Source organism: Somniosus microcephalus, chromosome 14, assembly GCF_052327205.1.
Source record: "Somniosus microcephalus isolate GS21.2 chromosome 14, FLI_Smic_1.0, whole genome shotgun sequence".
Taxonomy (NCBI): domain Eukaryota; kingdom Metazoa; phylum Chordata; class Chondrichthyes; order Squaliformes; family Somniosidae; genus Somniosus; species Somniosus microcephalus.
In genome coordinates, this window is record NC_141000.1 from 82,515,679 (window position 1) to 82,587,767 (window position 72,089).

At 45.4% G+C, this 72,089-nt stretch overlaps 1 long non-coding RNA gene across 1 annotated transcript; it reads right to left on the reverse strand.

The window, feature by feature from the left end:
* Positions 1 to 203: 203 nt before the first annotated feature.
* LOC147107621 (uncharacterized) lies at positions 204 to 31,878 on the reverse strand. Its single transcript, XR_015080922.1, has 3 exons — positions 31,741 to 31,878; positions 29,000 to 29,101; positions 204 to 509 (listed from the first exon to the last, which is right to left on the reverse strand). It is a non-coding gene; the product is annotated as an uncharacterized LOC147107621 (long non-coding RNA).
* Positions 31,879 to 72,089: the final 40,211 nt, after the last annotated feature.

Sequence of the window (72,089 nt, forward strand, 5' to 3'; positions counted from 1 at the left end):
GAAAGAGGAGGAAGTGAGGAGGCAACCTAGATAGCCCTTTTCTGGCCGGGCCGTCCATGACTGACTCATCGGCTGCGATACCAGTAAAGGCAACCCCAATTGCACATTCATCAACAGTCCTACACAATCCTTCCCTGTCACTGATCATCACAGCGTCCGCTTGGCTACAATGCAAAAAAAAAAGCCAGCACAAAATAAACATTCCAAACCAAATTTATAACTTAAATCATACTATATTCCATTCAAACGTAAACTAATCACCCTTGTGCACTCTCTTAGTGCCTGTCTTCTGTGTGCCTTTGACTGTCCTAGTGCTCCTGCGTAGTGCTACCCCAGTGGCTGCAACATGGTTGGTGGAAGGCTGCTGACATTCAGTGGAGGAGACAACAGATGGCCTGGGAGGACGACCTCAAGCAGCTCTAGGCGGAAGCAACGGCTGCGGGTTCATTGTGCATCGCGATCCCTGCGCCTGTTTTCGGGGGCTATTGAATTTAGACGTTAGGCAGCATCTGTGGAGAGAGAAACACAATTAACGTTTCAGGTCGATGACCTTTCATCAGAAAGATTATAGCATTGGAGGAAATTGAAATTTCACACTAATGCAGTAATGATGTTCTTCAGGGAGAAATACGTATTCGTATTTTATTGAGTTTGGTTTCAGACATGAAAAAGACCAATTGAATGAGATAAGTCAGTGGAGACAAGATCCTGAGGCCACCAATGAAACAGGCAAATATTCCCCAAGAATTTCATTGAAAATAATGCCCCAATACTAAGATACTTAGACAAACAAAACAATGGACCTCAGAACTCCAGCAGATGCAATGGATACACATAAATCAGTTTGTTTTTAAATGCACTTGTCACATTGTTCCAGCTATCTACACTGAAGAGAAACCTACAGTTATAACGTTGTTTGCTATATTATTGCCAAAATAGCACTGCATCTATGCAGACTAGTAAAATATGCAATATCCATACTTAAAAGAAAAGGCCCATTCTGACCCAGATTCTCCCCAAACAGCCAAGCAACCTAAATGAAGAGAAAACAGATTTCAGGAAGGAAGTTCATGCTCGACAATCCTGATAGGGTTCTTCAAGGAAGTGACAGATACGGTGGATGGGACAATTGCAGTGGATGTGAGACACTTTTTGTTGAGTCTGTGTGTCCCAGTTATGCGTATGATCAATCACTGGACACAGACAACAAGAATAACTTTTAACAGGTCTTTACTATTCGGAGGTCAGGGCTGAACTGCCCAGCAAATCCCTACACAACACTTATATACCGGTGTGGTCACCACCGGTATTACAGTATACAGCAACCAAGAGAAAGTAGTACATCTCTTAAGGTAGTTCTCTTAAGGTGGAACAGGTTACATACACCACAATCCTCCCTTTTTAGCTTAACAGTTATATCCCCATTTAACATAACATAATAACATATATATATATACAACTTCATGCAAAACAGTTCAAAGATTCAGTCTCTGAGCAGGCCTCCTGACTCGAGTTGGATAACGCCTTTCAGGGGTCTCTGATTCTCGTTGCTGGGGTGACTCATCTAGTTGGTCTCTTATGGATTGGACATCATCATCAGGTACATTCACTTCTGAGGTAGATGCTTCAGGTTCACTAACTTCTTCCACGGTTGTCTCTGCCGTAACCATGGGTTCGACCCTTGTTCTCGATTCTACCAGTTGGTCGGCATGACGCCGTATTACATTTTCACCAATATCTACCGTGTACATCAGGGGTCCTTGTCTGGCCCTAATTGTTCCAGATTGCCATTTCTCGTTTTTATAGTCCCTGGCTAACACTGGTTGTCCTATTTCGAAACTCCGAGTGGTCTTGTTATTTATATGCTGGAACTGTTTGTTTTCAACTTCCCTCCGCACATTTGGTTTTAACAAGTCCAACCTGGACCGCAACCTCCTGTTATAGAACATCATGGCAGGACTTTGGTTTGTCACTGCATGAGTGGTGTTTCGATATGCCAGTAGGAATTTGTCCACCTTGTGTTGTAGTGGAATCTGATCTTCGCTCATGGCCTTTACTGCTTTTTTGAACGTTTGTACAAATCTCTCGGCCAACCCGTTTGTAGCCGGATGATATAGGGCAGAGGTATAATGTTTCACCCCATTCTTCTTCGTGAATTTCTGGAATTCTTCTGACACAAACTGCGGTCCGTTGTCTGAACATATTTGTTCTGGCAATCCATTTCTTGCAAATATCGTTCTTAGCACCGTGATCGTCTTTTCCGAGGTAGTGGTAGTCATCTTAATCACTTCTGGCCATTTAGAATGTGCGTCCACCGCAATTAAAAACATGGAGTCCATGAATGGACCAGCAAAGTCAATATGTACACGTTGCCATGGGGTTGAAGGCCATTCCCATGGATGCAGCGGTGCAATCGGAGGTGCATTTTGCACTTTTTGGCACCCTGAACAGCTTTTCGTCAGATCCTCTATCTGTTGGTCGATACCTGGCCACCACACATAAGCCCTAGCAAGGCTTTTCATCTTGACTCCCCCCAGATGACCTTCATGCAGTTCCTTTAGAACTCTCTCTCTTAACTTAGGAGGAGTAATCACCCTTGTTCCATACATCAATGTCCCTTGACAGACGGACAGCTGTTCTCGTCTTGCTGAGAATGCCGGTAACAGTGGATCACCATGTGCTGGCCATCCCTTCACTGTCACTTCGTAGACCCGGGACAGTGTCGGGTTGTTCCTGGTTTCTCTTTCAATACTTGCATTGGTGACTGGTAAACATTCGATGATGGTCGAGTGAAATAACTCAACAGGGTCAACCGTCGGTGCCTCCTCCTCTGTAGGTAGTGGCAGGCGCGACAGCCCATCAGCATTACCATGCTGCTTTGTACCTTTGAATTCAATCTGATATTGATGTGCCCCTAGGAAAAGGGACCATCTCTGGAGTCTCTGTGCTGTCATCACCGAAACACCCTTCTTAAGGTTAAAAATGGATACCAACGGCTGGTGGTCTGTCAGAAGCGTAAACTTTTGGCCCTGCAGGTAATGATTAAACTTCTTTACTCCCCACACAAGGCTGAGAGCCTCCCTATCTATCTGAGCATAGTTGCGCTCAGCGGAGGTCAATGATCTGGATGCGAACGCAACCAGCCTCTCCAGGCCATTTGGCAACTTGTGTGAGAGTACTGCCCCAATACCATATGGAGAAGCATCACAAGCCAAACGAATAGGCAGCGTTGGGTTGAAGTGAGCCAACACTTCCTCTGAGGTGATCAATGCCTTGCTTTTGCAAAAGGCCCTCTTACAGTCCTCGCTCCACTTCCATGGTACTTCCTTCTGCAAAAGAGCGTTCAGCGGGTGCAGCACCGTGGATAAATTTGGCAGAAACTTATGGTAATAGTTAATCAACCCTAGGAACGACCTCAACTGGGATACATTATCCGGAGCGGGAGCCTTCACAACAGCTTCGATCTTGTCAGGAGACTTATGAAGCCCCTCCTGGTCAATGACATGACCACAGTACGAGATCCTCTTCTGAAAGAACTCACATTTCTGGCGATTAACTCGAAGTCCATATTCTTTCAATCTGGTGAGCACCAGTTCCAAATTTGCAAGGTGTTCCTCGTCATCATCTCCTGTAATCAGAATATCGTCCAGGTAACATTGTGTGCCTGGAATTCCCTGTAATACCTGCTCCATGGCCCTCTGCCAAATTGCTGGAGCCGATGCCACTCCAAAAACCAGTCTATTATACCGGTACAAGCCTCTATGCGTGTTGATCGTGAGATACTGGCGTGACTCTTCCTCAACTTCCATCTGTAAGTACGCCTGCGCCAGGTCTATCTTGGTGAAGTGTTTCCCGCCAGACAACGAAGCGAAGATATCCTCAATCCGCGGAAGCGGATACTGCACCGTGTGAAGCACCCGATTAACAGTGATCTTGAAATCTCCACAGATACGAACCTTCCCCGGTTCCCCCGGCTTGTTGCTCGATGAACGCTTCATGACGGGAACAATGGGCGTGGCCCACTCACTCCAGTCTACCTTAGACAGTACTCCTGAACGTTCTAGCCCTTCCAGCTCAGCTTCCACAGCAGGTCGTATCGCATAAGGTACCGGTCTGGCTTTGAAAAATTTTGGGTTTGCATGTTCTTCAACCTTGATGTTTGCCGTAATTCCTCTCAGTGTTCCCAGTCCCTGTTGAAACACCTCTTTAGCATCGTCCAATATTCTGGACAATTGTTTAGGTTTGACATCTTTTTTACCGGAATCTACCGTTAGTGCTTTTAAGGAATGCCAGTCCATATTTATTTTCCTAATCCACTCCCGTCCCAGTAGTGGTGGACCTCCCTCAGGTAGCACATATAAGTCCATTCCTCAGCTTTCTTTGCCCTTGTGGACCACCTTTACCTCTATCTTCCCGATGGGGTATACTCTTTGCCCCGTGTATGTTTTCAATACAATCTCCGTATCCCGTAGGGGAATATGTGGGAATAACCTTTTGTAATCTTGCTTATTCATGACCGTCAATGCCGATCCAGTGTCCAATTCCATCTTCACTTGGACTCTTGCTATCTGAAGTGTGACCCAAATTGTTTGGAGGTCTGCTTCCTTACCAACATTGTGTACTCTTAGACTACCCAGTTCATTACTGCTGGAGTCTGAATCTGACTTCTGTTCATTCGAACTGTTCTCTGTCACCTTGTGTACCTTTCTGTACTTTTCCTGCGGTGACTTTTTGTTGCTGGTCTTCTTTCCTGACTGGCATACTTTAGCTATGTGACCAAGCCTGCCACATTTTCTGCATTCCTGATTTTTGAACCAGCACTGGTTCTGATCGTGCGTTGTCTTTCCACAACGATAACATTTTACTGTACCCAAGACCATTTGATTGGTGCTGAGTTCCGGTGACCGTAGCTGCATTTCCGCCGTGCCTCTCGCTGCGGCTTCGTGCACTGCTGCAATAGTGACAGCTTTATCAAGCGTAAGATCATTCTCCTCAAGCAGTCGCTTTTGTGTTCCTTCTTTTAACAATCCACACACAAATTTATCTCTCAGCGCATCTGCTAGTCCTGTTCCAAACTGACAGTACTTTGATAGCTTACGCAGTTCAATTAAAAATTCAGCGTTGTTTTCGTCTTTCAGCTGCGTTCTTCTGTAAAATTTAAATCATTCTGCTATCATCAGCGGCGTGGGGTTTAAATGATTTTTCAGGACAGTAACAATATTCACGAAAGTCTGATCCGCCGATTTATTTGGTGATAGAAGGTGCTTCAATAGCCCATATGTCTTCGCACCCATTGAGCTTAATAAGGTTAGTGCTTTCTCATCACCTGGTACCTTATTTGCTTTACAATAAACTTCCATGCGTTCTACATACGTGGTCCAATCTTCGATATCGCTATCAAAGGTATTAATGTTCCCATGTTTAGGCATCCTTGCAAGTTTTTAAAATTTTTCTTTTTCTCAAAATGGCGGCTTCCCGCGCTTGTCTTCTTCCCCCGCCTACTAAAATGGTGGCTTCCCGCGCTTGGCGGTCTTTCCTGCGCTCGTCTTCTTCCCCCGCCGACTACAATGGCAGATTCCCGCGTTTGCCTTCTTCCCCCGCTGGCTGCAATGGCGATTGCCTTGTTGCTGCCGTTCTCACCTCCCCAGAGGTTCTCAATTCCCCGACGCTGCTTTGCCTCGCAGCCCCGCTTGCAGCCCGGTCCTTTACACCGGCTGCGTTTGAGTTCTCCGCGGCTCTCGTGCCTTAAGCTGCCCCAGTCGCTGCGCCTCTCGGCCTCGATTGCAGCCCGGCCCTTTTTACCGGCCGTGGTCGAGGTCTCCGCCCTTATTCCTCCGTTTTCCCTCCCCTACTCCACAGCCGACTTTCTGCTCGTGTCGCTGATCGGCTTACCCACCACCGTGGTAGAAGGGATGATCACTGCCTGTCGCTGATGGAGGGCTTCGTGGTCAGAATTTTTTTTCTTTTTAACCCGGGTTCTCGATGCCTCCCATGCGATGGTGCTCAGCAGGATGATGAGGGCGGATGCCTCTTCTTGACGCCCGTTCTGAGGACGAAGCTGCCTTGGATGTAAAACTGCCGCAGGGTAAGATCGGACTCGTCGCCACTGTTGAGTCTGTGTGTCCCAGTTATGCGTATGATCAATCACTGGACACAGACAACAAGAATAACTTTTAACAGGTCTTTACTATTCGGAGGTCAGGGCTGAACTGCCCAGCAAATCCCTACACAACACTTATATACCGGTGTGGTCACCACCGGTATTACAGTATACAGCAACCAAGAGAAAGTAGTACATCTCTTAAGGTAGTTCTCTTAAGGTGGAACAGGTTACATACACCACACTTTTGACAAGGTATTACACAGAAGACTACTGGAGGAGATTAGGGAGTATGGAATTAGGGGTAGCAAATCTGATTCAAAACTGGTCAGGTGGGAGGAAACAGTGGTTATAAGCAGGTTGGAAGTGGATAGAAGTGTGCCAAAAGGATTCTGTTCTGGGACTATTTCTGTTCACTGTGTACATCAATGATTTGGATAAGAACATAACATAGGAAATAGGAGCAGGAGTAGGCCATTTGGCCCTTCAAGCCTGCTCTGCCATTCAGTAAGATCATGGCTGATCTTTGACCTCAACTCCACTTTCCGCCCAATCCCCATATCCCTTGATTCCCTTAGAGTTCAAAAATCTATCGCTCTCAGCCTTGATTATACTCAACGTCTGAGCATCCACAGCCCTCGGGTATAGAATTCCAAAGATTCACATCCCTCTGAGTGAAGAAATTTCTCCTCATCTCAGTCCTAAATGGCCAACTCCTTATCCTGAGACTATGACCCCTGGTTCTAGACTCTTCAGCCAGGGGAACAACCTCCAAAACAGCAGCTAAAGCATATAAGGCTAAAGGGAGTAGTGTCTCCATTTCTCGATGATGCTAAAATAGAAGGCATAGTTAAATAAGACCAAAGGAATCTACAAGGGAATATTGATAAGGTGGTGGTATGGGCATAAAAGTGACGATGGAATTCAATGTCACTAAATGTGTGCAGTGCATTTTGGTGAAAAAAGAAAAGCAATAATTATACTTTGAATGGAGGAAAGCTGGGTGATTTGGAAGAGCAGAGAGAGTTTGGGGTTCAGATTTACAAGACAATCAACACAGCACCTCAAGTGAATATGGCCATGATAGCTAATAAAAGAATATCGGGTCTCACAGCAAGAGATATAGAATACAAAAGTTTAGATGTAATGGCGAATGTATATAAAATCACAGTGTCCAGTTCTTGGCTCCACACTATAGGGAGTGTGTTGAGGCAATAGAGAAATTGCCATGTAGATTCAGGAGGATGCTGCCTTGTATGAAGAAATACAAATATGAAGAAAGATTTTACAAATTGGAGCTGCTTTCATTAGAACAGAGGAGATTACAGAGTAAAAACAGAAAATGCTGGAAGCACTCAGCAGATCAGGCAGCATCTGTGGGGCGAGAAACAAAGGTAATGGCCCTGATATTTACTGGGGTGGGATTTCCAAGCGGAAGGGAGAAGTTCTGGTCGGGAAACCCGGAAGACCAGGTTTACCCCAACGCCATGGAGTTTTAACTTGCCCGAAAGGCAGCCTGTATGATAGGCTTGACTCCCTGTCGGACAGGAAACATTGCAGAAGAGACTGCTGCCCAGGAGCAGGTAAGTTTCGTGCTGCTCAGAGTAGAGATCACAAGGGGGGGTGATCGTGCGGGGCTCGGAGAGAGATCGGATGGTGAGATGGGGGTTCGGAGAGAACTCACAGGGGGATCGGAGAGAGATCGGAGGGAGAGATGGGGGGTTGGAGAGAACTCACAGGGGGATCGGAGGGAGAGATGGGAGATTTCAGGGAGCGATTGGAGGAAGGGATGGGGCGGGTTTGGGGAGAGATCGAAGGGAGAGAGGGGGGTCTGGGGGAGAGTCTAGGGGACACTACTGCTTCTCCTGGCTCACAAACCCTGTAAAGGCACTTACCTGATGGGTCCAGCCCTTCTTGCCACATTTTACCTGCCCGCTTTTCTGAAGCCCGGGAAACCCGGCTGACTGTGGTTAAAAATAGAAGCACTGTTAAATTGAAGGCTTCAACGACCAACCCACCTCCTCCTGAGAGCGGATTCGTCGCCCACCCCATGCCCCGCCTCCGTTAAAACCAGAAGTGGGTGGGTTCAAAGCAGGTTGGGAACCTGCCATCCAACCCAAATCTGTTTTCTGGGGTTAAACATCTCAGGTCAATGACCTTTCATCAGAATTGCGAGATTACAGAGTAATTTGATAGAGATATTTAAAATTCTGAAAGAATAGGACAAGGTAGATAGAAACCTACAAGGAGCAATTTTCAACAGGTGCTCACCCATTTAATTTTTTTAAATTCGCTTATGGGATCTGGGCGTCGCTGGCAAGGCCAGCATTTATTGCCCATCCCTAGTTGCCCTTGAGAAGGTGGTGGTGACAACTGAGTGACTTGCTAGGTCATTTCAGCGGACAGTTAAGAGTCAACCACATTGTTGTGGGTCTGGAGTCACATATAGGCCAGACTGGGTAAGGATGGCAGATTTCCTTTGACATAAATCATGCCATTCATGTAGAAAGGACTTATGAAATATACTGGGTGGCCTGCTGGTGGCGCTGTCCAGGGAGAGTATAAATACTCAGGCACGGGCCCAGCTTGCTCAGGGACATTTTGTAAACAGGAACTAGTGAAGGATAACTAGACTTCCATGTTGTGAAACAGTCGATTAAAGCCTTGTTTAATACTCTGACCAAGTGCCTAGTAGTTTTCTTACGTCATCCTTCCCTAAAGGACATTAGTGAACCAGATGGGTTTTTACAACAATCCGATAGTTTCATGGTTACCATTACTGATACTAGCTTTTTAATTCCAGACTTATTTAATTAACTGAATTTAAATTCCCCAGCTGTCATGGTGGGATTTGAAATAACGTTTCTGGATCATTAGTCCAGGCCTCTGGATTACTAGCCCAGTGACATTACTAATACACTATTGTTCCCTTGATGCTAAATATATCGGCATTAGGACCTTGAAAATTGGGTTGTGGCCTCACTTGGCCCCAGAAGTACACCTGATGTCATTTTTGAGCAGACCACTTGTTAGGCGTCAAGCGAGCCTGAAATCAGTGGGTTCATATATGTAAATTCTATTTCAGGACCAAAATGCCATTTTGAACAACTTTAGCGTGCTATTTAGCAGTTTTACAACAGACCTACAAATAGTGAGCTGGATCAGTCAGGAGAGCACCATTTCCAGCATTATTTGAAGGGATCATCAGCTACTCTCCGGTAAATCACTAGTTTGTCCATTTTGGCTGCTCGTGTGCTGCTTTTGCTTTTTCAGCTGTGTTGGCTGTTGGAGCTGACAGTAAACCTTTCCAAAAGTTATCTGGCTGAGTGTACGCTGGAACTTTGACCAGGGGTATCTGGTAAAACCTCTGGTTGGCATTATGGGTTTGATTTTTGAGATGCCATTGTGACTGGAAGAAGATGAGGAAGATCAGGCAAGTGTCCAGAGACCTGCAGCTGCAATGAAAAGAGGCAGAAGCTGAGATAAGATACAATCAGTGCCCTATTTCCACCAGAGCCCTAATAATGTAAACCATTGGCATCTTGAAGCAATGCTTCTGCACCCTGGATAGGTCTGGAAGCATCTTACAGTATACCTTCCAGAGAGTCTCCAAGATCACCATCATGTGCTGCCTGCTCTACAACTTTGCCATGCAAAGGAGCCAACCTATCAAGCCAGCTGCAGAGGAAGACATGGAGGCAGAGGTGCATGAAGAACTGAAAGAAACAGAGGATGTTGAGGAAGAGCAAGGCTCACTGATCCTGTCAGCTGCAAGAGATCTTCAACACCAGGTCATCGAGCAGTGCTTTTTAAATCATGGCTATTCCCCTGAACCAACAGTCCTTCCCAACACAATCCTTAGGACTGCACTCAATCCAAACACCGCCATGGGTTTATTTGTCAAATCATATTACCTTGTCAATAAATACCCACCAAACAAACTCTGCACACCAAGAATTCAGTAAAAAAAGCATATTCAGAAACTAAGGATCATCTCAGTACCATTCCCTCGTGCCTGACGTTAGGGCTCTCCTACTTATTCTGGTGATCCTATGAGGTGCTACCCTGGTGGCTTCAGCATGGAAGGTGGAAAGCTGCTTTGTCTCCAATGAGGGCACTTGAGATAGCTTTGGTCAGTGACCTTGAGAAGCTCAGACCTGACAGGGCCCAGCTGTAGACATTGAACTCCATCTGACACAGTTTTGCCCGCTCATATAGTCCCTTTCTAACTTCTTGCTCCCATCTGCACAATTTACTGTACCTCCTAACATAGTGTCATCTGCAAACTTGAATATAGAACTCTAGATTTTGGGTGTAAATTGAAAATCTACCCCACTGTTTCAAGTGATTAGGGGATTTAGATTCAGGAGATATAAGATTAAATGTAAGAGAATTAGAACAGAGAGCAGGAGAAACATTTTTCACAGAGGGTCGTGAGGCTGTGGAATGCATTACCAGAGTTAGTGATTGAAGTAGAGGCCATGTCAACATTTAAGAATGTTAGATAGGTGGTTGAAGGAAAAGGTAAAGAGATATGGGAACAGGGTGGGTGTTACGTCCGTGTATAATAAGATACAGACTGCAGCAGAAACGGTACAACAGGTGTGTTTACTCAACGTGGCTCACAGTTGAACTGACTGTACAGATTACTACTCAGCTCAGTGCTATATACAGGTGTGGTCACTGCCGGTACTACAGTATACATGAGCTGTAAAAAGTAGTTCCCCCCCTGAAAGGTAAATACATTATAATTCCTCCCCTTTTAGATTAACAGTACCATAACACTCATTTAACAATTAAATATCAAACTAATTACAATGAACACTTTTAACATGCAACATTAGCTGAAAATAGTCTATTTATATATTCAGTCTTTGGGGAGGCCTCCTGATCCTTTCTGGATAGCGCCTTTCCCGAGTGTCTTGTTCTTGGTGCGGAGGCGATTCTGGCCCCCTGTCGTCGGTTGGTTCATCAGCTTCCGATGCTATTGTTTCTGGGGTAGATGCGACCTGTATGTCGGGTTCATCACCAGGTACGTATGGGCGAGGCATGGGGTTGACTTGTTCCTGTGACTCTAGGATCTGGTCAGCATGGCGTCTCACGATGCTCTCCCCAACGTCCACTGTGTACATTAGTGGGCCCTGCCGTGTGCATATCGTTCCTGGCTACCATTTTTCTGTTCGGTAGTCGCGGGCCAAGACTGGTTGCCCTACATTGAAGCTCCTTGTTGGCTTCTCATGGATGTGCTGGAATTGCTTACTCTCAACATCTCTTCGTACGTTTGGTCTGAGCAAATCCAGGCGAGAGCTTAACCTTCGGTTAAAGAACATCATGGCTGGGGCCTGGTTGGTGACTGCATGTGCCGCATTCCGGTAGGCGAACAGGAAATTGTCCACCTTGTGCTGCAGCGGAATGTTGTCATTGTACATAGCCTTTATTGCCTTCTTAAAGGTTTGTACGAACCTCTCAGCCAATCCATTTGTGGCTGGATGATACGGGGCGGATGTGTAATGCCTTACCCCATTCTTTTTCAAGAACCTCCGGAACTCTTCGGACACAAACTGTGGTCCGTTGTCGGAGCAAATCTGTTCTGGCAAGCCATTCCTGGCAAAAATGGTCCGTAGGACTGCAATAGTTTTCTCCGTGGTGGTGGAGGACATTTTGATGACCTCAGGCCATTTGGAGTGCGCATCCACGGCTATTAAAAACATTGAGTCCATGAATGGACCAGCAAAATCAATATGCACCCGTTGCCATGGAGATGAGGGCCACTCCCATGGGTGTAGAGGGGCCTGTGGTGGTGCATTTTGGACTTTCTGGCATCCTGAGCAGCTCTTGGTCAGGTCCTCGATTTGGTTATCGATTCCCGGCCACCACACATAAGCCCTGGCTAGGCTTTTCATTTTTACCCCTCCCAGATGACCCTCATGAAGCTCATTGAGCACTCTATCCCTTAACTTGGGTGGAATTACCACTCGGGATCCACACATCAAGGTCCCCCAGCACACTGACAGCTGTTCTCTCCTTGTCGAGAATGCTGGCAACAGTGAGTCGCCATGTGCTGGCCATCCCTTCACCGTCAAATCATATACCCGAGACAGTATCGGGTCATTTCGGGTTTCCTTTTCGATACAAGCGTTAGTTACCGGTAGGTATTCAACTATAGTCGAATGGAATATTTCGACAGGATCCACTGCTGGTGCTTCCTCCACAGTAGGCAGTGGCAGGCGTGATAGCCCATCAGCATTTCCATGCTGTTTCGTGCCCTTATATTCAATCTCATAGTGGTGCGCCCCTAGAAAAAGTGACCACCTTTGTAGTCGTTGCGCAGTCATCACCGGAACGCCCTTCTTCGGATTAAAAATGGAGACAAGAGGCTGGTGATCAGTCAGCAAGGTGAATTTCTGCCCGTGCAGATAGTGATTGAACTTTTTCACTCCCCACACTAGGCTGAGGGCCTCCCTGTCAATCTGGGCGTAGTTACGCTCGGCTGAGGTTAGTGATCGTGACGCAAAGGCTATTGGCCTCTCTGAGCCATCCGAGAATTTGTGCGACAGCACCGCTCCAATGCCGTAGGGTGACGCATCACAGGCCAACCGAATTGGTAATGCTGGGTTGTAATGAGCCAATACCTCTTTCGATGTGATTAGTGTTTTGCTCTTCTGGAAAGCTCGTCTACATTCGTCACTCCACTTCCATGGCACCCCAGTTTGCAGTAGGGTGTTCAGTGGGTGTAGTATTGTAGACAAATTTGGCAAGAACTTATGGTAGTAGTTTACCAGCCCGAGGAACGACCTCAGTTGTGACACATTTTCCGGTGCTGGAGCCTTGACTACTGCCTCAATCTTCTCTGGGGACTTATGTAACCCCTCTTTATCGATAACGTGGCCACAATACGAGATCTATTTTCTAAAAAACTCGCATTTGGGGCGGTTAGCTCGGAGCCCATATTCCTGCAATCTAGTGAGCACCTGCTCCAGGTTGGCAAGGTGATCACTGTCATTTTCGCCCATGACCAGGATGTCGTCCAAATAACACTGGGTCCCTGGGATCCCTTGCAGGACTTGTTCCATTGCCCTCTGCCAAATAGCCGGAGCTGATGCTACCCCGAATACCAGCCGGTTGTATTGGTAGAGACCTTTATGGGTGTTGATTGTGAGGTATTTTTTTGATGCTTCTTCTACCTACATTTGCAGATACGCCTGGGCCAGATCAATCTTAGTGAAGCATTTCCCTCCAGATAGCGAGGCGAAAATATCTTCAATCCGTGGAAGTGGATATTGTACGGTGTGAAGGACCGGGCTCACTGTTACCTTAAAGTCCCCACAGATGCGAACCTTCCTTGGTTCCCCAGGCGTGCTGCTCAACGACTTTTTCATCACAGGGATGATGGGTGTAGCCCACTCGCTCCAGTCTACCTTGGACAGTACACCTGAACGTTCCAGACTCTCCAGTTCTGCTTCGACGGCTGGGCGGATCGCATAATTTTGGGCTTGCGTTTTCTTCAATTTTAATTGTCGCTGTCATGCCTTTTAGTGTTCCGAGTCCTTGCTGGAACAATTCTTTCGCGTCAGTTAGGATCTTTGACAGTCGCCCAGGTGTGATGTCATCATCCTTTTTGTCAGCCACAGTCAGTGCCTGTATGGAATGCCAATCCAGTTGTATCTTCCGGATCCATTCACGCCCCAGTAATGGCGGTCCTCCATCTTGCAATACATACAGGTCTAGTTTTGGTGTTTCCTTACCGTTATATATAACGGTCACCCTTATTTTTCCTTTGGGGTAGACTTTTTGCCCCGTGTACGTCTTCAAAATAATTTTTGTGTCTCTCAAGGGTATGTGTGAGAATAGCCGCTCGTAGTCCCGTCGGTTTATGACTGTTAGGGCTGATCCTGTGTCCAGTTCCATCTTTACCTGGACTCCTGCTATCTTGAGAGTGACCCAAATGGTTCAGTGATCCTCCATTGTGATCACATTATGTAGTTTCAGACAACTCAGTTCGCTGCTTTCGGAGTCGTTATCACTCTTTTGTTCGTCTGAACTATTCTCCGTCATCTTATGTACCTTCTTGTACTTTCCTTTGGTAGGTTTCTTATTGCTGGTTTTCTTTCCCGACCTGCAGACTCGTGCTATGTGTCCTACTTTTCCACACTGTCTGCACACTTTGTCTTTGAACCAGCAATCATTCTGGTCGTGTGTTGTTCTGCCGCAGCGATAGCACTTCTCTGTTCCATATGACATTTCGTTTGTGCCATATTCTTGTGATCTCTGTTGTATCTCTGTAGCGCCCCGTGCTGCTGCTTCATATGATACCACAATGCTGAAAGCCTTTTCCAGTGTAAGGTCCTTTTCAGATAAAAGCCGTTTCTGGGTTCCTTCACTTTGAAGCCCACACACAAACTTGTCCCTTAAGGTATCTGCCAGTCCCGCTCCAAACTGGCAGTGTTTCGATAGTTTGCGCAGTTCTGTTAAATAATCAGCATTGCTTTCATCCTTATGCTGGTTCCGTTTGTGAAACTTGAATCTTTCTGCGATCAGCAGCGGTGTGGGGTTTAAATGTTCCTTTAGTATCGTTACTATGTTTTCAAAACTCTTTTCCATTGGCTTCGTTGGGGTTACTAGATTTCGTAATAAACCATACGTCTTTGCACCCATTAAATTTAACAATACCGACGCTTTCTTTTCATCTGACACCTCATTTGCCTTGCAGTACACTTCTATTCATTCGACATATGTAGTCCAATCTTCGACTTCATTGGCAAATGCGGTGATACTGCCACTCTTCGGCATTTTGGGTGTGGTTTAAAATGGCATCTCCCAATGGCTTAAAATGGCGTCTCCCGCGCTTTCCTTCCTCCCCCGCTCCCGGCGGTTCTCGTGGCAATGGCGGCACCCTGTGGGTTTCTGCGCACCTCTCTCCCTCTCTCCGACGCTGCTCGGCCCCTGAGCACCGGCTGCGCCCTGTGCGCTCTGCCCTCTCTCTCTCTCCCCCCCGTCGACGCTGCTCGGCCCTTTTGTTGTGCCGCTCGGTCGGGCTCTAGCCCGCCGCTGTCCGGGAATGGTCTGCGCACTACCTGTTGCCAGCCCGTTTCGCTGGACCACCTCGACTGGAAAGCCAAGCCTGGCTCTCGACAGCCTCCCCCGCAATTCTCGAGTCTCTGCTGGATGACTGGGCGGTTGCCCGTGGTCGACGCCCGAGTCTCTGGCCTTGACCTCCATTCCACTGATCTCCAGGAACGAATCCTCGGGAGGTGATGCAGAGTTGCAGGTAGGTTCGAACCTGCCTCGTCGCCAATGTTACGTCCGTGTATAATAAGATACAGACTGCAGCAGAATCGAGACAACAGGTGTTTACTCAACGTGGCTCACATTTGAACTGACTGTACAGATTACTACTCAGTGCTATATACAGGTGTGGTCACTGCCGGTACTACTGTATACATGAGCTGTAAAAAGTAGTTCCCCCCCTTAAAGGTAAATACATTACAGTGGGCACATAAGATTAGGACTATCGTTCGAGTGAAGGATTAACACTGACATTTAAAAAAAAATTGTTTATGGGATGTGGCCATCGCTGGCAAGGCCAGCATTTATTGCCCATCCCTAATTGCCCTTGAGAAGGTGATGGTGAGCTGCCTTCCTGAACCGCTGCAGTCCGTGTTGTGAAGGTATTCCCACAGTGGTTAGGTAGGGAGTTCCAGGATTTTGACCCAGCGACGATGAAGGATCGGCAATATACTTCTAAGTCAGGATGATGTGTGACTTGGAGGGGAACTTGGAGGTGGTGGTGTTCCCATGCGCCTGCTGCCCTTGACCATCTAGGTGGAATAGGTCACGTGTTTGGGAGGTGCTGCCGAAGAAGCCTTGGCGAGTTGCTGCAGTGCATCTTGCAGATGGTACACACTGCAGCCATGGTATGCTGGTGGTGGAGGGAGTGAATGTTTAAGGTGGTGAGTGGGGTGACAATCAAGCAGCTGCTTTGTCCTGGATGGTGTCGAGCTTTTTGAGTGTTGTTGGAGCTGCACTCATCCAGGCAAGTGGAGAGTATTCCATCAAACTCCTTACTTGTACCTTGTAGATGGCGGAAAGGCATTGGAGAGTCAGGAGGTGAGACACTCGCCACAGAATACCTAGCCTCTAACCTGCTCTTGTTGCCACAGTATTTATGTGGCTGGTCCAGTTAAGTTTCTGGTCAATGGTGACTCCCAGGATGTTGATGGTGGGGGATTCGGCGATGGTAATGCCGTTGAATATCAAGGAGCGGTGGTTAGACTCTCGCTTGTTGGAGATAGTCATTGTCTGGCACTTCTGTGGCTCGAATGTTACCTGTTACTTATCAGCCCAAGCCTAAACGTCATCCAGGTCTTGTTGCATGCGGGCATGGACTGCTTCTTTTTCTGAGGAGTTGTGAATGGCACTGAACACTGTGCAGTCATCAGCGAACATCCCCATTTCTGACTTTATGTTGGAGGGAAGGTCATTGATGAAGCAGCTCAAGATGGCTGGGCCTAGGACACTGCCCTGAGGAACTCCTGCAGCGATGTCCTGGGGCTGTGATGATTGATCTTCAACCACCACAACCATCTTCCTTTGTGCTGGATATGACTCCAACCAGTAGAGAGTTTTCCCCCTGATTCCCATTGACTTCAGTTTTACTAGGGCTCCTTGATGCCACACTCGGTCACTCTCACCTCACCTCTGGAATTCAGCTCCTTTGTCCATGTTTGGACCAAGGCTGTAATGAGGTAGGGAGCCGAGTGGTCTTGGCGGAACCCAAACTTGGCATCAGTGAGCAGGTTATTGATGAGTAAGTGTCGCTTGATAGCACTGTTGATGACACCTTCCATCACTTTGCTGATGATTGAGAGTAGACTGATGGGGCGGTAATTGGCCGGATTGGATTTGTCCTGCTTTTTGTGGACAGGATGTACCTGGGCAGTTTTCCACATTCCAGATGCCAGTGTTGTAGCTGCATTGGAACAGCTTGGCTAGAGGCACGGCTGGTTCTGGAGCACAAGTCTTCAGCAGGATAGCCGGGATGTTGTTGGTGCCCATAGCCTTTGCTGTATCCAGTACGCTCAGCCGTTTCTTGATATCACGTGGAGTGAATCGAATTGGCTGAAGTCTGGCTTCTGTGATGGTGGGGACCTCAGGAGTAGGCCGATATGGATCATCCACTCGGCACTTCTGGCTGAAGATGGTTGCAAACGCTTCAGCCTTGTCTTTTGCATTCACGTGCTGGGCTCCACCATCATTGAGGATGGGGATATTCATGGAGCCTCCTCCTCCCGTTAGTTGTTTAATGATCCACCACCATTTACGACTGGATGTGCCAGGACTGCAGAACTTTGATCTGACATGGACTGAGTGGGCCGAACAGTCTGTTTCTATGTGTAATTCTATGTAATCCTGATTGTTGCAAGTAATATTGAACAGATTAGAGCACATTATTGGAAGCATTCTGAAGTTAGGGCAAATGATGGGCTCTGGGAGCAACAACTGCTCTGCTTTCTCTGATATTGCTCCTTGGTCACTATTGCCAGGAATCAGAGCAGAAGTCATTGAATAGCATAAAATGTATCCTACACAGAGCTTGCAGTGGAGAAATTTCTGCCAGCTATATGTCAGATTCATTTGTCCCATGAACATAGTTAATGCTGTAAGAAGGGTGATTCATGAAACTGAATCAGAGATACTTTATCTGCACGATCAACAATAATGAACATTATTTAGTAACTTATTTTAAATATATATATCTGTGGCTAAAGATCAAAGCAATCAATTATTACATAGCAAATTGCAGTTTCTTTCTTATTCCTTCATGGGATGTGGGCGTTGCTGGCAAGGCTAGCATTTATTGCCCATCCCTAGCTGCCCTTGAGAAGGTGGTGGTGAGCCACCTTCTTGAACTGCTGCAGTCCCTGCAGTGAAGGTACTCCTATAGTGCTGTTAGGGAGGGAGTTCCAGGATTTTGACCCAGCAACGATGAAGGAACGGCGATATACTTCCAAGTCAGGATGGTGTGTGACTTGGAGGGAATCTTGGAGGTGGTGGTGTTCCCATGCGCCTGATGCCCTTGTCCTTCTAGGTGGTAGAGGTCGCGGGTTTGGGAGGTGCTGCCGAATAAGCCTTGGCGAGTTGCTGCAGTGCATCTTGTAGATGGTACACACTGCAGCCACGGTATGCCGGTGGTGGAGGGAGTGAATGTTTAAGGTGGTGGATGGGGTGCCAATCAAGTGGGCTGCTTTTTCTTGGATGGTGTCGAGCTTCTTGAGTGTTGTTAGAGCTGCACTCATCCAGGATTCCATCACATTCCTGACTTGCGCCTTTTAGATGGTGGAAAGGCTTCGGGGAGTCAGGAGGTGAGACACTCTCTGCAGAATACCCAGCCTCTAACCTGCTCTTGTTGCCATAGTATTTATCTGGCTGGTCCAGTTAAGTTTCTGGTCAATGGTGACCCCCAGGATATTGATGGTGGGGGATTCAGCGATGGTAATGCCGTTGAATGTCAAGGGACAGTGGTGAGATGCTCGCTTGTTGGAGACAGTCATTGCCTGACACTTGTGTGGCGCGAATGTTACCTGCCACTTATCAGCACAAGCCGGAATGTCATCCAAGTCTTGCTGCATGTGGCATGGACTGCTTCATTATCTGAGGAGTTGCGAATGGCACTGAACACTGTGCAGTCATCAGCGAATATCCCCACTTCTGACCTTATGATGGAGGGAAGGTCATTGATGAAGCAACTGAAGATGGTTGGGCCTAGGACACTGCCCTGAGGAACTCCTACAGCGATGTCCTGGGGCCATGATGATTGACCTCCAACCACCACAACCATCTTCCTTTGTGCTAGGTATGACACCAGCCAGTGGAGAGTTTTCCCCCCGATTCCCATTGACTTCAGTTTTACTTGGGCTCCTTGATGCCACAGTCGGTCAAATGCTGCCTTGATGTCAAGAGCAGTCACTCTCACCTCACCTCTGGAATTCAGCTCTTTTGTCCATGTAATGTACACAACATTGAAGGGACTACTTTGTTTTGCAGATGTACATCCTTAGTTGCGAGCGTATATAACAGACGCGTATCGATTTGTATAGTCAGTGCCGAAGTTCCAGTTAAAGAGTAAAGATCACTTGAAGTTACCCTCAGTCTCTGCTGCTTTATTATTTTATGTAGTTGTGTATAGCGGTACAAACACAACAAATTGGCGACGAGAATTATGAACCTACGTCTTCCTATTCTGGCATCGCATCCAGAGGACACCGAAACTTGGAAGAAAGGAGCGAGAAGGCAGAGAAAACAGAGCACGCTTGCTAAGCTAGGCAGGGGATACGTAAGTCAAGTGAAAAGTGCACAGTGACTTGCATGACGCTAGCTAACTAGTAAAGAAAGAAAAACGGGTTTGGAAAAAAAAATGGCGATGATTGGCACTATTGCAGCATTTGATAGCAGCATTGAAGACTGGGCAACTTACATTGAAAGAGTGGAGTTGTACTGTGAGGGTAACGGAGTGGAGGTAGAAAAGAAAGCCACTGTTTTGCTGAGTGTTATGGGCGTAAAGACATATGGGCTGCTACGTAGTTTATTAACCCCTGAAAAGCCAGCAAACAAAATAGTCAAACAAATAGTGGACACACTCCAAGACCATTTAAGCCCCAAACCACTGCTCATAGCCGAAAGATTTAAATTCCATAAATGGAACCAGAGCAAAAATGAAAGCATTTCTGAATATTTGGCAAAGTTGCGCAAATTATCAGAACATTGCCAATTTGGAGTGGGCTTATCAGACGCATTGAGGGACAGATTTGTGTGTGGCATGCAAAGTGAAAGCACACAAAAGAAGCTCCTGTCTGAAAAAGACCTCACATTGGAGAAGGCTCTGAGTATTGCAATATCAATGGAAGCAGCAGCACGTGGCGCTTTAGAAATTCAACAAAAATCCCTGGAATATTCAACTAATAAAATGTCACTGAAACAAGAAAAGAAGTGTTATTGCTGTGGCAAAATGTCACATGACCACAATGACTGTTGGTTTAAAGACAAAGACTGCAGACAATGTGGCAGGCAAGGGCACATTGAAAGAGTCTGCAAAGCAAATAAGAAGCTGAAAACTGATACAATACAGAGTAACAAGAAGGTACATCAAGTGACTGAAAACAAAAAACCTTTCAAAGATAGATACAAGAAGGAACAACACGTGACTGGAAACAGTTCAGATTTTTAAAAAAGTGACACAGACTCAGAGGAAGAGGATTTGGCTTGTCTGAAACTACACAGTGTGAAAGAGACAGAGGATCACAGAATAATATGGATTACTCCAGAAGTGGCAGGAGTTAGGCTGAAAATGGAGTTGGACACAGGCTCAGCTTTAACAGTGATCTCTGTACATGACTACAAACGACTGTTTTCACACATACCACTAAGGCCAACTAAAGTACTGTTAAAGACATACACAGGACAAAGAGTGTGCCCCAAAGGTAAAATAAAAGTGACAGTGGCATACAAAGAAAAAAAATACCGCAATTGAAACTCTATGTACTGAAAAATGGAGGACCACCATTGCTGGGACGTGAATGGCTCAGGAAAATACAGTTGGATTGGCACACCATCCAAGCACTGTTTGTGTCAGCAAAGGAGGACAGCAATGCCACTCCTGTGAGACTGTCACAAATACTCTCTGACTCTCAGGAAGTGTTCAAGAAGGGAATAGGAACACTTAAGGGCATGAAAGCAAAAATTAAGATTGAGGAGAAAGCAAATCCAAAGTTCCACAAGGCCAGACCAGTGCCTTATGCAATTCGCCCTTCAGTAGAAGCAGAGCTGGAGAACTTGGAGCAGTTAGGGGTCCTGTCCAAGGTGGATTGGAGTGAATGGGCCACACCTATAGTTCCAGTGATAAAGAAAACCTCCAGCACAAAACCAGGAAAGCCAAGAAAAGTGCGCATCTGCGGAGACTTTAAAGCGACTGTTAACCCAGTCCTCCACACAGTACAGTATCCATTGCCTCGCATTGAGGACATCTTTGCTTCCCTGTCAAGAGGGGAACGCTTCACAAAGATTGACTTGGCCCAGGCCTATCTCCAAATGGAAATTGATGATGCATCAAAGAAGTACCTGACAATAAATACGCACAAAGGCCTTTACCAGTACAATCGGCTGGTATTCGGAATAGCATCAGCTCCTGCAATCTGGCAAAGGGCAATGGACCAAGTCCTGCAGGGGATCCCAGGTACTCAGTGTTATCTTGATGACATCATCATTACTGGCAAGAATGACAACGACCACCTTTCCAACCTCGAACAGGTGCTCATCAGGTTACGGGAGTATGGGCTCCGAGCGAACCGAGACAAGTGTGAGTTTTTCAAAAAGGAAATCTCATACTGTGGACATGTGATTGACAAGGATGGTTTACACAAGTCCCCAGACAAGACTGAAGCTGTGATTAATGCACCAACACCTGAAAATGTGTCTCAGTTGAGATCATATCTTGGACTGGTGAACTACTATCACAAGTTCTTGCCCAACCTATCTACAGTGTTACATCCACTAAATGCACTGCTATAGACAGGGTCACAATGGAAGTGGAGTGATAGCTGTGAACAAGCTTTTCAAGAGAGTAAAAGACTCATTACTTCAGAAGAGGGGTTAGCTCACTTTGATCCATCCTTACCTATTCGACTGGCATGTGATGCTTCACCCCATGGCATTGGTGCCGTGTTGTCACATAAGTTCCCAGACGGCTCAGAAAGACCAATAGCCTTTGCCTCAAGATCATTGACTACAGCTGAACGCAATTATGCACAGATTGACCGAGAGGCCCTCAGCCTTGTGTGGGGAGTCAAGAAATTCGACCACTACTTGTATGGTCAACAGTTTACACTGTTAACTGACCACCAGCCTCTCGTTTCAATCTTCAACCCAAGGAAGGGCGTTCCAGTGATGACGGCACAACGGCTGCAGCGATGGTCACTCTTCCTAGGGGCTCACCTGTATGACATTGAATACAAGGGGACCAAGCAACATGGCAACGCCGATGGTTTGTCACATTTACCACTGCCAACCTCAGAGAGAACTACAACAGTTGACTCAGCAGAGGTAGTTCACACAATAGTTGAGCAACTACCAGTGACAAACTCCCTCATTGAAAGAGAAACACGCAGTGAACCTACATTGTCAAAAGTTTATGACATCACTGTGAAGGGATGGCCAGCGCTTGGTGACTTATTGTTTCCAGCATTCTCAGCTAGGAGGGAGCAGTTATCAGTGTGTCAGGGAACACTGATGTGCGGCTCACGAGTTGTGATTCCTCCCAAGCTTCGTAACCGAGTGCTAGATGAACTGCATGAAGGCCACTTAGGTACGGTAAAGATGAAAAGCCTTGCCCGTGAATACATGTGGTGGCCGGGAATTGACAAACAGATCGAGGACCTGACAAAGAGCTGCTCAGGATGTCAAAAGATCCAGAACGCACCACCACAAGCCCCTCTCCATCCATGGGAATGGCCCTCATCACCATGGCAACGTGTGCACATCGACTTTGCTGGACCATTCATGGACTCCATGTTCTTGATTGCAGTTGATGCACATTCCAAATGGCCCGAGGTCATTAAAATGAAATTAACCACATCTGAAAATACCATTTCAGTTTTGAGGACCATGTTCGCTAGAAATGGGCTACCAGAACAAATCTGCACAGACAATGGACGACAATTTGTCTCTGACGAATTCCATGGTTTCATGAGGAAAAATGGAATCAAGCACTACACATCTGCCCCGTACCATCCAGCTACAAATGGCTTGGCAGAAAGATTCGTACAGACTTTCAAGAAGGCCATCAAAGCAATGTACAGCGAGAATCTACCACTACAACACAAGATAGACAATTTCCTCTTTGCTTATCGGAACGCAGTACACGCAGCCACTAATCAGACTCCAGCGATGATGTTTCTGAACAGGAACCTGAGATCTCGCATGGACCTTCTTAAGCCTAATGTACGTCATGATGTAGAGAGCAAACAGTTCAAACATTTGAATGCTAAGCCAACAAGAAGCTTCAGTGTGGGACAGTCAGTTCCTGCTCGTGATTTCCGGACGGAGAAGTGGCAACCAGGGACAATATCCACAAGAGAGGGACCACTGATGTATACTGTGGATGTGGGAGAGAACGTTTTGAGATGTCATGTGGACCAAATTCTGGATGTTCAGGTGGAAAACACCCCTATACCTCGCCCAGATTCACCTGACATGGAAGCAGACACTCCTGATTCATCAGCATCAGCACCAGCCTCATCCACAGCTGAGAGCTCTATCTGTGCTGATAGCTCACCTGATGCCCCTGTACCTGTACAGTCTCATTCCCCAAAGCAAGAGAGTCTGGAGAGATGTTACCCAGAAAGGCAGAGGAGGCCTCCCCAGAGACTTGACTTGTAAAAGGGCTGTTGACAAAATAAAATGTTATGTTGGAATTTGAATTTTGTTACTTTTAAGAAAACAAAACGGTTACTGTAAAGACAGGCTCTGTATGTTAATTATAGAAATTTTGCGTTAATATACTATTAAACTAAAGGGGGAGGAAGTGTAATGTATACAACATTGAAGGGTCTACTTTGTTTTGCGGATGTACATCCTTAGTTGCGAGCGTATATAACAGACGCGTATCGATTTGTATAGTCAGTGCCGAAGTTCCAGTTAAACAGTAAAGTTCACTTGAAGTTACTCTCAGTCTCTGCTGCTTTATTATTTTATGTAGTTGTGTATAGCGGTACAAACACAACAGTCCATGTTTGGACCAAGGCTATAATGGAGCTGAGTGGTCGTGGTGGAACCCAAACTGGGCATCAGTGAGCAGGTTATTAGTGAGTAAGTGCTGCTTGATAGCACTGTCAATGACACTTTCCATCACTTTGCTGATGATTGAGAGTAGACTGATGGGGCGGTAATTGGCCGGATTGGATTTGTCCTGCTTTTTGTGCACAGGACATACCTAGGAAGTTTTTAACATTGTCTGATAGATGCCAGTGTCATAGCTGTATTGGAACAGCTTGGCTAGAAGCGCGGCTAGTTCTGGAGCACAAGTCTTCAGCACGACAGCCGGGATGTTGTCGGGGCCCATAGCCTTTGCTGTATCCAGTGCGCTCAGCCGTTTCTTGATATCACGTGGAGTGAATCGAATTGGCTGAAGACTGGCTTCTGTGATGGCGGGGACCTCAGGAGGAGGCCGATATGGATCTTCCACTCGGCACTTCTGGCTGAAGATGGTTGCAAAAGCTTCAACTTTGTCTTTTGCACTCACGTACTGGGCTCCACCATTATTGAGTATAGGGATATTCATGGAGCCTCCTCCTCTCGTTAGTTGTTTAATGGCCCTCCACCATTCACGACTGAATGTAGCAGGACTGCAGAGCTTTGATCTGATCCGTTGATTGTGGGATCGCTTAGCTCTATCTATAGCATGCTGCTTTCATTTTTTAGCATGCATGTAGTCCTCTGTTGCAGTTTCTCCAGGTTGGCAAAACTTTGGGTTTAGCAAAATTGGCTGTAAAGATAACTGAAACAGACTTGAGTCCTAAAGAGGCATAGAGGAGGATTTCCTTCACATTACATCCAGTAAATGGATGGTCTCGGGGAAGAAAATCAAGGAAAATGGGGCAAGGAGTGCATCCTTCCCAAGTCTTGACCCTTAAATTGGCCACTGAAATCTTCTCCACCCACACTGTTACCAATGATAGACGCCCAACCATTGTCTACCCCACTGCATATACATGATAACGAGGGGTGGGGATTAAGATTCTGCCAGATTTACGTCTGTTCCCACCTCTGCACTGTTGATTGAAGGGAAGGCCATAAAAGAAGAGGTGGTAATGATACTTTGGTGGTGGGAACATAGAAGAATTGATGATGAGGCCATGATTTTATCTATTTTTATGATTTCAGTTATTTTCCACTGCTCCAACAAAGAATATTTGCAACTGGGCCTCAAATTATTTTTGTTCCTCTGGACCTTGAACTCTTGTCAGCCACTCAGTTGTTGGCCAGTCCCTTTAAGCTGCTGCAGGAAGGGAAACAATGCAGCAGTACAACATTTCCCTCCCCTGCAGAGGTGGACTCCCATTGCGGAGTGTAGATATTGCTAAGAGCCTGACCTGCAAATTTCTTGACCCTGACACCGGAAAATGGGATGAGGTCACAGCGGGGTCGAACCAGCGAGCAGAGTTCCTGCCTGACCCACTCCTGGTGACAATCTCGCCCTTGGGGAAAATCCGTTGCATTGTGTCCATCTCACAAGACACTTTGATTCCATAGCATTACCAATTGAGTCAGCATATAAATGTTTATTTTTAATTTTTGCAGTGCTTTGAATAAAAATCAATGAAATATCTTTGAGGTATATTAATAGCCCCATTGGATGGGAGGTTGGATATATTCATTACCTGTTTGTATTTCACACTATAGCAATACATTAAATCATTTTGACACTGTACAGGTTGCTGCTCAGACTGTATCTAGAGTACTGTGCCCAGTGTTGATCTCCTCACATGGTGGGTGATACAGTGGCCTTGGAAAAGGTCCAGATGAGAGCTACAAAAATGATTCCTAGCTTAAAGAACCTCAGCTACTCAGATATTGGTCTTTTTACTTTAGAGCACCGTAAACTTAGATGTGATCTGATAAAGGTCTATAAAATAATTAAAGGGCTGGATAGCATCCCTTTTGATTGATTATTCCAATTTAACAGATTGTTGAGGACCAGGGGACATGAGCTTAGACTGTGTAAGAGTAAGAATAGGCTGGCTCTTTGGCGGTTCTTCTTTTCCCCGAGAGTAGTGAGCCTCTGGAATACATTGCCGGCTGGTGTGATGGGTGCTGCCTTCAAAAGGGAGTTGGACCAGTTCCTAACTGGAGCAGAGATGACATCATATAGAAGGTAAGTTTCTTTGTAGGTAACACTGGGTCCATGTGATCTCCTGGAATGATTTTGATCGCCTGAGGCGGCTGGAGAGGAATTTTACAGAGTTCCCCCCCCCCCCATTGGCCCTGTTTTCCCCCCTTTTTTTGACAATCCCAGGAGATTACATGGCTACGGGGATGGGTGTGAAGGGGTGGCGTAGGGAAAGAGAAGGGCTGTTTAGCCATGATAGTCGAGCCATCATGGTGTGGGGTAGGCTTGATGGACCATCTGGCCTTTTCATGCCCTTTATTTTCGTATGTTCATATCAATAGTTAATAAATAATCAAGCCAATAATTACATTATTATTTTCCATCCACAATTTGTACATTATCCATTCGAAGTATCAAGCCTGTTTGAACTTGAAAGTGATTGCTGACAGCTGGCAAATTCTTGAAGTAATTCATGCTGCTCACATCTTTATTTATTGTTTGATTTTTCTGCTTATTGGGGTGAGAGAAGTTAGTGCTGGGGAATGGATTTGTGGTACCCAGTCTCAGCTACAGTGTGGTTAGATACAGTGCAAATTCCCTCTACCTTGTCTATGTTTCAGCCTCTACCCCACCAGTAACATATTGCCATTTCATACACCAGCAATCCTCTGGCTTTTCTACCTGCCACTCGGAACTGGGTTGAGATTTCTCAAACCTATTTGACACAGGACCCTTACAGTTAGCAACAGAAGAGACCTTTATCCCAGATGCAGCATCCTAAAAATGTCTTTACATAATGAGGTTAGAGATATTTTCCAAGGACTTACCGGAAGTACATGAGAATCCTGACAAAAATGCTCCATAACTAACAGACTCTCCCATTGAAAGTGGAAACACAACACTCACAGAACCAATCCATGAATCAGCCTCCAAAGCCTCAGTTATGATAGATTTTCTTTGATAGACAAGCTTTTGTCTATGACAAAAGAAACTTGATGAAGAAGAGGACATTCCAGAGAGTGAGGCCTCAACCTGCAGCATTTGCAACAGTGTCATTGTTTTGAAATGGTAGACTTGTTCAGTCAGTTTTCTCTGCTATGACCACATTAATACTGCGTCTGTGGCATTTGATGTTTCAGAGTTATTTATGTAGCTGTTAAAGAGGAAACTATAAACAAAACGTAGACATCTTTGTGACAGACAAATCAATAATAGTAGTCCAGAATTTCCTGGAGACTTGCATCATTATAATGGCGCATCAACATCACAGGGTCCGATTAATGGCACAAAAGTAACTTCCAACATTACATACGCCACTCCATAATTTCCTAGGACATTTGCGCCACCCTGTTGTTTCCCTCGCTAAAACAGTTGAACAACTAATCATCATAGCTCTGCATTATTGAAATCAATACTGAATTAACGCCACTTCGATCGTTAATGAATGGCTCTAGTGATTTGAAAGCACAATTTATCAGGTAGCGTTAAGGTCAGTAGCCAAAGCAGAGAACGCAAAACCTTACTGTGAACCCGCAGTTTTATTTAAATATTGGATATCATGTTAAATGAATGATTTGTCATTATGTACCATGCAAAACTCCAGACAGAAGCTGGTGAATGAGCCTGATCCAAACTTCCCTAACAGAATGTCAGCGATGCTTAATAGCGATTTGACAGATGATGTGAATTATGGTAATAATAATGTCAATTACTAATATAATGACAATATTGTATACATAATTTAAAAGTACAATAATTATACACGCCCGGTAGGCTAGTTTTAAAAGTGATAAATTATGTTTTTTGGACCATGGGCAATCAAATCATTGCAAGCAGTGGGCTTTGCTGGTAATTACTACTCCCCATTGAACGTAGCCCAGTTGTCACCAAGTCAAACTGACCTGTGTATACAGCTGGCCCACTTCTGAGCAGTAGTGCCCCTTAAGACATCCTTGGTTCACCACCATCAGCGCTGTGGCATGTGATCAGTTCCACAGCAAATTTTGGCTTTGGATTGGCGCTGGAGGATCAGGACGAACAATAGTCTTATTTATGGTGATCGTCACCGATAACCCGATAACATTATTGCAGCAAATTCCGGGTCATTGGAAATTTCCTTTTTTGTGAATAATATCATAAGTGATATGTATCCATGGAAATATCCTTTAGGCTGTTTTTATGGGCATAAAAGATGTGCGTATATAAGGATGTATCTGCTTGCAAATGTGTGTATGTCTGCCTATGTGCATATCTGCATGCTTCTCTGTATATAGAAAGAAAGAACTTGCAATTCTGTCGGGCCTTTCACGACCTCAATGCCCCAAAGTGCTTTACAGCCAATAAAGTACTTTTGAAGTGTAGTCACCATTGTAATGCATTTTCATGCCGGCCATGTATATATGAGTCTATCTATGAATCCGCACACCAATGCAGATAAACAGTGCATGTGTATACAGATGGCGGACTGGCATGTGCATCTGCAAAATATGTGCCTCTAAATGCTGAAGTCATGACGGAACAATGGAATGCGATTATCTTACTTGCTATTTGCAGTTCACAAATCCTGTCTCAAATCCTGCCGCTGTAAAAAATCTTTAAAAATGAAAACAGGACTACAGGATCATCTCTGTGCTCCGAACAGCTGCAAAAGAAGTGTGAAGTGAAATCAGACTCACACATGAAGTGAGAATAAACTGCTTTCAAACCACAGAACAGTTAGAGGCTTGTTACAGAGATTAACAAAGACACTGACAAGTGACACATCAGCTCCAGTATTTTTGAAGTACTATCTGGTAATAACACTAATAATGAGTACTGGCATGGGCTAACCATTAGGGCCCATTCATATTATGTCCCTCCAGAGAGATGAGTTCACTTGTTGGCTGGAGGAAAGGACCCTCCAGTCCCTTGGCTGTAAATGTTAATGTACTGTGAAGAGAAAGCCAATGAAGTCTGAATGCGTCACAAGCTCCGAGCCATGAAAATCTCTGACCTCCATTTCCTTTTACATTCCCTCTGACCTGCAGTTTTAATTTTCTGGAAATTCACACTTTCCATGTGTTGGGCCAGATTACACAAACAGAGCCTGCCTTTTCCACAGAGGGGCTGGGAATGAGAGCATGCTGTAAGAAAAAAAAACAAATTAATAGACTTATGTGTTAACCCTTTGATGACTACACAGTATTGCTAAACCTTCAAGAAAAATCAGTTTGAAGTGAACTTATTTAGATTTTTCTTGAAAAATGAGAACTTGGCTGGCTACAGTTAATTGAAATTCAACTTGGTTCAAATTCAAGTGATCTGCCTTTTTGAAGAAAAAAAATCTAACGTGTGGCCTTTGGACCATTTTGTCCACAGCACATGTAAATCCCTAAGAATCCGAAAGTCATTATGCTTCTATGGCTTGATGTGAGCTTCTTGTGACCTGCTATTTGGAAGTCTTGTGCGTATCTTCGTCTTTCTGATATTTGAGGTTAATATTTTCATCCAACCAGTCTAATGGAATATGTGCATCCACTCTCCCTGTTGGGAAAGTGGGAAATATTGCCAAATCCCCATAGCATATATGCACTCCTCATCTCCTTGGGGCTCTAACTGGGCATATGTCTCTGCTATACCTAGTATTCCATTAAAGGTCTCCATGAAACTTTGGGTTGGTTCTTCCTTTTAGATAGAGGAGGAATGTGAAACTGTATCTAAAGTCTGAATAAATCCAAATTCTTATCCCTACTAATGTAGGGTGCATGTAATTTATTCTGCAAATGTGAGGCAATAGGTATTTCCAACTGTATCCACTTTGGTAGGAAAAATAAAAAAGCAAATTATTATTTAAATGGAGAGAAACTACATAATGCTGCGGTGCAGAGGGATCTGGGTGTCCTCGTACATGAAACACATAAAGTTAGCATGCAGGCACAGCAAGTAATTAGGAAGCCAAATGGAATGTTGGCCTTTATTGCAAGGGGGATGGAGTATAAAAGTAGGGAAGTCTTGCTACAACTGTACAGGGTATTAGGGAGACCACACCTGGAGTACTGTGTACAGTTTTGGTCTCCTTATTTAAGGAGGGATATACTTGCATTGGAGGCAGTTCAGAGAAGGTTCACTAGGTTAATTCCTGAGATGAAGGGGTTGTGTTATGAAGAAAGGTTGAGCAGGTTGAGCCTATACTCATTGGAGTTTAGAAGAATGAGAGGGGATCTTATTGAAACATATAAGATTCTGAGGGGGCTCGACAGGGTAGATGCAGAGAGGATCTCGTGGGGGAATCTAGAACTCGGGGGCACAGTTTCAGAATAAGGGGTCGCCCATTTAAAATGGAGATGAGGAGGAATTTCTTCTCTCAGAGGGTTGTGAATCTGTGGAATTCTCTACCCCAGAGAGCTGTGGAGGCGGAGCCATTGAATATATTTAAGGTGGAGATAGACATATATTTGAGCTACAGGGGAGTCGAGAGTTATGGGGAGCGGGCGGGAAAGTGGCGTTGAGGCCAAGATCAGATCAGCCATGATCTTATTGAATGGTGGAGCAGGCTCGAGAGACCGAATGGCCTACTCCTGCTCCTATTTCTTATGTTCTTAACTGTAGCTGTGTATGTAGCCAGTATAGATCTGCAGATGGATGAGCAACACTGAGCTAGTGGGAATATTTGTACAAGTGTGTGGGGGAAGGTGCATGCTCAGGATTGTTTTGTTTTACGCAAATGAATAAAATGTGCAGATGAAGGTTATTTTTATGATATTGTGATATGGCCTCTGTATGAGAGATAAATAGCAACTCTATTGCTAGTACTGAAGAATATAGAAACATATATGTCACATAATAAATAGGTCCAAGAAGCAGTGACCGTTATAGGCAGAAAAGACATTTTCAAATGCTACGAAGATTCTGGTAACTATTCTTGAGATATGTTCCAATGGCCGTTCACAATACGGGCTCTGATTTTCTAAAACATTGTCACTGTCAGTTTATGTTGTAATGCGCAAAGCTGTTACTTTCAGTGCCTGTGTGCGTTTCTGTGCTCTCACACCTAATCTCCACACCACACCTAATTCAACATTGCTATGCAATTATGCCAAATATTCAACGCCCAACACAGTAAATAGCCAAATACCAAATTCTTCGACCCAAGGAAAGAGTTCGTATCTTTCACCACAATCTGTGAATATCATTGAAATTTAAAATGACTAATGGCACACAGTAACACTGGCCCCGATATTTACGGGGAGACGGGGAGGGTGCGGGGGAGCGTGGTAGCGCAGTAGTGCGGGGAAAGCCCAGCAAGGCTGGGGACCCAGAGGTCCTGCCAAATTTAATGGCAGGACCTCCTCCATTTCCCACCCAGCAGCTAGCCAAATTAACAGGCTGGTTGGCTGCCGGACAGGAAAACCAGCGGCAGGAGGCCGCAGTCAGGGACCCTGGGGAACAGTCCCAGGCAATCCGGAGGGGGGAGGGAGCCAGAGATCGGGGCTGTGGGGGGGAGGGAGGGAGGGAGCTAGAGATCATGGCTTGGGGGGTCGGCAGTCACAGCAGGAGGGAGGGAGCTGGAGATCAGGGCTCAGGGGGGGGGGGGGGGAGGTCCCCTATCGCGGGAGGGAGGGAGGAAGCTAGAGATTGGGACTGGGGAGGAGGTCGTCGATAGCGGGAGGGAGGAAGCGAGAGGCTGTGATCGGCAGAGGGGAAGCCAAAGGCTTCTTTGAGGGGGTGGGGGGAGCAGGCCTGTTCTGCCTGGCCCACAAGGAGTGCTCTGAAAGGCACTTACCTTCTTGAGAAAGCAGCTCCTGCCTCCCTTTCACAGCTGGATTTCTCTGAGCCCTTGGAAACCCATCCAGCAATTGTTAAAGTTAAATCAGGCTTGCAATTGCACTGTGGGAGCCTGATTTAAATATGTTAATGAAATGTCCCGCCTCGAGGGCGGGACACTCACACGGCACAAAACCTGCCACTGTAAATATGGCAACTGGCACATACACGGCGGGTTGGGAACTCGCTTCTCGTTTTTAAATTTTTAAAAACACCCTCAACCCTCTCCCACCCATTGTGGGGGGGGGGGGGGGAATTAATGTTGAGGCCATTAATAACAACAAAAAATATCAGTTCAAATGGTCAGATCTAGGTTGAACTCCTTTGGATAATTCCAGGAAAATATCCACAATCATTACTTAAAAGTACTGAAGCTTGAAATTACATTTAAAAAGATTTTTATTAATTTGTTCTTTTTTTCGAACCATTTCCAACATCATGTAAATACGTTGGCACAAATTGTGTAATGGACTCAATCAATAACCCACTTGTGCAGAAATGAGAATTGTCATACACATGAATTAAAGGCAACGATACAAACTGTCCTGTGCAAATGCACATTTCATCAGCCTCATTTAGCCCTGAGCTCCGGGATAGAGCCGGAAAGAAGCAGTGATTATAATAAGCATACCTAAGAACTAAAGACCCTAAAACAAGTGTGATGAAAGGATGATAATGTCCCCATCACTTTCAATACTTTTAACTTGGAATGTGCTATGTGCTGCAAACAAGCTTCCCTGGATCACACGTCCAGATTGAGCTCCAACAACTTGAGAACTCTGTATTACAGCCAACATTTTTTTTTCCATGGTGCAGTTGGTGTTATGAGGAGACTGAAGGAGGTTATATTTGGAATGGTTGTTACGTCCAACTTTGAGCAACTATTTATATGTCATCTGATAAGTTGCACTCTTATTTCTGTTGACGACAACTGAGATTTAATTAATGTTTTTCCATACTCTTTTGGTTACTACGAGCCTGTGTTGCTCTTTTGATGACCTTTAACCTATGTCAGATATGAGGTAATTTACGACATTGTAAATTTACTGTTTATTCAGCACTGAGTGTGAACACATAGCAAGATTAATATAATATTAATCACTTCATTACTAAAGTTATTAATATTAAAGTCAAGAAAACCTCCATCTGAAATTACATAAAATGTAGTATGGGTGCCTGCACAGTTCAAACTTTCTGAGAGTATAGGAGATCTGAATATAACCAGGTGAACCTCACCTGATTTAGTGTAAAATCACACTATTGACAGACATGATTTTATTTCAATTTTCTAGAAATGTTCATTGTCTAGAAGTGGAAGAGTCTAATCCTGTAGTATGGTTTTACACCAAATCAGCGTGGTTCAGCCTCGCAAATCTGAATCTTGAAAATAGCCATTGTACACATTGGGGGTAATTTCAAACCCCAGGGCAGGTGGGGGAGGAGATAGGTGGGGGGTTAAAAATGAAAAATGGCAGATTTGCTAGAGTGATACCAGAACTGAGAGATTATGCCAATCAGGAGAGATTGAACAGGCTGGGGCTCTTTTCTCTGGAAAGGAGAGGACTGAGGGGTGACCTGATAGAGAGGTCTTTAATGTTATGAAGGGGCTTGATAAGGCAGGTGTAGAGAAGATATTTCTACTTGCGGGTGAGACCAGAACTGGGGTTCATAAATAAAAGATAGTCACTAATAAATCCAATAGGGAATTCAGGAGAAACTTCTTTACCCACATAGTGGTTAGAATGTGGAACTTGCTACCACAAGGAGTAGTTGAGGCGACGAGCATAGATGCTTTTAAGGGAAGCTAGATAAACACATGAGGGAGAAAGGAATAGGATATGTTGATAGGGCTAGATGAAGAAGGGTGGGAAAAGGCGTGTGTGGCGCATAAACATCGGCATGGACCTGTTGGGCCGAACGGCCTGTTTCTGTGCTGTAAATACTATGTAACCTGACCCCCAACCCACCCATTTATGGTTTTAACAGAGGCGAGTTAGGGGGCTGGAGACCAACCCGCTCTCAGGAGGCAGGTCGGTCACTAAAATCTTTTGAGGAGGCTGCGTGCCTCTATTTTAACTGAAGTTTTATTTTTAACACCTGCAGGCGGGGATTCCCGGGCCTCGGGAATCCTGGCAGAACAAAGGAGGTGAGAAGGGCGGGATTCCTGAGGTAAGTGCCTTTATTGCACTGCTTGTGGGCCTGGAGGAGCAGGAGTGCTTCCCCCGGCCCACCAAACACCCCGCAATGGGATCCCCGCGATCTGTCGCCCCCCACCCCATGTTCGAGTCCCCTCACCCCCCACGATGCCTGATTTCCCCCCGCAATGTCCTGTTCACTCCCCTGCAATGTCCCATTCACCCCCCATGAAATCTGACTGCCCCCCCACCTGCTGTGATGTCAGACATACCTAACATCCGTTCCACAGCTGCTGTCCAGTCTGACAGATAGCCAACCTGTCAATTGTCTGAGTGTCGGGCGAAAAACCTGTTGAAAAAGTTTAATACTGGTCATATCGTTAAATTCGGCAGGACCTGCAGGAAAACCTTACTTCTGGGTTTTCCGTCCGAAATTCCTCTTTCCCGCTCTCTTCCTGGCTCCGAATTATTATTGGGCCCATTATGTCATTTAATTCAGTTTGGATTCTACATTCAGTACGCCATTGTACATTGAATTTTAATTCAATTTGTTTCTTTCAGAACTTTTACAATTGCTCAGTCTGTAAAAATTTGTTCTAAACCAAATTATTTCATGTGCTTCGTGACATCTTTAAGAAAATGCTTTAATTTGAAAGGCTATTGATCTAGAAGAATATGCTATGCTGAGATTACTCATCCCCAATCACTCAACGAATTTATTAGATTAAGTGGTTATGATATTAAGCAGGCATTAGAAAAACAAACGTATACTTGAAACAGAATTAAAAAGGACATCAAAGAAATGATGAGAGGCAGATGTACTGTAAAAGGTAAAAGTATAGAAAAGAGAATGAGTGTACCAGAAAAACAGATGTAAAGGATTAACTCAACTGTCAGAGTTATTCAGATGCTTAAAAATTTCTTGGGGTTAATGGGAGGTTTGTTTGTGCATAGGTTAGGTATGAATAGAATATGCTTTGTTGTTGTATTACCTCTAATTTATGATGTGGCACGCATGATAATCAGGGCTCATCATTTGAGTCTTTGTGGATAGATCAATGGAGCTTCCCATTTAATTTGGTAAGTAATTTCGCTGAAGAACCACTAATAGACCCTTGTAAATGTTTGTTTAATTTATGTTGTGTACAGGTGTGTGGGCACGTGAACAGATGTTAAAAGAATATTTAATTATTAAAATTGTTCTGTCTGTAAAGACCTATCACTGTATTATTACAAAGTCATTTCAGCATTACTAATTGGTCCAAGCTAACCATATGATTATATTGTCACCATAAGTCAATCACATTCCAACAATCAATTCCACAGGAACACACGAGGCAGTTTTATTGCTACACTCTTCCCACTTTCCCTATTATCTTTATCCTGCTCCTCAATTTCTAATCGTTTGCTTCACTTTTACTTTTAGCTTCCTATTATTAAATTATCTATATCGTTTTTCACTTTTTTTTAAAAACTATTATTTTCCTCCTGTGTGGCCAGGGCCCAGCCTGTTCAGCTTCCCTGCTCATTGAAACTCAAATCTTCTCTTCTCCAGGCACAATTGAATGCCAAAGGCCGAGATCCAGTAGCTCTGCTCCCATTCAATCCAAACCTTGTGCTGAGGCTCTGGGCTGCGCAGCATTTTTGCTCTGTTAGCCCTGACCCAAATTTTTACCTTCCCTTTTGGTGGAACTGGGCCTTGGAAATTAATCAGAATAATTTAATGTAAATAGCAACTGAAGCATCTCAGAGCTAGATAGAAAGACACTGTGAAAAAACAGAAACACAAAAGACTAGAAAGTGGAAGACAAGTGGCATCAGTGAATGAAGAGATAACCAACAATTGGGAGATCACTTTGTGAGTATTTGACACACTTGATGTTTGGAGTCCATCTGGTAGAGGAGGAAACAAGCAAAGAGTGATGAAGAGGAAAACAGCAAATGAGGAGGAGGAAGTGATCAGCTCTTGAGGCATTCTGATTGTGAGTTTGTTGCTAGTTTTAATTAATAGACATCTGAATTGGCACCAGCACCTCTGATGGGTCTGGTTTACAGCAGCACCAGTTTGGAACTCACAGTTTGTATAGTTTAGAAAAAGTGATGAAGGTTTGGTTTCATGAAAATCCAACTTCCTTTTGCCACTATCTCAATACATTAATAAGCTGCAAGTAACTAGGATACTTTTTAGCTTACAAAATGGATGTCTTTAAATAGATTATCTATATCTATATATATATAAACGGATCGTTCTTTCTGTCTGTCTGTCTATCTGTCTGTCCTTCTGTCTGTCCTCGGGTGTGCGTCTGTCCGGCTATGCGCTCGAAAGTTATACAGCGTACCTACGCGCGCGTTACCTCCAAAGAAAGCTTACGGTTCCGGGACGCTCGTAAGCATATTTACTTTTCGGTCGGACGAAAATTGTTCGCGCCTTATGCAAAAAACCTTCAAAATTAAACTCATTATCTGCTAGCATTGATTGACTGACGTCAAGGTTCGGCCAATCCTGTGCCGTCACGATTGACCAATCCTACAGTACGGTCCCCTGATGGTTGGCCAATCGGTGTGTGTGTGTGTGGGCGGGACTAATTGTTTTCATCTCAGGGATCTGGCAGCCATTGTTTCACTGCCATTACTTCAGCTTCCAGCTCAAACTACTTTGATCATCCAGCTTTGAAAAAGTTAGTATCTCTTTTAAAAATAACATAAGATTTACCAAAAATGTTTTACAAGTACTTTCACTTTCATCTTTCAAGGTATTAAAAGGTAGAAATGTTGCCCGGCAGCAGATTCACCAAGGGACACAGACAGGGCCCAAAAGCCTGGGACTCAATTTAAAATGTTGCCCGGCAGCAGATTCACAGAGGGACACAGAGAGGCCCCAAAGCCTGGCACTCGATTTAAACCGCCCGGCCCAAAACAGCCCTGGCAAAGCCGGGCTCCCCCCAGCTAGTATATATATATAAAAGGATAGTGGTGTCTGTCTGTCTGTCTGTCTGTCCGGGCATCACTCAAAAGTTATAGAGCGTACCTACACATATGTTATATCAAAAGAAAGGTTATGATTAGGAGGGTGTCCTAGGCATATTTACTTCTTGGTCAGACAAAAATTGTTCGGACAGTAGACAAAAAACGTTCAAAGTTCCGCTCATTAGCGGTTGGCCAATCATATGGGGGAAATCCGCTCATTAGCATTGAGTGACGTAAAGGTTGACAAATCCTACGGGGGGAGCACGCTGTGTCACGGGGGGCATTTCATGGCGTGGTGTGGGCGGGGCCTAATCCTTCAAACTGAAAAGCAAGCGGCAGCCATTGTTGTTTGTGATGGAGCAACTCTGCCTCTGTCCGACCATGGGCCCCAGTCCCACCCTCACCCTCCTCCTTCTCTCCGCTTTCTCCCCTCCTGTTACCCCGGCCTCTCCGCTCGCGGGTTGTTTGCATCCATGGTGGATGAGCTGCCTGCAGGCCTCAGGCCGCGAAGCCTCGGCCTCTCCTCGCCAGCCACGCCCGAGCTAGGCACCGCCCGTCCCACTGGGCCCGATTCCAAACCAGCGGCCCGCCATCGCCGCCATCTTGGTAAAGGCTGGCCTCCTTCTTCTCTCCGCTTTCTCCCCTCTCTCCTGTCACCCGGGGCCTCTCCGCTCTTCAGGATGTCACTGCCGAGCTGTTCGGGTCGGAGGGAGCGGGAGCTCAGCTCAGGTGACTCGGGCCGGGCCGGGCCTCAGGCGCTACACCGTGGGCGGCGGGCCGCAGCGCGAACTCAGCTCGGGTAACTCCGGCCGGGCCTCAGGCTCTACGCCACCCACAGTGTCTCCGGGGCAGCGGCCCACAGCGGGAGCTCATCAGCGGGAGCTCAGCTCAGGTGAGTTGGGCTGGGCCTGAGGTGCTAGGGAGGGAGAGGGGAGGGAGGGAGAGAGAGGAAAGGAGGAAGAGACAGGGGGAGGGAGAGGAGAGAGGGGGAGGGAGAGGAGAGAGAGGGAGGGAGGGAGAGAGGGAGGGAGAGGAGAGGGGGAGAGGGAGAGGGGAGGGAGAGCGGGGAGGGAGAGGGAGGGAGAGGAGAGGGGGAGAGGGAGAGAGAGGGAGAGGGGAGGGAGAGAGAGGGAGGGAGAGAGAGCGGGGAGGGAGGGGGAGAGAGAGAGGGGCAGGGAGAGAGAGGGGCAGGGAGAGAGAGGGGCAGGGAGAGAGAGGGGGAGGGAGAGAGAGGGGGAGGGAGAGAGAGAGGGTGAGGGAGGGAAAGAGTGAAGGGGTGGGAGAGGGAGGGAGAGCTCGCCTTCTTCCTCCAGGCTAATCCCAAACTAAATCCACCAGTCTCTCTCTCTCTCCCCCCCAGTCTCTCTCTCTCTCTCCCCCCCCAGTCTCTCTCTCTCTCTACCCCCCAGTCTATATCTCCCCCAGTCTCTCTCTCCCCCCGTCTCTCCTCCCCCAGTCTCTCTCTCTCTCTCTCTCTTCCCCCAAGTCTCCCTCTCTCTCCCCCGTCTCTCTCTTCTCCCCCAGTCTCTCTCTCTCTCTCTCTCTCTTCCCCCCGTCTCTCTCTTCTCCCCCAGTCTCTCTCTCTCTCTGTCTTCCACCCCCAGTCTCTCTCTCTCTCTGTCTTCCCCCGTCTCTCTCTCTCTCGCTCCGTCTCTCTCTTCCCCCCAGTCTCTATCTCTCTCTCCCCCAGTCTCTCTCTCTCTCTCTCTTCCCAGTCTCTCTCTCTCTCTCTCCCCCCCAGTCTCTCTCTCGCCCCCCGTCTCTCTCTCTCCCCCCCCAGTCTCTCTCTCTCTCCCCCCCAGTCTCTCTCTCTCTCCCCCCAGTCTCTCTCTCTCTCTCCCCCCTCAGTCTCTCTCTCTCTATCCCCCCCAGTCTCTCTCTCTCTCCTTCCCACTCTCTCTCTCTCTCTCCTTACCCCCTCTCTCTCCTTCCCCCTCTCTCTCTCCTTCCCCCTTTCTCTCTCTCTCCCTTCCCCCTCTCTCTCTCTCTCCTTCCCCCTCTCTCTTTCCCTCTCTCTCTCTCCTTCCCACACAGACAATCCCAACAGTTTCATAAACAGTTTTATAAACATTGCACAGGTTTCTTCATTTCCCTCGGCACCGCCAGGCACTCCAGCTAGTATGAAATAAAACAAATTATTTTAAATGGGAAAAAGCAAGAAATAGCTTTGTGTATTTAAATCTTTATATTGAATTGTAGTTTAAACATGTGCAAGTGTGCTTTATCATACTCAAAAGACATGGTTAAACACATTTTTTTATCATCTTTCATCAAGAACGGTGATTTCTAAATTCTACCATCTACAAAGCCTCTCTTCTTCAAACTCCCTTGAGGAAGGAGGTTAGGATTGTTGAAAGAAGTGATCTCTTGATGACCATTAACCTGTCACTCAAAGATCAGGTAACAGGAGGTGCATAGGTACAGTAATAAAAGGGGTAATATTTCTTCGTTTAAAATGGAACATTTCTCTATCGTGAGTCATGGGGTTCGATTTTCCAAGCCCCGAGGAGGCAGGCATGGAGGCGGGACAGCACGTAAAATCGGAGAAATTGGGGGCGGGTGGCAAACCCGCCCCCATCCCGCCTCCGTGCCCTTTTGCCAGGAGGCGGGAAGATGTGCAGCTTCGGGTCCCGTCTCCTGGAGGCGGGAAAGGCTTTTAATCCTTTTAACTGCCTGTTAACAGGTAGCTAACAGGCAGAAAAAGGGATTAGTGCTATTTTACCTTCACAGGTGAAGGCTTCCTGACCTCGGAGAACACCGTCGGGTTGGTGGAGATGTGGAGGAGGTCTGCGGCAGTCGCAGGCACCTGGAAGTAAGGTGTAGAGGTGAGTGATGGGTGCAAGTGTGGAGTGGTAAGTATGCAAGGTGAGTGATAAGTTTAAAAAAGTGTTCACTTACCTTTTTTTACTTCTGTAGCCTTTAGCCGTGCTGGATCAGGAGAGCGGACATCCACCTTGTCAATTTCAGGTAATGGCTGATGGACCCTCCGATCCATCAGACATCTGAAATTTACTTTTTTACAATGTTTTTTCAGTCCTCACCACAAAAACGAATCAAACTCAAGAGAATGTCAGTGTTTGACAGCTTCGCAGAGCTGTCAAACGCTGTCATTTCTTCTTTCAAGAAGTCTTGACAGATAGCACGTCTGACGTTGACGTGATCTGTCAGTGACTTCTTCCCTAATTGGCTTGCTGAGCCCGCAGGGGAAAATCCCTCTGAATGGTCAGGCGGGGATGGAGGCAGGACATTGACACCACAAGCTGCAGTCCCGCCTCCAAGTCGCCTCCATTGACAAAATCCAGCCCAAGGCATTCAACACCTTAGTAAACAACGTATGAGAGTTATGTCAATGGTAAGCAGGAGATTCAATTTACAGATAGCCTAGATATGAACTGTTTACAAGTCCAATGTTTTAGCATCTAAAAACTTTTGATGCTTGGGCTGATAAGTGCGGAGCCTGTTTCACCGCACCTACCTGCATGCTGGTAGCCAGCCAAGGACCATTTTCTGGAGGCTGGCAGTTGTTTCTGGCTTACCTCCCGCCCGGGATGGGCAGGAAGTAGACAGGCGGAATGCTAATGAAGCTCGGAAGTTAAAATAGCCCAGGCTTGATGTATGCTGCAGCGGGTGAGTTTCCAATGCACCTCGCCACCCACCCACCTGGGGTTAAAATCGGGGCCGTGATATGACATATTGGAACATTTTCTTTATGTATTCATATTCAGCTCAAACCAATAGATTGAGGGTAACCTGTTGGTACAAAAGCCTTTTGATATCAGGGATTTAGGATTGAATCAAGTCAAATAAATATGATTTGGGTGGTAGAGAATGCACTATTACAAAGTATTTACAGCACAGAAACAGGCCATTCGGCCCAACAGATTCTCACCTGTGTTTATGCTTCACACGAGCCTCCTCCTACCCTTCTTCATCTAACTCCATCAACATATCCTTCTTTTCCCTTCTCCCTCATGTCTTATCTAGCTTCCCCTAAAATGCATCTATGCTAGTCGCCTCAACTACTGATTGTGATAGTGAGTTCCACATTCTCACCACTCTCTGGTTGAAGAAGTTTCCCCTGAATTCCCTCTTGGATTTATTGGTGACTATCTTATGTTTATGGCTCTTAGTTCTGGGCTCGCTCACAAGTAGAAACATCTTCTATACATTTACCTATCAAACCCTTTCATAATCTTAAAGACTTCTATCTGGTCATCCCTCAGCCTTCTCTTTTCTAAAGAAAAGAGCCCCAGCCTGTTCAATCTATCCTGATAGGTATAACCTCTCAGTTCTGATATGAGTGCTATAATCAAATGCAAACTACAAATAATCACCTCTCTTTAAATGGGAGTGGCTTGTTTGATCTATTATGTACAAGATTGTCCTGTTATCCCTGTTATTTATGATCAAAGCCAATTTGGAAAGATAGGCTAATGATTTGTTTTCCCTAAAGGGATGATGAAAAGCACATTTAAGTACAATTCATCAGAAAACTGTGTTTTCACTTCTAGAAATTTGGTTTGAATCCATTCCAGACTGATAGGTAGACAACACAACAGGTTTGAATACTGCTCACTGCACTGATCTCTTGGCGTTGTATTGGCTCCAGCCCAGGCACTGAGGAAATGAAGGTCTTTTCTGTTAAGTTTCATTCATAAAGGTAACCATAATTTGGTGCTAATTTTCACTTGTCAAAACTACAGTGGAAAAGGCTTTTCAAGATTAGAATCAAATGAAAATAGCATCCCACCATAGATAACTGTATACAGCACTAGCCGGTGACATCACAACAGAGAGTTCAAGAAGAAAAGAGTTTACTCCAAACATTTATGACTAGCTGTAACTAGACACTGGGGGATGCACAACAATAAAATACAGGTCAGCTTGATAGTCAATTATTCATATACCCACATATATGTTGGAAATAGCACTTCTAGTAACCGGGATTTTGATACTAACAAGCGCAGTTTGTATTTCATCCCCAGCATTTTTACTTATAAATATTGCCCGTAGAGTTTGCTTGTAAACTCTATAGATCATCTTCTATAGAGTTCACAGTATTAACTATTAATAAAGGCACATCAGCTATCAATGGTACCTGGTCCCAATGAAGCCACCAGATGGCATCATTATTAAAGCTGTGGAGCACATATGAAGTTATCAGAATGACAGTGTGCGGTGAATCAATTTTACTAAATTATTTTTCATCCCTGAAACAATTTTCCTTTTTGGAGCCACTTATCAGCATGCATTCTTTTGGTGGAGGAAGTGAGGTGAGTTGTGTCTATTTTATTTTCACTTTGTCATGTGGTATTCTGCATCCCACTCTTCAAGGGGCAACACTAGGATTCAAAATTACAACCAGCTGGTTGGAAAGTGACCTCAGGGCCTCATTTGAACAAAATGTTAAAAATATGAAGAGATCAGATTAGTTCTTTCAGAGCTGGTTAGAAGATTTAAAAGGAAAGAAAATGTATATACTTTCTTTTGTCTTGTTCTATTTTAGAAAACTTAATGGCAGTTATATAGAAAAGGAAATTAAATAGAATGTTCTCAATTTTTAGAATTTCGTGCTCACAAAGCTGACAGATAACGTTAGAGTGAGAAACATTGTACCAACTTCTGCAGCGTCAGGATCAAAACCTCCAAGATTCAAAACAATGTGATCAAATGCAGAGCAAAGCTCCCTCGACTTAGCCTCACCTTAACCTCAGCCGCAGAACACCACCCCTCACCGTGCCACTGTGACTAGTTCCATTTCATGTGGTATTAAACTTTCCAGCTCCTCGAAGTGATAATGGACAGGGACTTGAGCACATAAAGCTAGGTTGACACTCCAGTGCAGTACCGAGGGAGTGCTGCACTGTCGGAGGTGCCGTCTTTCGGATGAGACGTTAAACTAAGGCCCCGTCTGCCCCCTCAGGTGGACGTAAGAGATCCCATGGCACTATTTCGAAGAAGAGCAGGGGAGTTATTACCCGATGTCCTGGCCAATATTTATCCCTCAACCAACATAACAAAAACAGATTACCTAGTCATTAGCACATTGCTGTTTGTGAGACCTTGCTGTGCGCAAATTGACTGCCGTGTTTCCCACATTACAACAGTGAATCCACTTCAAAACGTACTTCATTGGCTGTAAAGCGCTTTGAGACATCCGGTGGTTGTGAAAGGCGCTATATAAATGCAAGTCTTTCTTTAGTAACAATTTAGTACAAAATATTGCTGAAATATTGGCAGTTTTATGCTATTGCTCAGTGCCCACCAAGACCTAAAGAAAGGCAGCTGAAACTCATATCACCCAGAATCCATACAGACAAGGATAGAAAGCTTTCATTTTATCTTTCAGGACTGGTTTCAAGGCCACATCCCAGAGGGTGAGTAGAACAGCGAACTAAAGCATTGCACCATTCAGTTTCCTTTGGATCTTTATAAGTTGATGGTACAGACATTTTAGCCTAGATATTCAGGTTTTGCAGTTTTACTGCTGGAGTTGCAGTAGGGTAGGACTTCCACCTGTGAGTCCGCCCCAGGAATGACCTATCCCGAATCCAGGGTCAATGGTCATTTGCATAAAAGAGGCAGACGCTCACAGTATTTGCACACTCCCTGTGCGTCCATCCTGCGGGGGCACTCGTAATTTTAGAGTAGCAGCTTGCCATTCCGTTGGGTGCGGGGCTGGTCTGGCAGTGGTGAAAGATATAAAGTTAGCTCATGAGCTGCTCTGTTGTCAATTTGCCACTTTCCTAACAGCAGTAAAACATAAAAGATACTGACATTCATCTAAAACTTTTAAAAATTAACAAAGCCCGTCGGTTGGCCCATAAAAAAATAGATAAATCTTTAATCGGACTATTGAGGCATTGTTGAATCATTTGAGTTTTCAGGACCACAGTGGTCTTTGCCAGATGAGAATTGGACATTTGGAGCACAGCAACAGTTGATGTCAGATGACTCTATCAAGGTAATTGAATAGTTTTACATTTGTGCTGATTACAAACTACAATTGAAGGGTACCATAATCACTGTTTGAATCAAAATTATTCTGAAATTATGGCAAAGAGTTTAGGCACACAGGTGCATTATTTATATGATACCTCTGGACAGTGAGGCAAGTGTCAATGCAATTCTATGGTTCAAATGATATCACTTTTTGTCCTCTTTGCACATCTTGAAGTATTTATATAAATGCATCAGTTCTGGGACTCTACAGAATTTCCATAGTGGATGAATAATATTTAAATACTTAAACTTCAGCATAGTACTGGCATAATCCACCAAAGTATTCGGATAAATTTCAGACTGATAACAGTAATTTAAAACACTGCCCCAAAAAAAGTAAGCAACATCATGCACCAACATTTCCATTCTGTCAAGTTACATATTACATTGTTAACAAATTATGTCAAAGCGGTGTCAAACCATGATTATTTATAAGAAATTACAGGTTCCTATATGTATAAAATCATATATTCATCAAAACAAGTCACTGACACCATGTCAGACATGTTTGCAGAAGCTACATGAGTGACTGGTCACATTATGAAAGTCCTCTGACAGGATCAAGAATAGAAAAGTGCATCTCTCTGGTAAATATAGATTTGTTCTGAATCTAGTTCACTAACCGTCCTGTATCAAAAGATTTCTGCAAGCAAATATATCAGTGGTGAGGCAGAGCATATTTAAAATGGGAACTGTCTTCCAGAAAAAGTGTTTAGCGTACTTTTTTGTTTTAAAAGAACTGCTTATAATGACAGTATCATATTTAAATGATTCAATGCTACATTTCAATACGATTTACATCATTGTGCTATGTATTTATAAACAAATAAAAAAGGTTTTGTCAAACACTTCTATCACGGTAACAATTGGGCTAGGTGTCCCTAGTTATAAAACCTAGAATCCAAAAATATGTTTTAACAGCTTTAACAACTTGCCCACCCACTTTTAAAGATTTGTGTATCTGAGCTCCTAAATCCCTCTCCTCCGGTCCTTTTAAAGTTTTACCATTTAAGGTACCTATTTGCTCCTTTTTCTTCTTCCCAAAATGTATCACCTTGCATTTCTCTTTGTTAAATTTCATCTGATATCACTTTGCCTAATCCGGCAATCTGCTTATGTCCTCTTGAAATCCAGTACAGTCCTTTTCATTGTTGATCATGCTCCTTTCTTTAGCATTGCTGGGAAACTTTGATATGTACCCCTTATACCCAATTCAAAATCCTCCAGTTTCCACCATTATGAACAACAAGCCATAGAGCTAGTTGACAATTTCAACTACCTTTGGAGTTCGATACACAGCTCAGGTGCCCCTGATGAAGAGACATGTTGGCGAATTGGGATCGTCGGAGGTGTAATCCAATCTCATGATAAGAATGTGTGGAAGTCAAGAATCCAACAAGCAACTAAGCTCAGATTATACAACTGTCTTGTTATTACAGTCTTGACATTTGAAGCAGGCATATGGGCTCCTAGTTTGCAACCAATCAAAATTGGATGCTTTTGACCAATGGTGCCTCTGACGAATATTTAGGCCAGAGTTTTCACCTTTGGGTGCATGCGGGGGGCGTGGCGAGTTGGGAACACGATGTTCTGAGCAATGCACTGCTTGGAGCGACTTTCACTTAATGGCCCCAATTGAAAGACTCATGCGCATTTCCCAGCCCTATTAAATGGTGCGAGTCTGATGATGTCATCGATGACTTGTTTCCAGCGCCCATATTTGAAGCAGCCTTGCACTCAACTCACTTGAAGGTTGCCAGGGGAGGGTGGGAGGTGACAGAGAAAGGCCACAGTAGCGTTATAATTTTGGAAGGATGGATAGCCAAAGGCAGAGGGCAGCACCACACTTCTCTGATTCATCGTTGTATAATCTGGTGGAGGCTGTAACAGCATGTAGGGAGGTCCTCTTCCCTGCTGAAAGGCAAAGGCGACCTCCACGAGAAACGAAAAGAGCCTGGCTGGATATAGCTGAGGAGGTCAGCAGCAGGGATGTGGTCAGGAGGACCTGGATCCAGTGCAGGAAGAGCTTCAATGATCTCGTGAGTGTAATGCCACAATCACCCTCATCCTGCGTGCTTGTCAACACATCCCCATCACTCTGCTTTCCCAAGCCTACTCCCGCACATCAATCCTCACACCAACATACCTTCTAGGTCCACCCATCCCTCTCTCTCTATGTACATACTCATATCCCCATCTGACTAACCACCATTCACACTTACCCACAACCTGATGCAATCATAGCAAATAACACCACAGAAGGAGGACATTTGGCATTGGCATCCCACTCCCTCATAGTCACCCTCTACAGGTGTAACCCATCCATTCTTTACACTCATTCCATCACTCTCACTCAAACGTTTCTTCTTTCCCTCCTTGCAGGAGAAGAAAGCCCACAACAACAGAGAGAGGGAGAGAATCGGAAGTGGCCCTCCAGTAATTGCACATCTTACAGCAGCAGGGGAGAGGGCTCTGGAGATTTTGGGAGCTTGAGAGACACTGGCGGTGGGAGAGGGCGAGAGAGGAGGACATCCCAGTAAGCTGGTGACAGAATCACATCTCATAAAGTCACATGGCATTCAACAGTTGTGACGGAATAAGCCATGTTTCAAGAGATACACCATTATATGAACAGAATTCTGATATTATTAATACATGATATACTGGGTTTAAAAATCTAAAGCCTTGGAGACACAGGCTGCAAACAGAAAACAGGCTTCTGAGATAAAGATCAGTTGATAACACAAGTTGTAAAATACAAGCTTTGAAATGGGAATTGGTTAAATATACGAAAACAATGACCCTATTGAACGGATCATCCTCCGCCATTTCCGCTACCTCCAAAGTGATCCCACCACCAAACGCATCTTCCCCTCCCCTCCCTTTCAGCATTCCGTAGGGACCGCTCCCTCCGAGACACCCTAGTCCACTCCTCTATCACCCCCAGCACCCCTTCCCTTTTGCCTGGCACCTTCCCATGCAAGCGCAGGAGATGTAACACCTGCCCCTGTACCTCCCCCCTCCCCACTGTCCAGGGCCCCAAACACCCCTTCCAGGTGAAACAGTGATTTACTTGTACTTCTTGCAATCTAGTATACTGTATTCGCTGCTCACGATGCGGTCTCCTCTACATTGGGGAGACCAAATGCAGATTGGGTGACCGCTTTGCAGAACACCTCTGTTCAGTCCGTAAGGGTGACCCCGAGCTTCCGGTTGCCTGTCATTTTAATTCACCACTCCATTCCCACTCGGACCTCACCATCCTTGGCCTCTTGCATTGTTCCATGGAAGCTCAACGTAAACTCGAGGAACAGCACCTCATCTTCCGATTAGGCACTTTGCAGTCTTCCAGGCTCAATATCGAGTTCAACAATTTCAGATCATAACCTCGGCCCCCATTACATTTTTACTTATCTTTTATCCACCCCTTTGTTTTGATTTTTCCCTCCCTCCCCCCTTTCCTTTTTTTTTCTCTCTCCCACATGGCAGCCGTCTCTCATTCTGCCAGAACATTTCACACCTAATCTGAGCCGTCTTTTGCCTCCACTGGTCCTATCACCATCTCGTTTCGTTTTGAATACCTTTTAATGTCTCTTCACTTCTTTTGTTGTCTCCCACCCCTGCCTTTCGATCTATTTAATTTCCTTTCCAGTTTTGAAAAAGGGTTAGACCCGAAACATCGACTCTAATTTCTCTCCACGGATGTTGCCTGGCCTGCTGAGTTTTTCCAGCATTTTCTGTTGTTATTTCGGATTTCCAGCATCTGCAGTATTTTGCTATCACCCTATTGAAATGGCAGTTTGGCGCTTCCGAAAGGTCTGGAGTTTGGGAATAACACAATGGAAGACCCAGTTTAAGGTGTTATAAGCTAACACGTTGAACAGAAACACAAACATTAAAAGATGCAAGTGCCTTTGAAAAGATGACATCAACTAAAAGAAACACCTGCTGGTCAAATAGTTTTTATGTTAAACTTGGAAGACAGGAAACATAAGATTAAATATGCAACCAATTGAGATAGCTAGAAAACGAGTAAAACACTCTGGTTAAAGTGGTTTTGATTTACATATAGTAAATAGGATACCTGCAGCACACTTTGAAGATATGACTTCAATAGATACGGCAAGCAATTACATTGTGTTTGTATTGAACTTGGAGCAGTTAGGAGACTCAATGGGGCAGTAATTCCTCCCCAAATGCATGAGTACGGAAGGGGTACTCACGCGTCTGGCCGGAGGAAATGCCGGTTTTCAGCATGCACAGCGCATGCGCTGAAAACCGGCATTTCCTCTCCTCTAACCCAAGAGGTGAAGAGGCTAGCGCGTGCGCTGTAGGGGGCAGCGCGTGCATCTTGGATTTCCTCTGTTTTGGGGGATTTGCGCATGTGTAAAGGCCTCCGGTCTTTACGCTTGTAAAAAGTGCACGTAAGTATTTATTTTTACAGGTAAGTGGTGTTTTAGTGCAATTTAGAAAAAAAATTTCCACAGGTTTATTATTTTAAAGAATCTACAATAAGGTAAGTTTAGTTTTAGACCCCTTTTATTAAAAATTTATTTTTTTCAAAAAAAAAAATATTGTTTAAATTATTTTTTTAAACTTATTTATACTTAATTTAATGATTGGGATGTTTTTTAAATTTTTATTTAAAGTTTAAATAGTGTTTTGGGCCCCCGTAGTTTTCATGAGTTTGACAGCTCTTACTGTCAAACTCATGAATGAGTTTCCCCTCCCCTGATTGGCTGCACAGTGCTCACCTGATCCCAGCCGGCACATCGCACTAACTACGCCGCTGCATCAGGTTAGCACAGCGCGCCGACAGCTGAACCGGGCCTGTGAAAGGAAATGCAAGCAGGCCCGGGCTTCAGATGTCGGCGCGCAGGGTGAGTGCAGATCGGGGGCTTGCACGCGCGGCAAGCCCCCGATCTAATTTCAGGGCCAATGTCTGCTAAAACCAGTAAAGCCAATATTAAGAATTGAATGAAAGAATTTTGTAAGAATGGCATCAAACAGAAACCATTGCTGTCATATTGTTTTTATGATAGTTTTTGAAACACCTAAAGGTAGAGACATAATTATGCATGCAGCAGCTAAATTGACATTCAGCAGAGGTATCAATAAAGACAATTAGCTTACATCAGCAGAGAACTTCAAAGAATAAACCATACAAAAAGGGTGTAAAAGATATACCTTTTCAAACAGAAAGTCAGAAGTTGCTGAACGGGCCAAGCATTTCTCAACTTTACAGGCACCATCTGTAAGTTTTTAACTTTGAGTCTCAGGTAATCAAGATATTTGATTTTGGTGGACGTTCTGGATTTAGAGATAAGTAAGAAATGTAGAAATGTAACGAAGTAAAGATTTGAGAATAAGGATCTCTGAGAAATAAGAAATGTAAGCTATTTGTATTTTGAATTGTCAATGTTGCGACGGACTCAACAGCTGTTAAATGAATGTCGGCTCTTAAATAAAACTATATATTTTTAGAATTGTCTCAAAGAGTATTCCTGTACAAACTCGCGAACCCAATTTCTGTACACTCTTTTGTAAGGAGTTGCAGAATTCTGGGGGGTATTCCGGACCCTCATAATATCCGGAAGGTTACAGTCTAGTTAAATTTATTAAAAGTGCTATCTGGAGGAAAGTAACATCTTCAGTCGTTCCTTTCCTTTAGGGAGAGATAGCCTGAACCTTTAGACCCATTTAAGCGTCTTATAGAATTCGGCTATCTCTAACTTAAGTTGAAGGTAAACGCCTGGGAAATACGCCTGATCTGGGGTAGCCCGAAAAGGGCTAGGACTTGTAATTATCCCTTCACAGTCACCCATATGGTGACTGATGTCAGCAGCCAGTGAAATGTCATCATGTGCATAATGGTAACGTTACCCGTTCTTATTATAACACTTCTAATTCATCTCTTTACTCTCCCACAGGTCCATCAACTGCCCGCCCCCACTGGCCAGCCAGAGGAGGATGACGACACTTCAGAGGAACCTCCAGCTTCTGAGGGTGTTGTGTCAGCAGACCCAAGCGCAGCCAGCTCCAGCGCAGATACGCACACCTCGGTGGGTCTTTTGCACCATAGAGTAGAGTTGTCACCTGGTGTCTCACAATTCATATGTGAGCAAGAGCAGATGGAGTTGACAGGGACAGCAGTGGAGACGCCTCGCTGGAGGGCGCAGGACACTCCAAGCTCTGCTGAGCTGCATGCTGACACTGAGCCTCGGGGGTCATCGAGAAAGAGGGCAATCCTGGAGGGGCAGCAACAATTGCATGAAGCTCTGGCATGCAGTCATTTATGGGATGTGGGCATCGCTGCCAGGCCAGCATTTATTGCCCATCCCTAATTTCCCTTGAGAAGGTGGTGGTGAGACGCCTTCTTGAACCGCTGCAGTCTGTGTGGTGAAGGTACTCCCACAGTGCTGTTAGGTAGGGTGTTCCAGGATTTTGACCCAGCGATGATGAAGGAATGGCGATATACTTCTAAGTCATGATGGTGTGTGACTTGGAGGGGAACTTGCAGGTGGTGGTGTTCCCATGCGCCTGCTGCCCTTGTCCTTCTAGGTGGAAGAGGTCACGGGTTTGGGAGGTGCTGCCGAAGAAGCCTTGGCGAGTTACTGCAGTGCATCTTGTAGATGGTACACACTGCAGCCACGGTACGCCGGTGGTGGAGGGAGTGAATATTTAAGGTGGCAGATGGGGTGCCAATCAAATGGGCTGGATGGTGTCGAGCTTCTTGAGTGTTGTTGGAGCTGCACTCATCCAGGCAAGTGGAGAGTATTCCATCACACTCCTGACTTGTGCCTTGTAGATGGTGGAAAGGCTTTGGGGAGTCAGGAGGTGAGACACTCACTGCAGAATACCTAGCTTCTGACCTGCTCTTGTTGCCACAGTATTTATGTGGCTGGTCCAGTTAAGTTTCTGGTCAATGGTGACCCCCAGGATGTCGGTGGTGGGGGATTCGACAATGGTAATGCCATTGAATGTCAAGGGGCAGTGGTTGGACTCTCGCTTGTTGGAGATAGTCATTGCCTGGCACTTTTGTGGCGTGAATGTTACCTGCCACTTATCAACCCAAGCCTGAACATTGTCCAGGTCTTGTTGCATGCGGGCATGGACTGCTTCATTATCTGAGGAGTTATGAATGGCACTGAACACTGTGCAGTCATCAGCAAACATCCCCATTTCTGACATTATGTTGGAGGGAAGGTCATTGATGAAGCAGCTGAAGATGGTTGGGCCTAGGACACTGCCCTGAGGAACTCCTGCAGCGATGTCCTGGGACTGTGATGATTGACCTTCAATCACCACAACCATCTTCCTTTGTGCTAGGTATGACTCCAGCCAGTGGAAAGTTTCCCATTGACTTCAGTTTTACTAGGGCTCCTTCATGCCACACTCGGTCAAATGCTGCCTTGATGTCAAGGCAGTCACTCTCACCTCAGCTCTGGAATTCAGCTCCTTTGTCCATGTTTGGACCAAGGCTGTAATAAGGTCGGGAGCAGAGTGGTCTTGGCAGAACCCAAACTGGGCATCAGTGAGCAGGTTAATGGCGAGTAAGTGCTGCTTGATAGCACTGTCGATGACACCTTCCATCACTTTGCTGATGATTGAGAGTAGACTGATGAGGCGGTAATTGGCCGGATTGGATTTGTCCTGCTTTTTGTGGACAGGACAAACCTGGGCAGTTTTCCACATTGTCGGATAGATGCCAGTGTTGTAGCTGTACTGGAACACCTTGGCTAGAGGCGCGCAGTGCTGGAGCACAAGTTTTCAGCATGATAGCCGGGATGTTGTCGGGGCCCATAGCCTTTGCTGTATCCAGTGCGCTCAGCCGTTTCTTGATATCACATGGAGCGAATCGAATTGGCTGAAGACTGGCTTCTGTGATGGTGGGGACCTCAGGAGGAGGCCAATATGGATCATCCACTCGGCACTTCTGGCTGAAGATGGTTGCAAACGCTTTAGCCTTGTCTTTTGCAATCACGTTCTGGGCTCCACCATCATTGAGAATGGGGATATTCATGGAGCCTCCTCCTCCCGTTAGTTGTTTAATGGTCCACCACCATTCACGACTGGATGTGGCAGGACTGTAGAGCTTTGATCTGATTCGTTGATTGTGGGATCGCTTCACTCTGTCTATAGCATGCTGCTTGCGCTTTTTAGCATGCATGTAGTCCCGTGTTGCAGCTTCCCCAGGTTGGCACCTCATTTTTAGGTACGCCTGGTGCTGCTCCTGGCATGCTCTTCTACACTCCTTATTGAACCAGGGTTGGTCTCCTGGCTTGATGGTAATGGTAGAGTGAGGGATACGCCGGGCCATGAGGTTACAGATTGTGGTGGAATACAATTCTGCTGCTGCTGATGGCCCACAGCACCTCATGGGTGTCCAGTTTTGAGATGCGAGATCTGTTCAGAGAATGGAGGAGTCCATCTCCAACATGAGCACCACCATGTCGCAGGCGATTTTGATGATGTGCTGTTCCATGGAAAGGATGGCCACCAGTACGGAGCAGAAAATGCACCACTCACAAGAGCACATGCTAGCTGTGGACAACAGACAGCAGGTGCTCATAGACCTCCTCTCAAGGAGGGATGTAAACTTTGACTTGGGCCTTCATCACCCCACTGCTGTGCAGCAAGGTGCTTGCCAGCTCCTCGCTAGCAGGGAAGTGCGGGTGGCCCATAAGAGGGATGATGGTGAGAGGGGACATGGAAGTGCGGGCTCTTCTCAAAGTGCTCCCGCTTCTCCCCCATCACCTCCCCCTCAGTCAGAGCCCCATGTGTCTCCTCGGATTCCGATGGCCGAGTCTGCCCCTGCACAGTCGCAGGAGGAGAAGACTTTGGCGGGGCCATCACAGGCTCCAAAACCCAGAGGACATCCGCCAAAAGTGTCTATGCAGTCGCAACAGGGAAGAGAGCAACCTGCAACTACCTCTGCTGAAGCCACAGGGGTGGCACCTCGTAGAAGCACTCGCAAAAAAAAAATTGATACAAGGATATGCAAGTTAGTGTATCAAAAAATGTTAGTGGCAAGTTTCAGTTATTTTGATTACACACATAAATGGTTTTCTTTACACCACTTTTGGGTCTTGTCCATTTTTGCCTCAAACCTTGGAAGTGGCTTTGTCACTTGGAGTGAATGGTGACACATTATTTAACCTTGAGCATTGGGGCTTTGGGTGAGAGGAATGGCTTGGCCATTGAAGGGATGCTTTACAGTGTTGTTGGGGGGTGGGTGGAAACTCAGTGGAGCATATGGCAGACATGTGGCTGCATTTGAGCAAGTTAAGTAAATCTGGCCATGATGAGGCCATCCCGGGCATCCCGGCAGCAATGTGCGCCGCTGCTGGTGCCATCTGCATCTCAGGTTCCTCCTCCTCCTGCTCATCTTCCACCTGCTCATCCTCCTCCTCCTCTGAAGAGTCCGTGCGCTGTGCACCATGCTCTTCCTGCAGCTCCAATCCTCGCTGCTGCGCTATGTTGTGCAGCACGCAGCAGATAACGATGATTCTGGAGACCCTGGCTTGTGCATACTGAAGGGTTCCTCCAGATCTGTCAAGGCATCTGAAGCGCATCTTCAGCATGTCTGTTGCTTGTTCTATGACACATCTGGTGAAGATGTGGCTCTCATTATAACACTCCTTGACCTCAGTACTTGGCCTCCTCAGGGGTATCATGAGTCACGTCTTCAGTGGATAGCCCTTGTCTCCAAGCAGCCAGCTGGTAAGTCTGTTTGGAGGTGCGAAGAGTTGAGGGAGGGTGGACTGGTGCAGCACAAAAGAGTCATGATAGCTGCCAGAGAATCTGCCGTGCACATCATTTTATGGTTGCAGACGAGCTGCACACTGAGGAAGTGGAAGCCTTTGCAGTTCACAAACACTCCTGGGTGGTGATGGGGTTGCCTTCATGGCCACATGTGTGCAGTCGATAATGCCCTGCACCTGTGGGAAGTCAGCCAGAGCCGCAAGCTGAGTGCCCGCTCAGTAACACTGGCCTCATCAGCGGCAAAGTTGATATAATTGGCTGACTTGTCAAACATGGCATTGGTGACCTGTGTGATGCATCTGTGGGTGGCTGACTGAGAGATGCCCCAGATATCTGCTGCAGAGCCCTGGAAGGAGCCTGAGGTTTAGAAGTTGAGGGCAGTAGTGACTTTGACAGCCACTGGTAAGGTGTGACCACCAGGACCTCTGGGCAGCAAGTCTTGTTCCAGCAAGTTACAAATATCTGCGACGATCTGGTGCGATAGCCTGAGCCTCCTGAAGCACTGCTGCTCAGTCATGTTGAGGAAGCTCATCCTCTGCCTGTATACCCTGTGTTGGAGGTATCGCCTCCAGCGTGGTGCAGCCCTGTGGAGCCTCTCTCTCCTGTGGAGCATCAGGTTGTTGAGGAGAAGGCTGGTGTTGTGGTTGCTGCTGCTGCTGGTGTGGCTGCTGCTGCTGGTGTGGCTGGTGTTGGTGGTGGGGCTCATCTTGGTCCAATTCTGAGGACCAAGGTGAGACAGTATAAGAGGCACCCATGCTGATGTCATAGATGGCAGGTCAAATAGCGATCAGAGGGCCAATCCCTCAATGTTCGAATACTGACTAGCTATGTGCTGAGAGTGGCTTCCGAGGTTGCAGAAATGACCTGCAAACTCCAGAAACCTAAATCTGTGCACAAAATGACATCAGCAAGAGCCTTTCCCTTAGACAACTAATGAGGTGTAAGGTGTGTGTACTTACGTTGTATTCCCAGCTGTCAATTAATGCACCCGCACAATGGCCACTGAGCTTCCACCACCCCTTCACAGGTGAGGTTCACGAGTTGCGTGCTTCCCGTGTTCATGCCGTTAAGTTCAGAAGCTGCAGTTAAAAACCCTCGTAAGGGTCTAATAACAAGCAGTTAATGAGTTGAATTAGGTTGCCCACCTCTGATGATTGGGTCCGTGCCGTGCTGGGAAACGCGACCGAGTTAAAGGCACGAGGAGGCGGGTTCCTGATGCGTTACCTATTTCCGCAATTTTTACAGTCGACCCGCCTCCAAACCCACACGCACGCCAACGGGAAAATTCCAGCCATAGTATCCGCTGGTATAACTACGTCAGGAGCATGAAGATCAGCTGTTTCACAGCACAACCTACAGTCTCCAAGACCATCAGCCTCCAATGAGTACAACTATTTGGGCATATTGCCTGGTCAGATGAGGCATCCCAATTAAGGCTCTCTCCAGACTGGCATAGACCTCAAGGGCGATCACAAATGACATGGACCCAAGCAGTCATGCAGGACCTAACAAAGCTCAACTTAGGCTTCCACACTTCATGACCTATGCGCAGATATAAAAAGCTGGAAACATCGCACAGGCACCGCCACACTCCTATTGGTGGAGTAGGCAATCAGTAGCCGTAATAGAATACCCATGTCTAGCTCATTCTAGAATGACAAAAAGCTTAGTGAACAAAGTATTGATTTAGCATTTGTTAGAGATCTTACATGTTTGCTTACTGTAATGTGAAATAATATTATTGTATTTTCTGAAGAAACTTCATAACTAATTCTTAATACACAGCATTCTGTATCACTATGAATAGAAGAAGTGCAGAATGGGAACGCTATTCAGAATTCTGTAAATTATTATAGCCGGTGTTCAAATTTCCTAAGGGATAATGTGGATTTGCTCTCTCTATAAGACCTCTGTCATTGCATAGATATATCCAGTAATTTTCTTATCTCAGTGATATTAAAGACTTTTCCTGTTTCCAAGGCCTCCATGTCAGGCATCCCTTCGGGGATTCACTTATCTAACTGTTTTGGCAGGCAGCAAGCCGAGGCAGCAAAACACACACAAGTAAAGTGTTTTTTTGCTGAGATTTTTGACAGGGTGAATGATTGCAACACAATGTACTATCTATTCCCACTTAAATTACCTGATAACTGACTGCTGTGTTAACTCTTTGAGTGTAGATTTTTATTCAGGCTACACTCCTGTAAAGCACACGACTCATTTTTATATCTATTAATTTTTTTAATTTTTTTGTTCTATAAAGTTATTTTCTGCTCTTTATTGGGATCGTATTCCTATTCGCTATCCAAAAGGTCTGGAAGACAGCAAACTCTCAGGCACAAGCCCTGAGGTGACTTGTCCAGCAATTTCCATCCCTCTCTGTGGGGAAATGCTTTGTCTGACAGCTCAAGGCCTTGTGTCTGCTCTATGCCTCTAGCTGACAGCCAGCCGAGACTGGGAATTCGCAATGTGGGAAATCGCCGTTGCTAGTCCATGTGCTACCATTCTATGGCAAGCACATTAGGACAATCACTTTGTTTCACCCTCCCCTTCTTATTTGTATCCATGGAACCTTGTGTCATTAAATGTATAATTAGAATGCTATAATTTTAATTTTAATGTGTAGGTTTATTGCCCAAACTAACACAAACGGGGTAACTTTCAATGGAAAGAAAAATCAGGTTGGATGTATAACCTCCTGCGCTGTAAAGGAGTCCTAGATGTCAGGGAGGTGCTACACTGTCGCAGTCACCTTCCTCCACAAAGTGTGTACCACATGCTTGCGGGGGGTGGATTTCGGCCTAGAACCCAAACAACCTTTCCCTCCTGCTCTGTATCTTCGCTGGAAGAACACGCAGGTCAGTCTCCCTGAAATTTGTTTCTCTTAGAACCATAGACGCTTACAAGGCAGAAGGAGGCAATTTGTCATATTACGCAAGCTCTTTGTTAAAGTAATCCAAAACTAAGCCTACGGCCCTGCTCTCTTCTCTGCTTCATATATTTATTCAATTTTCTGTTTAAAGACGCAAAGGTCTCAGCCTCAACTATTTCCAGTGACAAAGTATTCCATGTTCTAACAACTTTCTGAAAAGAAATTTCTCCAAACCTCTTTCCTCTAGCTTAGTGAACATTTTAAATTGATCATCCCTCAATACTGACTCCCAACCACAGGAAACAGTTTTTCCCTAATCACTCTATCAACGCTTTTGATAATATTAAATCTCTGCTGTTGTTAAAACAGCCCCAGTATCATAAGTCTCTCCTCATAACTATAGTTTCCCGTCCTTGGCATCAACCTGGTGAAATTATGCTATATGGATTGGATATCCTTTCTACTATAGGCGCCCAAAACTGCACATTGGACTTTAACTGTGGCCTAACCAATTGTAATGATATGCTGTATACATTCATCATTACATATTTAGTCTTGTTCTCTATACCCCTATTTATCAAACCCAAAATTCTATTGGTCTCTTTTTATGCTTTATCTATCTGCACTCACACTTTCAGGGAATTATGTATTTGAATTCCTAAGGTTCTCTATTCACACTTCTCAATATCTTTTGATTAAATCTATACCCTCATTCCTTATTTTTTCTCTTGAAATTACCTCACACTTACCCACATGAAATTGCATCTGTCTCCTGTCTGCTCATTCTGCTAACCTATCTCAGTCTTTCTAAAGTCTTTTACGGCCCTCCGCACTGTTTGCTAAATCTGCTACTTTTGTGTCATGAGCAAATTTCAAGATTGTGTTCTCTATACCAAAGTCCAAAAGTGGAATCAGCGCTGACTCCTGGAATGTACCACTTTCAACCCTTCTCCATTCCGAGCAACACCCAATAACCCTGTACCTTTGTTTCCTGCCTATCACAAACATGCTAACCATGCTGCTACATTTCCATATGCCTGAATTTTTCTAAGAAGCTTATCAAACACCTTTTGAAAATTCATAAATACTACATTTAGTGCATATCCTTGTCTATCCAATCAGTCACTTCTTCATTAAATTTGTCAAACACTATTGGCCTTTGACAAATCTGTGCTGCTGTTTTCAATTAACCCATGCATTTCTAAATCCTCACTAATGCAATCTCAAATTAATAGATACTAAGGGGGAAAAAGTCAGTTGGTTTGTGCCTACCGTTAGCGCCTTAACAGGGCGCGAATGGGGCGCAAAGCAACTAGCGCACGGGCGTGGCAATGTTTGCACCACTCGCGAAATTGACCAGACTTTTGTGGCGGTGCTAAACACTACCGCCTCGATCTCCTGCGCCCGCAGATCATGATGTCAGCCGAGTGTGCAACGCCCTGGTAGCGCCCCGGACCGGATATTGAGTGGCGCCCCCTGCCTTACCGCCTGCCGCTAGCAACGATAGGTTGAGGGGAGCATTTTGCAGTCAGGAAGGGACTGGGGGAGCGCTATTTAAAGGTGACCACTTCCTGCCTTTTTTTAGGGTGACATTTTTGCACCACGCATTCTGAGTGAGAGAGAGAGACTTCTGGAGATCTTCAACGCTGTGTTGAGGAGCTTTGGGTACTGAGCAGCACTTTGCAGGTTCATTTTGATTTGATCCTCCTTGCATCAATTTAGAAGAGACTATGGGGGCTGTACTCTGACATCTTTCCCTGGGCCTCTCCATTGTTCTTGCCAGCAGATTTGATGTACAGGTCTCTCCAGGCCGAGATTCAAGGCTGCAATGAGCAAGGTGTGGATGGAGAGCAAGATCGACCCACCCCTTTAAGCACTGGCCAGTGCCAGTGTGTCTGTGTTCCATTGCTGACTGACATCACATGAGCTTCGCCAGCGCTCTGAGATAGCCATCAGCGTTAACGCCTTAAGAGAGGTGCGTAGCACCTGATTTAGCACTACAATCACCTCCAACCACTTTGCGCCCGGCCGATAATTGTGCCCCAAATGGGGCAATACCGAATTTCTCCCCCTAAGAGTGTCCATAACTGACTTTAGAATAACTGATCTATAGTTATTCAGTTTATCTTTCTCAGTCTCCTTGAACAAGAGTGTTACATTGGCTACTCTCTAATCCCATGGCACAACTTGCATATTTAAGGAGGATTGAACAATTGCAGCCATGGCCTCTGCTATCTCCTGTCTAACTCCTTTCAACAACCTAGGGTACACCAGGGCTCGGTGTCTTATCCACCTTGAATTCTGTTAATGTTTTCAGAATCAATTCTCTTTTCTACAATTATCCCTTAAAATTATCCCATACCACCCTCTAGTGCACCTCCATTCTCCTCTCGTACACCTATATTCTCATTTCCACCAACATTTGTAAAAACTGGTGCAAAATGTGTATTTAATATCTCCACCGTACCTTTATCCTCCACAATTAGATTCCCTCCTTCATCCCTAAGTGGTCTAACCCTCTCTTTAACAAATCTTTTTCATCTTATATGCTTATAAAAAGCCTTACAATTTTCTTTGCTATTATCTGCTAGTCTTTTTTCACTTTTCTCTTTTAGCCCTTCTAATTTTTCGTTTGAACCCCCTACTATACTTTCTAGATTTTTTTAATGTGTTTCCGGGATGTGGACTATACAGGTCAGGTTGCATTTCTGCTCACCTCTAGTTGTCCTGAAGAGGTGATTGTGGGTCTTCTCCTTGAACTATTGAAGGTCTTATGGTGATGGTATTTCTACAATGATGTTAGTTAGAGAATTCAAGGATATTGACACTGTGATAATGAAGGAACTCGATATACATCTAAGTCAGGATGGTGTGCAAGTTGGGGGTGATGGTATTCCCATGACATTGCTGCTCTTGTCCATCCTGGTAGTAGAGGTTACAGGCGAGGCAATAATGGGAAGCAACTTCATGAGTTGCTGCAGTGCATCTTGTAGATCATACTGCAGCTACAGTGTGCCGGTCCTTGATGGTGCCCAGACTTTTGAGTTTTATTGAGGCCATACCCATCTGTACGAGTGTTGAGTATTCCATCATACAATTAACTTGAACCTTGTAGATGGAGGAAAAACTTTGAGAGGTCCGGAGAAAGACACTCATTGCAGAGTACCTGGTCTTGTAGACATGATGTTGATATAGCTAGTCCAGTTGAGCTTCTGGCCAATGGTGACCCCAAGATATTGACAATGGGGGACCAGGCAATGATGGTGCCATTGAAAGTCAAGGAGAGATGGCTGGGTTTTCACTTGTTCGAGATGGTCATTACTTGGCACTTATGTGGCATGAATGTTACCTGTCACTTGTCAGCCCAAGCCTGGATGATATCCAGGTCCTGCTGTAGGCTGGTTCATTGTTGAAGGAATGGCGAATGGAGCTAAATATGTGGCATTGGCAGTGAACATCTTATGATGGAGGGGAGGTCATTGATAAAGCAGCTGAGGATGGTTTCTCATAATTATCTTTAACATTGTTAGTCTTAATGCCTCAATTTTAAGCTTCAGTTTCATGTTAATCTCTATTTATCCACGGAACTCTGTACCATGATGCACCCCCTTTTCACCCACTGCTGATTTGTCGACCTGTTTGCTAACTTTTCTGCCAGTTAATTTGGGGCAGATTACCTTTTAACTTGCTGAACTTTGCCTTTTTCCAGTCCAATACCCTGATCTCTTCATTATCCTTTTCTATTATACCTTGAACCGAATTATGTTGTGGTTCCTATTTCCAAATTGTTCTCCTACTGTCACATTGGTTATTTGTCCAATTCCGTTTCCCAGAACTAAATCAAGCAATGCTACTTTCCTTGTTGTGCTGGAAACATATTCTGCTCTGGGAAGCAGCACTGGATGCATTCTAAAAAGCATTTCCCGTCTATCTTGGGATAAGAATAAACGTATCCAATATCTGACTTTCTAATTTGATTATGTGGTTTAGATCAAATCCATGATAGGGGAAATATATGGGTACGTGGATAGAGTAGATTTAATGATCTGAAAGACCTTTTCTCATTCAATACTTTCTTTTCTTCTTACATTGTCATTGTTCAATTTAACCCTATTCTATATTCTTAAAGCCATTATTACTGGTATAGTACTTATACACAGTATTCTAAATTATTCAAATAGTATAAACATATTGCAGCAATTTTTGTAAATAGCAGTATTGATAATACAAAATATTTTATATCTACTCTGTCTAAACTCTATGGGCTGGATTTTGCTACGGGGCGGGTTGGAGGTGGGAAACCCACATTCGGGCTTGTTGTCCAGCCTCCATGGAGATGTGGCCAACCCACTGGATTTTCCTCTGATTGACCTTGTTGAGCCCGCCCTGTGGGCTCAGCAGGCCAATTAAGGGCCACCCGGCAACAGGTGACGTCAGAGATTGACATTTCATCTGTCAAAAGCTTTTGGCAGATGAAATATCAGTGTTTAACAGCTGTTTGAAGCTGTCAAGCACTGAAAAACTGCTAATTCAGCCTCAGTCCTTTCTCAGGATAACTTTAAAATCATTTTGCTGCAGAAACCAAGAAGCTGATTTTTTTTTTTAAATCGGAGCTTCTGTGGTTCTTGCAGCCGACTCCCGACACCGGAATGCAGGACTCCTGTAAAGGTAAGTAAAAGTAAGTTAAACTTATTTAAACACTTTAAACACTTGCAAAACACTTACCTTTGCACTCCTGCACCCCTCACTCACCTGAACACTGGGCATCTCGACCCCTCCAAGACCTCAGACCCACGTCCCGCCTCGAAAACTTTTCGTGGTTTGGAGCTGTCGGGAAGCCCACAAACCAGCAATAAAAATCGTGAATAGGCAAAAAACTACCTGTTAACTACCTGTTAACAGGCAGTTTAATTGCCTTTACTCCCTTCCCGCCTCTGGGAGTTGGGTTCCAGCACTTGTCGGCAACCCGACTCCTATGAAATTGACATGGAGGCGGGTTGGGGTCGGGACCCCCGGATCTCCGATTTTTATCGCCCGCACGCCTCCAACCCGACTCCAGGGGCTTAGGAAAATCCAGCCCTATGTGTGTATGCATGCGCATGTCTATGTGTGTGTACTTGTGAGTGTGTGCTTTGAAGCAGTTCTCCACTTACTGTTCACAAACTTTCTAGTCCAGTTCTATTAAACTACTGTTATACTTTACTTTTAGTTTGCTATTTTAAGCTATTTATATATTGTTTGTATTTCCCTTCTTTGGTTTCTTCACAATACTCAAGAAATTGTGCAGGTGACTAGCTCCTAGGCTCCTGCCAATGCTTTTCCATAGTCACTCATTAAGGAGTGAACAATTATGATTCTTCTTTACATTTCTCCTACCTATTTACTTCCCTGGGAAATATCTGGCTTTCGTCTCCCCACAGTGCATTAAATCGTAGGTACAAACTCATGTCCCACCACATCGTATTATGGGGTATTACAGTGCTACCGCAGATAATTTTCTTTCAGCTCCTAGATGATCAAATTAAAACCAACAAAGTCACTCCCAGGAAAAATCTAATTAAAATTGTTTAATATACTTTCAATTTGATTTTAAGGTTATATTAACTGATGTTTAAATGCTGTGGACTTGTAACTAATCAATCTCTATAGTTAAATGGGCCAAAATGGGCTCCCTGATGGCTCAGTTGGTTAAGGCAGTGAGTAGAGGAGTCAAACAGGCCCTGATAGTCTCAAATTCAATGTTTGTGCTGCATTTCCTAATGTTAACCAAGGTAGTAAATAGGGACCTATAATTGGCTACATTGGTCATTAAAGAGGGAGGAAATATCAGCCAGAATTCCCAGTCCCAACTCTTGTTGGAAGTGTCTATGCGTGGATGTCAGGTGAGGACAGCAGTGGGTTTGGCTGGAAGGGCCATCCGCTAACAATTCACATGTGAAGAATTGCCACTTGGGAAAGCAGTCAGTACCTATAGATCTGTAGGCCAAAAAGAGCCAACACGTTAGAGGGCGGAGAATGAAGGGGGAGGGGGAAATACATTAAACTGGCCAAATGTTGCTCCCCAATCAGCTTTGTTAATCTATGTGGCACCCTGACAACAAAAGCAGGAATTTAACATCAATTATGAACTAATTATCAGGAACTAGAAGCCCGCACTTGTAAACATGTGGAATGGGTGTTTCGAGTCTGAATTGTGTAGAAGACCACAAACTGTTTCCCGTTGCACCATATGACATCAAATACTGCAGGCACACAAACATGTAATTTTGCCTTTTGCATTTGTTATAGACACAGGGGTTTTAAGTGAAAGCAGAGGACTAAACAACCACACATGCAATGTCCTACATTGTGCTACCTGCCTGTGATTCTAAAGGGTTAACAATTTGACAGAAACTGTACTAAAAGAAAAGATATGCAAGAAACAAAGTGTTACATGAAAAGAGAACTCCCACTTGCTTGACCTTTAACGCAGATAGCAGATGTCATGGCTTTGATTGCTGTAGAGGGAATTGGAAATTCTCCATCTACTGTCCCATAAATATTCCTCTGACGTTTATTATCTTCAGTTTTGCTCAGATGCCAAAATACTTGGACTGCATTAAACTGCTGGTTTGCAATGTTTCCACTCTGTCCACAGTCCCTTACGGAGCAGACTTATCATTAATCCATTAACATGACATGGTCGGCAAACAGGCAGTTTTCAACAGTGTTACTAAAACATACAACTGCTTGCAAATGATTCAGGGGGCAATTTTTCCCGAATACTTTAGGTGCAAAAGAGCCTCCGAGGTGCCCAAGGTGGGGTCTTAAGCTGCAACACCGGTTTAGCCCGCGTTTAGTGCAAGATGACATCTTGGTATCGGAGTTGAAGTCAACGCTAGAAACGGCCACCCGGAGGCTCAGTAAACAGTTGATTGCCACTTAAAATGCCTGCTAGCACTCATTAAAGAGGCATCACATCATTTTGGTGTCTGGAGCTTGTCCTAACTCCCTCTCCTAACAGTGAGCAGCTGTTTGGGAGTAAACGTGCTGTTGATGTCGATTTCAAGCACGACTTAAAGGGATACTCACCATTTCATGTTCACTTGCTGCTGGAGCTGTGAAGAGGAGCTCTGAAACACATCGAGAGACTTTCTGGGACACTTTGTCAAGACTTCACCAACACTCGAGCAACATTTATTTCATAAATTCTCTAAGGACTTCACCTAAAAAGCATAAGTGCAATGCTACTCCACCTTATTGAACACCTTATAGGAGTCACCAGGAGAAAGGGAATGCTTGGTCATTGGTATCTTGCTAGGGGTCCCCCTTGGTCTAGATGAGGAATGGGAGGAGGACATGAGGCCAGGCAGAGCGGTACCAACTACTGCAGGAGAGAGGGACAGGCGGGTAAGGTGTCTTTCCCTCCAGGACATCCCTCTTCCTCTGGACCTCCAGTGCCGCACTCGAGAACATGTGCGCTCTCTCCCTCGGTCCCTGTGCCATCTTGCAACGTGCCGCTGTGTGCCAGCCAGAGCACTCCACACCTTCAGTGGAAGTGGGTGCGAGGAGCCCAAAGATACTGCTCCACAAAAATTGCGTCGAATCAGCAATTGAGTGCTAAACCTGCAGGTTTCTGGTTTAGCCTCCAGGCAAGTTCAAATTGTGATAATCAGCAATTAGAACCAAAATTGTGTGCTAAATCCGGACTTTCAAACAAACTAGTCTTATTAGCACAGCACCCATTTAGCACCTGTTTTCACCCTTTGGCCAAAATAACCCCCTCAATGTAGTAACATGTTACATAACCAATAAACTATCCTATCTCTGAGTGTACATAGATTGCTACTACAGGTAGACTACCCTTTATCCGAACTTCCGAAAACCGAAACCTTCTAAAAACCGAAGGTTTTTTCGGTCAGCGTAAGTCATGCGCACGACATGACCAGAGTGGCGCACGGCTTACGCTGAGCAGAGGGTCAGCGTAAGTCGTGCGCACGACCCCCCGCGGACCCCCGCCGACTTACGCTGAGCAGAGGGTCAGCGTAAGTCGTGCGCACGACCCCCCGCCGACCCCCCCGCGGAACCACCTGACTCTCTTCCAAAGGCTCGAAAGCAACGAGAGCTCTGAGCCCGCGGCGGTGCCGGCCCCTGTTCCGACCGAGCACGACGACCTGTTGGTGGAAATGCGGAACTTCATTGCATTCCAGGCGAGCAGCGACGGACAAGCCACGACTGCAGACCCCCCCCCCGCGGACCCCCGCCGACCCCGACCCCTGCCGACCCCCCCGCAGACCCCCGCCGACCCCGACCCCCGCCGACCCCCCCGCGGACCCCCGCCGACCCCCCCCCGTGGACCCCTGCCGACCCACCTTCCGAAATCCGAAATTTTCCGAAAACCGAAACACGGCTGGTCCCGAGGTTTTCGGATAAAGGATAGTCTACCTGTATATCAATTTAAAAGTCTAACTTCTTTCTCAGTTATTACTTTCCTATCTTCCTTTGAGTATTATAGAACTTAATCAATAAGAGGAGACTGAATCAGCATCAAGGATTAAAATCAGTTCTGAAGCTCTGCAACTGGACCCTGGACTTCCTAACAAACAGACCCCAGTCTGTCAAATTAGGTAACCACACCTCCCCCCCCCGACCCTGAACACGGGGGCCCCACAAAGATGTGTGCTGAGCCCCCTCCTCTACTCCCTCTTCACCCACGACTGTGTGGCTGTTCATGGTTCCAACACCATCATCAAGTTTGCGGATGATACCACGGTAGTAGGCCAGATCACCAACAACGATGAGTCAGCCTACAGGGAGGAGGTCCAACATCTCGTGAAGTGGTGCGCCGATAACAACCTGGCCCTTAACATCAAGAAAACCAAAGAAATCATTGTGGACTTCAAGAAGTCTAAAGGCGGAAGTCACACCCCCATCCACATCCATGGGGCTGTGGTGGAAAGGGTGGACAGCTTTAAGTTCCTCGGAGTCCACATCACGGAAGACCTCTCCTGGTCCCTCAATACCTCCTTTCTGGTGAAGGCGGCCCAGCAGCGCCTATATTTCCTAAGGAGGCTGAAGGGATGTAACCTGTCACCCCTGATCCTCTCTAACTTTTACCGCTGCACAATAGAGAACATCCTGACGAACTGTATCACAGTATGGTATGGCAGCTGTAGCTACTATGACCGGAAAGCCCTGCAGCGGGTAGTCAAAACTGCCCAACGCATTACCGGTACCCGGCTACCGACCATAGAGCACATATACCAGAAACGCTGTTTACGGAGGTCACGGACCATCATCAAAGACCCTACCCACCCCAGCCACAGTCTGTTCGCCCTCCTGCCACCTGGGAGACGCTACAGATGCATTCGCACCTGAACGACCAGATTTAGGAACAGCTTCTTTCCCAGGGCTGTCATCCTACTGAACTCCACAAATAAACTCTAAAGCCTGCACATCTACCAATGCACTTTATTATGGTTATGTTTATGTTAATGTATTACAAGCCAAATGAATGTTGAATGTTTAAATGTCTTAATCTAAATGTACACTCTCTGGAGCCGCAAGCCTACATTTCGTTGTACTGCACTTGTGCACTAAGAATGACAATAAAGTTGATTATTATTATTATTATTATTATTAATAATAAATCCTCAGGGTGACCAACAAATATAAAATTAAAACTGCTTTAAAAGGTTATGGCTGGATTCTCCACCAGGATCCCACATGATTCAATCTCAGGATGTGGGCTTCAGTGACAAGGCTGGCATTTATTGCCCACCTCTGGTTGCCCTGAGGTGGTGGTGGGCCCTCTTCTTGAAACATTGCATGTGCAGTTTGATCCAACTCAGTGGCTGGGTAGGCCACTTTGAAGGGTAGTTAATAGTCAACCACATTGGTTTGGGACTGAAGTTATATATAGGCCAGACCCGGATATAGACGGCAGGTTCCCTTCCCTAATGGACATTAGTGAACCAGTGGGGTTTTTACGACAATCTGGCAGCTTAATGGTCACTTTTTCTATCTATACCAGATTTTTAAAAATGGGATTCAAATTCTCTAACACCTATGGTGGGACTTAAATTCAAGTTTGTTGGATTACTAGTCCAGTAACATAACCACTACACTACTGTGCCAGGGAAAGTGGTGGTAACAGCCTTCAGGTGCACCTATGAAGAGAGACGGTCTTTGAGAGGCCTCCTCTTCCTGCATTCTGGAACAGGTGGCCTCACAAAGAGGCAGCTGGCCCAAATTGGAGGCCAGTGCACTGTTTCTGGAGGCATGACAGGTGCCCACAGCGCGCTGGATATATACTGATAAAGCCCAAGTGCACCAATCATTTGTGGCCCGAAAACGGGTCTGAACGAGTCTCTAGGCCCCTGTAAAAATTAGTACTTTATAAAGCAAGGTTTGTAAAATTGAACATGTGGAGCTGATCCACATACTTCCTGTTAATTACCAGCAGCTACCTTCTCCTTTAACATGTATCAGATTGCAACAGAAATTCCAATTGAACTAATGATGAACGGGTCTTGCTCTTACAACCTGACAGTCAGCTTTCCAGTGGTGAAAGCCAGTGCATTCCACAATCGAACCACAAAATGTTCAGAATACGCACAATTGTTAGAAATTCCCAGCAGTGTTCTTGTCTTCTTGAATTGTATTAAACAAAATCAAACTCTGAAAGATAGAAAGAAATGTATTCTCTCGGGAGCATTCCCACGGAATTGGTGAAGATAATTGAAGCTATCGTTGAGTTACTGGACTTCTATCAGATTAGCTGAGACAGAATGACACATGGACAGACAGGACCACCAGAGTATCGCACTTTCCTATTCAGGAAGGGAATAACAAAATGTTTTTCACAGTGTGCGCAATGTACAATAAAATCTTAGCATAACTTCTCTCAAGACTTGTGCCCTTCTGTAATAAAAACAGAGAAAGCTGGATACAAGCAGAGTAGGCCCATAGGTATCCAAAAATAGAAAAGATTCACACTTTAAACATAAACCTTTAGCAAAACAGTTCTTTCCTTGAAATGTTAACCCACAAGAAAGAACTTGCATTTCTACCATGCCTTTCACATTCTCAAGATGTCCCAAACCTATGAGTAATTTATGAAGTATACGTCCCATTGTTATTTGGCAAACATGACAGCCAATTTGTATACAGCAGGGTTACACAAACAGCAAATGACCAGTTAATCTGATTTGTTGGAGAGAAGAATGTTGGTCCAGGACAGTAGAAAATCTTTCCTCTTCAAATAGTGCCGTGGGATCTTTTACATCCACCTGAACAAGTAGGTGAGGCTTCAGTTTAATGTCTCATTCAAAAGCTGGTATATCTGCCACTGCAGCAAGCCTTCAATGCTGCACTGAAGTGCCAGCATAAATTACATGTTTAAATCCTGGAGTGGGGCTAGAACCCACAATCTTCTGGTTAAGAAGAAAGAGTACTGGCATTGAGCCAAACTGATACAATACTAAGCCAAACTAGAACAATTTTTCTCTCTTCAGATATTGATGGGTCTGCTGCATGTATTTCCAACTTTTTCTGTTATTATAGATGGTACAATTCTTTTCTCTATTTTTATTTCAGAAGTTCAGCTTCTGTGTTTTATCTTTTTTGTATGCTACTGTACTGTCTATATATTTTCCAGCATTATATATACTCATTAATTATACCAATAATTAAAATCAATGTTTTCATTCATTCTTGGGATGTGGGCGTCGCTAGCAAAGCCAGCATTTATTGCCCATCAGTTACCCTTCAGAAGTTGGTGTCAGCTGTGGCTCAGTTGGTAGCACCTTCGCTTGTGGGTTCTAGGTCCCACTCCAGAGACTTGAGCACAAAAATCTAGGCTGACACTCCAGTGCAGTAGTGAGGGAGTACTGCATTGTCGGAGGTGCCGTCTTTTGGATGAGACGTTAAACCAAGGCTAAACCAAGGCCTCGTCTGCTCTTTAAGGTGGATGTAAAAGATTCCATTTCTAAGAAGAGCATATTTATCCCCCAATCAACATCACAAAAACAGATTATCTGGTCATTATCATATTGTTGTTTGTGGGAGCTTGCTGTGCACAAATAAGCTGCTGTGTTTCCTACATTACAACAGTGACTACAGTTCAAAATTACTTCATTGGCTGTAAAGCGCTTTGGGAAGTCCTGAGGTCATGAAAGGTGCCACATAAATGCAAGTCTTTCTTTCTTGAACTGCTGCAGTCAGTGTGGTGAAGTCGGTAGTCGCGGGCCAAGACTGGTTGCCCTATCTTGAAGCTCCTGGTTGGCTTCTCATTTATGTGCTGGAATTGCTTATCCTCAACATCTCGTCTTATGTTTGGTTTGAGCAAATCCAGGCGACATCTTAGCCTTCGGTTGAAGAACATTATGGCTGGAGCTTGGTTGGTGACTGCATGTGTCGCATTCCGATAAGCAAACAAGAAATTATCCACCTTGTGTTGTAGTGGTATGTCGTCATTATGCATTGCCTTTATGGCCTTTTTAAAGGTCTGAACAAACCTCTCAGCCAATCCATTTGTGGCTGGATGATATGGGGCAGATGTGTAATGCTTCACCCCATTATTCCTCAGAAACCTCCGGAAATCCTCTGACACAAACTGTGGCCCAATTGTCGGAGCAAATCTGTTCTGGCAAGCCATTCCTGGCGAAGATGGTCCGTAGGGCTGCAATAGTTTTCTCCGTGGTGGTGGAGGACATTTTGATGACCTCTGGCCATTTCGAATGGGCGTCCACAGCGATTAGGAACATTGAGTCCATAAATGGACCAGCAAAATAAACGTGTACCCGCTGCCATGGAGATGAGGGCCACTCCCATGGATGTAGCGGGGCCTGTGGTGGAGCGTTTTGGACCTTCTGGCATCCTGTGCATCTCTTGGTCATATCTTCGATTTCTTTATCGATTCCCGGCCACCACACAAACGCCCTGGCTAGGCTCTTCATTTTTACCCCTCCCAGATGACCCTCATGAAGCTCATTGAGCACTCTATCTCTCAACTTGGGTGGAATTACCACTCGGGATCCACACATCAAGGTCCCCCGGCACACTGACAGCTGTTCTCTCCTTGGCGAGAATGCTGGCAACAGTGAGTCGCCATGTGCTGGCCATCCCTTCACCGTCAAATCATAGACCCGAAAGAGTGTCGGGTCATTTCGGGTTTCCTTCTCTATACTTGAGTTTGTAACAGGTAGACATTCGACTATGGTCGCATGGAATATCTCAACAGGGTCCACTGCAGGTGCTTCCTGTATCATAGGCAACGGTAGGCGCGACAGCCCATCAGCGTTTCCATGCTGTTTCGTACCCTTGTACTCTATGTCGTACTGATGTGCCCCTAGAAAAAGTGACCATCTTTGCAGCCGTTGCGCCGTCATCACCGGAACGCCCTTCTTTGGGTTAAAAATGGAGACCAGGGGCTGATGATCAGTCAGTAGGGTGGATTCCTGCCCGTGTAGATAGTGATTGAACTTCTTCACCCCCCACACCAGGCTGAGGGCCTCCCTGTCAATCTGGGCGTAGTTACGCTCGGCTGAGGTTAACGAGCACGACGCAAAGGCTATTGGCCTCTCTGAACCGTCAGGGAATTTGTGTGACAGCACCGCTCTGATGCCGTAGGGAGACGCATCACATGCTAACCGAATTGGTAGTGTTGGATTGTAGTGGGCCAATACTTCTTTTGAAGTGATTAGGCATTTACATTTCTGAAAGGAACGCTTACACTCATCACTCCATTTCCATGTTACTCCAGTTTGCAGTAGGGCGTTCAGTGGGTGTAGAATTGTGGATAAATTCGGCAAGAACTTATGGTAGTAGTTCACCAACCCGAGGAACGACCTCAGTTGCGACACATTTTCCGGTGCTGGAGCCTTGACTACAGCCTCAATCTTGTCCGGCGACTTATGCAACCCTTCCTCATCAATCATGTGGCCACAATACAAGATTTGTCTCCTGAAGAACTCGCATTTGGGGCGGTTGGCTCGTAGCCCATATTCCTGTAATCTCGTGAGCACCTGCTCCAGGTTGGCAAGGTGTTCACTGTCATTTTCGCCCGTAACCAGGATGTCGTCCAAATAACACTGGGTCCCCGGGATCCCTTGCAGGACTTGTTCCATCGCCCTCTGCCAAATAGCCGGGGCTGATGCTACCCCGAATACCAGTCGATTGTACTGGTAAAGGCCTTTGTGAGTGTTTATCGTGAGGTATTTCCTAGGCGCTTCTTCCACCTCCATTTGTAGATACGCTTGGGCCAGATCAATCTTTGTAAAGCATTTCCCTCCAGATAGTGAGGCGAAAATATCTTCTATCCGTGGAAGTGGATATTGTACTGTGTGCAGGACTGGGTTCACAGTTACCTTGAAGTCCCCACAGATGCGAACCTTCTTCGGTTCCCCAGGCGTGCTGCTCAATGATTTCTTCATTACAGGAACGATGGGTGTGGCCCACTCACTCCAGTCCACCTTGGACAGCACACCCGAACGCTCCAGACTCTCCAGCTCTGCTTCAACGGCTGGGCGGATCTCGTAAGGTACCAGTCTGGCCTTAAAAAAATTTGGGTTTGCGTTATCTTCGATTTTTATCGTTGCCATTACTCCTTTTAGAGTCCCAAGTCCTTGTTGGAACACCTCTTTCGCATCAGTTAGAATTTTTGACAGTCGTCCAGGTGTGACGTCATCATCCTTTTTTATCAGTCACAGTTAGCGCCTGAATGGAATGCCAATCCAATTGTATTTTTCGGATCCATTCACATCCCAATAATGGTGGTCCTCCATCCGGTAGTATATATAGATACAGTTTCTGTGTTTCCTTGCCGTTGTATTCAACTGGCACCCTTATTTTTCCTCTGGGGTAGACTTTTTGCCCCGTGTATGTCTTCAATATAATGGACATGTCCTTCAAGGGTATGTGTGAGAATAACCGCTCATAGTCTCGTCGATTCATGACAGTTAGGGCTGATCCTGTGTCCAATTCCATCTTTACTGGGGACCCTGCTATCATGAGGGTGACCCAAATGGTTCGGTGATCCTCCTTTGCGATCACGTTGTGTAACTTTAGACAACTTAGTCTCCTGCTCCCGGAGTCCTTATCACTCTCCTGATCTTCTGAACTACTGTCTGTCAATTTCTTTACTTTCTTGTACTTTTCCTTAGTAGTTCTTGTAGTGTTGGTTTTCTTTCCCGACCTGCAGACTCTTGCTATGTGTCCCATTTTCCCACATTGCCTGCATACTTTGTCCTTAACCCAGCAGTCCTTCTGATCATGGGTTGTTCTGCCGCAGCGATAGCACCTTTCTGCTCCATACGCCATTTCATTAGTGCTGTATTCCTGTGGTTTCTGTTGTATTTCTGCAGCTCCCTGTGCTGCTGCTTCGTAGGATACTGCCACGCTGAAAGCCTGTTCTAGCGTCAGGTCCTTTTCCGAAAGTAGTCGTTTCTGGGTTCTTTCACACTGGAGCCCACAGACAAACTTATCCTGCAAGGTGTCTGCCAGTCCTGCTCCGAACTGGCAGTGCTTCGATAACTTGCGTAGTTCCGTAAGATAGTCAGCATTGTTCTCATCTTTGTGCTGGTTTCT